The sequence below is a fragment of the Coffea eugenioides genome, chromosome 1, assembly GCF_003713205.1.
Source record: "Coffea eugenioides isolate CCC68of chromosome 1, Ceug_1.0, whole genome shotgun sequence".
Taxonomy (NCBI): domain Eukaryota; kingdom Viridiplantae; phylum Streptophyta; class Magnoliopsida; order Gentianales; family Rubiaceae; genus Coffea; species Coffea eugenioides.
In genome coordinates, this window is record NC_040035.1 from 7,471,930 (window position 1) to 7,544,018 (window position 72,089).

Below are 72,089 nucleotides of genomic sequence, written 5' to 3' on the forward strand. Positions count from 1 at the left end.
AAAAATGGAATATAGTTCTGAACGATCTTTCATTAAATAAAGCCATGTAACTCTTGAAAAATCATCAACAAAGATTACAAAATATTTAAAACCTAACTTTGAAGTGACTCGACTAGGACCCCAAACATCAGAATGAACTAACAAAAATGGTTCAGAAACCCGTTTATTGACTCTAGGAGCAAAAGAAACACGATGATGCTTTCCTAACTGACAAGACTCACACTCTAACGAAGATAATTGACTCAAAGTAGGAACCAACTTTTTCAAATTTTGTAAAGACGGATGACCTAAACGACAGTGAATTTCAAGAGGAGAAACAGTAGCAGGACATGCTATCGGACCATTGAAGTTGAGAAAATAAAGACCATTATGCTCATGCCCTCCACCAATCGTCCTCTTTGTCTTCAAATCCTGAATGACAACAGAATCAGGAGAAAAAGTAACTGTACACTGTAGAAATTTAGTGAGCTTACTAACAGACATTAGATTAAAGGGCAAATTGGGTACGTAAAGAACAGAAGACAGCGGAAGTGATGGATTAATTTCTACAGTGCCTAGTCCTTTAACTTTAGTGGTAGATCCATCAGCTAAAGTAACATGAGGATATGGAGTAGACTCTTGAAAATTAGAAAAAATTTTAGAGGTACCTGACATATGATCAGTAGCCCCGGAGTCAATAATCCATGAGTCATTACCTTTTTGTGCTAAAGAAGCAGAGGGAAGAGATGCGTGATTTGTAATTTGGTACTGTAGGAATTTAACATAATCCTCCTCAGATATAGTAACAGTCTTCTGGGACCCATGTGCTGAAAAACTCGATTCAATGTGGTCATTGGTAACCGCATTAACAAACCTTTCAACTATGGCGAATGGCACATCAAACCAAAGAAAAGGTCAAAACTCAAGTGACAGTGCCGTGAACAGTGCCGTGAACAGTATCGCGTGAACAGTCGCGATGACCAAAACTTTTGCTAGATGTTTAACCCTAACCCTAGGACTTTTGCTCTGATACCATGTTAACAGGTATCTTGGGAGGAAAACATCTAGTCACCATATTATGAGTGACCAACTAGTATTTATAGGAGTACAACCCTAACAAACTATTTACAAAAATACCCTTACTAATTTATTATCTACAAGAATACTTATATTCTCTTAACAAGATAGGATAGAATTTTGGGGGTAATACATCATCAGTCAAGAAGGAATTTCACTTAGAAATAAAACACAATACTTTAACAAGTTATATGCAATTATTGCTAAAATAGGTCGTATATATGGATCCAAAACTGCTGTTCTATACATTCCCACAACCAAGAGTGTCTGTCTGTTGTTCCTGTTTGTGTATCTCCTTGGATATTTATACATTGTTTACTGGTTATTCTAAGTAACAAGGCACATCAGAAATGGTTATACTGAACATAATAAAGCCTGAATTTTACAAGGACTTAGAGCACTTGAAAATTCTTCAGAGATGGTAAACCATTCAGTTGATTTGGTCGGAAAGAAACAACTTGGCATTAAAATTTTGTCAACCCCAGCAGATGAAACTTGTGGTTGTTCTTTTTGAATTTTCGTTTGTCTATTTTAGGACTGTGGAGACATGCATTAAAAAGTTTCCCTGGCAGTACGTTCACCAAATACAAGGACAAACTATACAAAAAGTCATTTCCGTTCCAAGATAAATGTTAACTGGTATTTTGGGAGGAAAACATCTAGTCACCGTATTATGAGTGACCAATTAGTATTTATAGGAGTACAAACCTAATAAACTATTTACAAGAATACCCTTACTAATTTATTATCTACAAGAATACTTATATTCTCTTAACACTCCCCCTCAAGTTGGAGCATATATATCATAAGCACCCAACTTGTTACAAATGTATTTCACCCTAGAACCCCATAAACTCTTGGTAAACACATCAGCCAATTGATCTACAGACGGTACATGAGATGTCTTGATGACCCCGTCAAGCAATTTCTCTCGAATGAAATGACAATCAACTTCAATATGTTTTGTCCTTTCATGGAATACTGGATTAGACGCAATATGAACAGCCGCCTGATTATCACACACTAAATTCATAGGCTGTTTATGCTCAAACCCAAGTTCCAGTAACATGCTCTTCAACCAAACCAACTCACACACAGTGTGAGCCATAGCGCGGTATTCAGATTCTGCACTTGATCTGGATACAACTGTTTGCTTCTTACTCTTCCACGACACTAAATTACCACCAACAAACACACAATATCCTGTAGTCGATCTTCGATCTGAGGCAGAACCAGCCCAATCTGCATCACTATATCCTTCAATATCAGTGTGTCTATGATTTTGATACAGCAACCCTTTTCCAGGAGCACTCTTAAGATACCTGAGAATCCGTATAACAGCATCCCAATGACTAGTATGAGGGGTATCAAGAAATTGACTCACAACACTCACTGCAAACGAAATGTCAGGTCTCGTTACAGTGAGATAATTTAATTTACCCACAAGTCTTCGATATTGCTTAGGATCATCAAGTAATGCACCTTGATCTCTTGCTAATTTCACATTGGGATCCATAGGGGTATCTACAGGTCGGCAACCTAACATCCCAACTTCACTCAACATATCGAGTACATATTTTCTTTGACATAAATAAATCCCATATTTAGACCGAGCTACCTCAATACCCAGAAAATACTGTAGATGACCTAAATCCTTTGTCTGAAAGTTTGCCTGCAAATTGGATTTAAGTTTCTGGATCCCCACAACATCATCACCTGTAATCACAATGTCATCCACATAAACAACTAATAAAATTTTACCAGCATTAGAATGCTGATAAAATACAGAGTGATCTACTCCACATCTTGTCAGACCGAACTCCATGACAACACTACTAAACCGGCCAAACCAAGCCCTCGGAGACTGTTTCAATCCATATAAGGATTTTTTCAAACGACAAACCAACCGCGGATTCTCCCCCTGAACAACAAATCCAGGAGGTTGTTCCATATATACCTCTTCTTCCAAATCTCCATGCAGAAATGCATTTTTCACATCCAACTGATGCAATGACCAATTATAAGTTGCTGCCAAAGAGATAAGAAGACGAACAGAGGTAATCTTTGCAACAGGAGAAAATGTTTCTAAGTAATCTACTCCATACACCTGAGTAAATCCTCTAGCTACCAGCCGAGCCTTCAATCGATCAATAGAACCATTAGGTTGCACTTTTATAGTGTACACCCATTTACAACCAACAACAGGCTTACCTGAAGGACGAGGAACAAGATCCCAAGTACCATTTTGTTCCAAAGCAGACATCTCTTCTTGCATAGCTAATCTCCAACCAGGATGATTAAGAGCATAGGTAATAGACTTAGGAATGGAGATAGAATCAAGGGAAGCAACAAAAGAAGAATATGACATAGAGAGACGAGAATAAGAAACAAAATTAGAAATAGGATGAGAAGTACAATGTCTCTTACCTTTGCGTAAAGCAATAGGAAAATCTAACTCACAGGAGGGCGTCATACCTGAATTTGAAGATTGAGAGTTAATTGGTGAAGTGCGTGGCATATCAGGAACTTTCTCAACTATGGAACGACGAGAGTAAACTTGAAGATGAGGACGAGATAATCGAGCTATGGAATCTGGTGGACTAGATGACTCAGGTAATAAAGGGGAAGGGACTGGTAAAACAGGAGAGGAAAAAGAGGGACACTGGTCTAACTCACAAGGCATACTTTGTTTGATAAAATATGGAGTGGATTCAAAGAAAGTAACATCAGCACAAGTAAAAAATCGATTTAAAACTGGACTGTAACATCTATACCCTTTTTGCGCTCGGGCGTATCCTAAGAAAATACACTTAATGGCACGAGAATCCAATTTATCCACCCCGGGAGTAAGCTGATGAACAAAGCACACACATCCAAAAATACGAGGAGGTAATTTAAACACAGGTTCATGAGGAAAAAGAATGGAGTGAGGTAATTGACCTCCAAGAATATTAGATGGCATGCGATTAATTAAATAACATGCAGTTAGAACTGCATCACTCCAAAATTGTTTGGGCACATTCATGTGCAACAACACTGTTCGAGCAATTTCGATTAAATGTCCAATTTTTCTTTCAGCAACTCCATTCTGTTGTGGAGTGTGAGGACAAGAGGACTGATGAATAATACCAGACTTACTCATAAAGGTATTAAAAGGAGTGGAAAAATATTCTTTCGCATTATCACTGCGAAGTATACGTACCGGCACACCAAATTGATTCTTTATTTCTGCAACAAATGCACAAAAAATGGAATATAGTTCTGAACGATCTTTCATTAAATAAAGCCATGTAACTCTTGAAAAATCATCAACAAAGATTACAAAATATTTAAAACCTAACTTTGAAGTGACTCGACTAGGACCCCAAACATCAGAATGAACTAACAAAAATGGTTCAGAAACCCGTTTATTGACTCTAGGAGCAAAAGAAACACGATGATGCTTTCCTAACTGACAAGACTCACATTCTAACGAAGATAATTGACTTAAAGTAGGAACCAACTTTTTCAAATTTTGTAAAGACGGATGACCTAAACGACAGTGAATTTCAAGAGGAGAAACAGTAGCAGGACATGCTATCGGACCATTGAAGTTGAGAAAGTAAAGACCATTATGCTCATACCCTCCACCAATTGTCCTCTTTGTCTTCAAATCCTGAATGACAACAGAATCAGGAGAAAAAGTAACTGTACACTGTAGAAATTTAGTGAGCTTACTAACAGACATTAGATTAAAGGGCAAATTGGGTACGTAAAGAACAGAAGACAGCGGAAGTGATGGATTAATTTCTACAGTGCCTAGTCCTTTAACTTTAGTGGTAGATCCATCAGCTAAAGTAACATGAGGATATGGAGTAGACTCTTGAAAATTAGAAAAAATTTTAGAGGTACCTGACATATGATCAGTAGCCCCGGAGTCAATAATCCATGAGTCATTACCTTTTTGTGCTAAAGAAGCAGAGGGAAGAGATGCGTGATTTGTAGCTTGGTACTGTAGGAATTTAACATAATCCTCCTCAGATATAGTAACAGTCTTCTGGGACCCATGTGCTGAAAAACTCGATTCAATGTGGTCATTAGTAACCGCATTAACAAACCTTTCAACCATGGCGAATGGCACATCAAACCAAAGAAAAGGTCAAAACTCGAGATGACAGTGACGTGTGAACAGTACGCCGTGAACAGTGCGGCGCCGTGAACAGTACGGCGTGAACAGTGCCGCGATGAACAGTGCGGCTGAACAGTACTTTTGACTAGATGTTTAACCCTAACCCTAGGACTTTTGCTCTGATACCATGTTAACTGGTATTTTGGGAGGAAAACATCTAGTCACCGTATTATGAGTGACCAATTAGTATTTATAGGAGTACAAACCTAATAAACTATTTACAAGAATACCCTTACTAATTTATTATCTACAAGAATACTTATATTCTCTTAACAATAAAAAATGATAGGAACAAAGTATACCAACTCTTTCAATTCATCTTTTGTCCTTGCAGTAGAGGCAAAAAAGGGGACTGTTATAATCAACTTTCTTTTTTTCCCTGCAAGGACATAATTGTATGTCTTTTAAAGGGCAAGGGAAGTTTGCTTTAGTTTCCTAGCCTGTTGACATCATAATTTTTTATGCTTCATTTGCTCTGTAATGGTTGAAAAGATCAGGTCCCCTGGGGCGTTGGCTTGATGCTTGGCTATGATCTAAATGTTTTTTTCTGGACCTTGGATCTAATGTTAAGATTTGTTCAATATATGCTTAACTTCACAATGAGGCTGGCTCCAACTAATGTGGGTAAATAATCACATCACTCATGTCAGTGTCTTCTCATTCCAGGCTTTACTATGCATGCTGAAATGATTCTTTCTTTGTTTCGTCTCATTCTTGTACATGAAACTTTCCTTTCTAAATTCATCAATCATGAATATTTGAAATTGATATGTCAAGATGGAAAGAGAACTGAAAATTATATTTAGATGATTATCTTTTTCACATGCCCTATATCTCTGACCTAGAGACTGGAAAGGCAAAGTTTAACAAAATTCTTGTTCAAGTCAAAATTATTGCCACATGAACTTATTTGCTGGTTTTGTTGCAGCACCCCATGATGTTTGTAATGATTATTTTTGAACAATAAAATTTCAGGAGGAAAGATGCAAAGTGTTTCTTAGAGGGCTTACAGAAGGAAGAGACAAAGAACACTTTGCATGTTTTGCTAGTGTATCTCCAAAGTTGTCTATTTGAAGAAAGACCTCTTGTTGCAGTGCTGCTCTTACACTTGGATCTTATGGTAAGTCCGTGTTATAAATTTGCATTAGGAGGTTCTATCAGATCCAATTTCTCATTGTACATTGAGCATGCAGTTATTAAAGCATTTAATGATCTATGAAGTAAAGTATCACAGCTACATTTTCCTGCATCTACAACTTTACTGCATGTGTTCAAGTGATATTCTATGAGTCATTACTAACATGTTTGGGAGTTAAAGTTCTGTTGATAAGATGGTAAATATAATACCAATATAATTCTGGACTTACCCTGTGTAAGATCTAAAACAGTGTTGTAACTCATCCACCCGCACAAAAGTTAAGCTGTCAGATGATAGGAAATTGCAGGAACGAATGACTGAAATTAAATGGTAGTACTCAAAGTCTGCATTGATCAAATACAGAAATATATACCACTCTTGTCCTAAATTGGCTGCCAAAGGGGACTTTAAGATAAGGATGAATAGAAAGGGCATCTTGTGATCTGCATAGGCTCTTAAATAATTCTTTCTTCATGGATTTAGCAGACAACAGAAAACTCAATTAATTCAGTCATCTGAAACTAATTTGCTGTACATTGTGACAAATATGCTACAAAAAGTCATGGATGCTTTAGTAAGTGAGGAGGTTATTCAGACAGTAACTGGTTTTTTTGGTCAGAGGCTTAAAATCCTCAGTTTTAGTTCTCTAAATCAGGATGGAAATTTTCACGTGCACCCTGAATTGCATGAAAATTATATGTATTGATAAAAATAATAAAGATTGAACATGGAAGTATAAGATGTCTTTTCTGCTTGTCTTTCTCTAGGATTGCATTCGACCATCTATTTTATTTTGAAAGGAAATGAATTTGTTGCATTCCCTTTAGCTATTTACCATGTACTTGATGTATCAAGGAAAGATAAGCTTCAATGGTCTGCAGTTTTGCACAGCATTGAGGGACTTAATACAGTTATCAAGCATTACTTACATTTTGATTTTCTAAAATATTCATAGGTCGTAATTAATAATTGCACTTACATAGCTCCTTTCACTGTATGGAACCCGAATGGGATAGAAGACTCTTCTTATGTTTTATTGTAATTGTCTGAAGGCATAAACACGTATTTGCAGTGCTTTTCAGTTGAAAGTGAAGGTTCATATTTACCTGCAGGTAGAACCTCAAGAACATAGTGCATACAGAGAGGAGGCTGTGGATGCCATTACAGTGGCCCTTGAAAGCAGCTTGACTGATGAAAAGGTTCGAATGAAGTGTTGCAGAGCACTCCTTATCTTGGGAGGACACTTTTCGTTTGCTGGGAAGATCATGACAGAGGATTGGATGCTTAAGCAGGCTGGATTTCTCGATGGACCAGTATATGATTCTCCTGAAAATGAAAACAATATATTTGTTGATGAAAGTATTATCATGGTATGTTGGTCTATCACTGTATATTTATCCCTCATTTTCTTCCTCCACCGTCTTATATCCTAACAGAAGCTTAGAAATAGCAAAGATAAGCTTCTTGTTTACATTGGTGTTCTGTATATCCATTGAGTATAGTCTCTTTGGAGTGAAGTTTCCACATTTAAGCTTGCAACATGTGATAATACACTCGTTTGCTTATTTCTTTTTGAGGAGCCTTAAAAAGTAAAGAAATTTGGCATGTTATGGAACAAATTGTGGAGAACATCAAGTATCTCTTTATAATTAATCTGCTTAGTTTTGTGTCTTCTTATATGATTTTTAAGTTCACCACAGTTTCAACAAATTTTACTTATTTCAAAGTGCTACCTTTTTGATTGATTGTGATGATGATTTTGACCTTTGATGCTTTCCTTCTCTTTATCATCCATCTTGATATCTCGCCTCCCACTGCCATCACTGTTAAGCAGAATAGAATGATGAATGGGGAAGTTGACCGCTATTGTTTGCTAGAATCATTGTTAGCAAATTTCGTTGTATAGCAAAGTAACAATAACACTCCTTGAAAGTAAATCAGCAGATGGAGGCTGTTGACGAAGAAAAAGCCCGGGAGAAATGGTTGATGAATTTGTCAGCTTCACTTCTTGGAGATGGGCACAAATCCTTTTTGGCAGCTACAGCCAGGTGTTTAGTTTCTGAAAACCCTGATCTGGTGAGAGTGTGCCTGACCACAGTGGCATGGTTGAGCTCAGCTCTTGTTTCATTAGCTGAAGCTGAGTTTCAGCTATCTGCCTTTTCAGCTCTAATCACTGGGCTTAAAGGTTGCCTCGAGAATGAGCTGGTTGAGCACAAGATTCTTGCTTCTATGTCTCTGCTTAATTTCAGCAAGTTTCCAGGTCAGTTTTCTTGTACAGAAAGTTCTTATCAGTAATATAGCTGCACAAAAATATTTTTGAGAAAGATTTTTCTGTTTTGATTAATATAGCCTTGGATCCTTCATGGATTTATTGGATTTCTTACTTGCTAATCTTTATATCTCTCTATTAAAATCCAAAAAGTTGAATAAGGTACACGGAAGCTTGCTTGATACAGACGTGACACATGAAGCACATGTAACAAGTAACTTCCCTGATAGATTCACGAGTTTAGTTTTCCACAAGAGTGTTTTATATACTTCTCCAAGTTACTTTCCTTTTCCTAGTAATCTTTGATGACATTCATAACAGAAAATGTTTGAGAGACAACACCTTCAATAGATAGCACAGAAGCCCTGCTTGCTTTTTACTACTAATTTTTTTAATATTCTGATAATCTTTGCAATAAGCATTACTATTTAATCTCATTTCTTGGAGTTAGAACTTCTTGGATTTGATCTCTAGTTGAAAATCGCATGCTACAAGTACCAAGTATGCATGTATCTGAACTTCGTAATATCTCCTATTAATATGGTTCATGTTTTTGGGTTCCAGAATGTAGGCTTTTATTGATGACAATGGCTGAGGACATTGCTGCTTCTCTTGAAAGCCTCGCAGAAGTAACATGGACAGCAAAAGAACTGTATTCTAAGATTTGCACCTAGTGATTTAAAGAATTAGACTCACTGCAGGCAAGAACTACTGCTTAAGATGAGCTGTCCTGCTTTGTACAGTTAGAAAACACGTTGCAGATGAAACTTTTTGCAGATGCATCATTTGCATTTTTGCAGATGAAACTTTAGAGAAGAATGCTATCCTTACTTCTCCTTGTCTTGTTTCTTTTTGTCCGAGTTGGGGGAGAAAAGGGTAGAGGACTAAAAATAAGATACAATCAGATCCATTCTCAGCTGCCCTTTGAGAAGTTTGGCACGGTGTCATTGAAGATTGTTTGGAGGAAATTTGTGTATATGTAGTACATTTTCGGAGGCAATGAACTCTTACAGACAACTTTGGATGTCTATTATAGCCTGTACATGATGCAATTTTCGCTGTATCAGATTCTTTTGGGCACAAATTTTCTTGCTTCTTTTCTTCCCTAATGCCTTTGTGGTTTGACTGCATATATTTCTGTGAATTAGCTGTTGTCTAGGACTTGAAGATGAAACTACTACGATTCAATTGTTTAGGGAATGGAAGCGGAAAGAGCTAAAGATTAGATAACCTGATCAGAAAATTTTTCTGCATTATACAGTGAGTCGGAGTCTTCCCATGTGTTAATTTGTAAACTCTCGGATAAAGAAAATGTATCAATGCTCCAATTTGCCCATTCATTTTTTTGTTTCATGTGCTATGTGAGGTCCTTCTAGGCCTTCCAAGACAAAAATCTTCAAATTTTTATTTCTTCTGTACATTGTTCTTTTGGGGATAAGAAAGGAAGTAATATGGACAATAGCCAATAAATTAAGAAAAATAAACCATCCTGTGCAGGCCATTGAAGAAATTTATACAAATCAGAGCCAAAAGAATAACTTTATACTTACTTACCTGGATGGGGTCGATGGGCGATCAAGAAGGCTCATGGCTTAGGTAGGTGGCCTCCATTGCGCCTTGGAGGGGCGCCTGCCAACATCATAATTTGTTGCAGTGGGAGCCTGCGTTCGCGCGGCTCCTGCCCGATCCTCATGATACAAATCTTTATGAACAATTTATTTTCTGTTGAACAGTTTCTGAGAGTCTGAGATATATTTTTTGTTAAAAGGAAATTACCAGATAATTTATTGATCCTATGTCTCTTTAACTCAAGATGTCAAGCGTTTATACTCAGACATCAATCAGAAAACTCAGTCTAATGCTAGGATAAATCCATAGAAGTTCAGTTTTGTCCGAGTTTGTGTAGGTAGACAACGATATTTCATGTTTTGAATTTTACGACCTAAAATTTTTGAATACACCGATAACATATGCAATATCACCGTCGCACATTTAGTATATACACCATCGCCGTTAGATTCATGTTACATTTAGTATATATATCATCGTCATTAGTTGAATCTCATTTCCTGTAACAAATGCATAAAGCTCAAGCTCTAAGTTTGAACTTGGCTCAAATATGTGGAGCTCAAATTAGCATATTTACTCGGTTACAAAATAAAACTTTACTTTTCAACCTATTTATTGTAGTCAAGCTTTGTTTGGATATGTTAACAGCTCTAGACTTGTGATGCGTAGCAACTAGGGTGCAAACGAGTCGAGCTCGAGCCGAGCTTTGGCCTAATCGAGCCGAGCTCGAACTTGACGAGCTCAAAATATCAAGCTCGAGCTCGAGCTCGACTCAAATTCGAGTCGAGTTCGAGTTTAAAAAATAAAAAAAAAATAATTATTATTTTATTTTTAAAAAATAAAAAATAAATATTTATTTTTAAAAATGAATAAAATAATAATTTTTTAATAAATAATAAAATATTAGGGATATATATGTAATTTTATTATTAAAATAAAAAATAAAAAATAAAAAAAATATATAATTGAGCTCGCGAGCCGCTCGCAAGCCAACGAGCTTAATGTTTTTGAGCTCGAGATCGACTTAATTAGCTCAAACTCGACTCGAGTTCGATATTGACGAGAGCGGCTCGATTCATGAACACCCCTAGTAGTAACACATTTTCATGCTTTAATTCTTAATTTGCTATACCAATTTAGACCATCAATTATGTCAGTAATTGGAAATTAGCCATTCCTTTGATCCCTATTCTGTACAGAACAATATATAGTCTTTGTAAAACGACACTTAAGTTATTGGATTTTTCCAAAGTGGTTGATTTTTTCTTTCCTTTCCATTTTATTTTTGGTGGAACAGTGTCTTTCATCTTTTTTTCCCCCGAAAGATATTGAGATTTCATTAAAACAAGAGGCACCAGATAACTACAAAAACTCCCTCAAAAAACAAGTGCCTTTCATTTTTGCATCTCTATTTGTTTAACTTTACCTGGTGTTAAAAAGCGGTTGATCCTTGGGGACTAGTAGTCCGTGCATGTGGCTGGTATTTCAGTCCATCAACTTCGAGAGAATTAACTTCAAATTTAATTGCACAAAGTTACTTGTGGATTGGAGGTTGGAGAATAACAAAAAATTGATCATGTTCCTATGAAGGCAAACACCCTATTAATCAATGAAAGTTTCGAGAGACTCTTTTTCTTCTTGATTTTTCTTTAATTTTTTCATTTTAGTAGAAAATTTTGTTGTGGACCAAAGCTTAAGAAAAACTTGCCCTAAATCCTCAAAGTACACATTGCTGAATTTGTTGCAAATTACATTTTCAAAATATCATTATAGCTCTTGATTTTTGAGAACAAGGAAACCAAGTCAAGAAGTATCTATTTAATTTGTAATAGTTTTGTTGAGATCAACTGTTTTTAGTAGTTTTCTTATTTTAGGAATTGGTATATTGATTATTATTTAATGTGTAGTTTAATTTATTTACTAAGGTGCGTTTGATAAAATTGAAATCTGAAATTTGAACTCTAATACTTGAAATCTGAATCTATTAATTTATTGAATTGTAAATACTAAAATTCTAATATTTGAACACATTTGCATTAAATGATAAATGAATAGTTTATCACTTAATTTTTGGAATAAGTTTCACTTACATAGCTCACATCCACTTAATTATTTAAGATTTGTTCTATTTTTTATTATCAAATACGTCTAAACATATTAAGATCTGAATTAATTAAGTTTAAATGATAAATTAAGTTATCAAACAGAATCTGAGTCTAGTAGGCTACATATACACCACTTCTTGGAATATTTTTCTTAGAGTCTAATAGGGTTTTCGATTTTATATTATTTTAGATGTTTACATTATTACGAATTGTTTAATCTCTCTCCAAAGATAACTTTGGTTGATTGTTTCCTCCCAATTCTACGAACCTATTACAACACCAAAAATTTATTTCTACAATGTCCAAGCAAATTCATCCAACTCAGCTAGCAATAATAATCTCATTATCAGGGCAACTACAAAAAGAACTTCTGGCGACAAAAAATAGAAATACCATATTTACTTATTAAAAAATGGCTACAAAACTAAAAAAGAGAAAAAAAAAATCCACCATATCAAATTGCAATATTATTTATTTATTCATTTGCTTATTTTATTGCAGGTTGGAGTCTTTTTACTATAGAAGAAGATCTCGCAATTTGAATGGGAAACACACCATAAAACTGAATCCCAGTAGGCAAAGACAACGGAGCTATAATCAAACATGCTTGTTCCCAAGTTCCCACATCGAAGAAACAAAGAGGCAAGGCGGCTGGAGGACACTTATAAAATGCTATGGTTTGACGACGTAAAACATACTTACCTGGACGGGGTCTATGAGCGATCAAGAAGGCTCATGGCTTAGGTTGGTGACCTCCATTGCACTTGGGAGGGGTGCCTGCCTATGGTCTCCCCAAGTGGGAGAGCCAACGTCATAATTTGTGGCAGTGGGGGCCTGCGTTCGCGCGGCCCCTGCCCATCTCTAGTTGTTAAATCTTCCCTGGGTTTTGGTCTTATTCCTCTTTGGTTCCACAGCCATGAAAGTCTGAAACCATTGTTTTTGTTGTAGAATGCCATGAAAGACCATATGTCTGCAAAAAGGTATGATATTGATGGTCAAGTTGGATCTGCATTATGTTTTATAGGCATGGAAGTCATATTCACGTGCATCACAGTAATGTGCAGCTGAAGATGGGCAAAAAAAAAAGAAAGAGGAAAATAGATTTTTTTATCATGGTGAAATAGGAAATTTGGCAACAAAATGATGGAAAATAATAACTAGGAAATAGTATTACGTAAGTAGTCTAAAAGTGATAAAGAGGACATATACCTAACTCGATTTGGGACATAGAAACTAGTGTGTATATATTATGGTTTAATGGTTAGGACAGATAAACTAGAGATCCTTGATTTAAATTTTTATATTTCTGTCCTCGTTTCTTAAATCTCTTATAAAAAATTTTAAAAAAAGATTATATGACCTGATTTTAGGCGAAAATTTTAACTACTATAAGAACCGAGGCAATTTGTGCAGTGCCATATTTGTCAATTCATTTATTGAGCTTTTTGGAAACTTATTTTATCAATTTATTATCATTATTGTTGTGATTATTATTATTGTTACTATTATTAATTATTATTATTGTCATTATTACTATTGTCATCGTGGTCATCATCGTCGTCGTCGTCATCGTTGTCATCATGATGTTATATTTAGTGAAAATTCTTTTGTCTCTTTACGTACTATTCTCTCAATAATATCCCTCAATAATGATATTGGTTTAAATTTACCATTTTTAAACATATTAGTATCTAAAGGTGAAGAGTACTTATTGCACCATGTAATGGTGGATTTAGCTTGAAGGCACAAAATCCAAAAAGGAAATTAGAATCTCCCTAAAATTAGTAGGTTTTAAGGTCCTTTGAGAGTCAATTACCAATAACTATGATATAGTGCTGTGAATAGACAGGAATGTAGGGTGGTAAAGATCAATCTGAAAAATTTCGGCTGACCTTATGTGTTAATGGGCTTGATACGATTCTTAGTACATCAAAACGAACCGAGAACGTGAATCACAAGCCCTGAATCTAGATTAAAGTATAATGTTTGGGGATAGATGTTTTAATCTATCTTGGACCACTCAAGAAAGATTAACACGTAGAACAATGCGACAAATTAAGTTGATTACTTAATTGATATATCGACGAAACAACTTAAGTCAACTCTAAGATGTTCAAGAACGACTTTTACAAGCCAAGAGAGCTTTTTCTCACAAGAAAAAAATCTGAAAATTTTCTCAATATTATTCACTTGTGAAAAACGTTAAAAACTAAGGCATATTTATAGCATTTTATACGACTCAACTCCTAATCAAACTAGAACTCAATTAACTAAATATTAACTACTAAGAATGGACTCTTAAAATTTGGCCAACATGGCCTTAATATGGCTTACTATGGTTAACATGGCCTTAAGCCATTTATTTCCATCAACTAATGACTCACTAATCCCCAAACTAATCACGGATTAATCGGAAATTTGCTAACAAAATAACGACACTAACAATTGTAAAGCTAAGCCAAGCTAACAACTAAAGGAAACGACACTTGACTTGATGATCAACAACCTGATGATCACAAACTCGGTCCAAACAACTTGAACTACTTCATTGCTGGGTAGATTCCGTATCAGGGTCAGGTAGAGATTGGGCTTATATATGAGGCTCAACTTAAATGTGAGCCAAGTTTTGACTTCATTAAATTTAGCCCCAATTAACGCTCAGTCAAAATAATTTTATGTAATAGAGTATATAATTAATAATCATATTAGTATAGTTTGTAATATATATATATATATCAAAGTAATAAGATATAATGTGATATTTATATCGGTATGTAGACACAATTACGTGATAATTGTGAGCTAATAGGTCGAAAATCCTAATGTTTTTGTGAGCTGAGTATGTGCCCCACAAGGTAAGTCCGAAGCCCGAAATTTATTACTTTAGCTTTTTTTTTTGGATAAGTTAAGTTTGAACTTGTCAAAACCTAACAAAATCTAACTCAAAAAACCTAGTTGACAACTTTACCGGCATACCACATAAGTCATACCACAACTAACAAATAGGTTTAAGGCAATTCAAAGTGCTTATAAAAAGCTATGTCTGCGCAAAATATACTTATCTGAATGGAGTCAATGGGCGATTATGAAGATGGCTTAGGTTGTGACCACAAATTAGTACTAGTCCATGGTAGGAATTGCAACGGGGCGGGTTTAGGGTGGGGAACCCCTCCCTCGTCCCCCGCTCCTCCGGCCCCGCCCCGCTTCCCCTGCGGGTGCTCCCGCGGAGTTAATGAAAATTTGGCATTTAAATTCATTGTAGTCAAATTTTAGTAAATAATTAGGTACTAAAAATATCAATATATTACCAAATCATTATGCATTGTAATTTCACAATTGAAACTCATAAAAACAATCAAATAAAAATTATTTGAATACAATCTAACATGATAAAATAGATATAACTAAAATAGTCACGATTTCACTTTTGAAATAAATACAATCACTAAGTCATTATTGTATTTTTTTGAGAAAAAATGTGTTATTGCATTAAGTGTAATTAGGAATTTATTATAAATGTATTCATAAATTTAGTATAAGTAATTAATAATTTCTATTAGTAGACATGTATAATTATTAGTATAATTGATAATATCAATTACATTACATATACTAAAATGCATTATATATATTTATAACTCATAATATCACTATTATAAGTTTGCAACTAATTAAATAAAATTATATATATATATATACATACATATATATATATTCTAACGGGTGGTGGGGCAGGGGTATACTCTCCCTCTGAGACGGAGTGATTTTTGGCCGTAAGACGCAGAGAGATGGATCTCAAGAAAGCTTTGAACTACTTCCAAGCAAGTAAAGATTAATTGAAAGTACGTACTACCAATGTCAGGGAAAGGAGACTGAGATACAGGCACCCATACCAAGGGTTTTTTTTTTCTTTTTCCCCTAAATAGCTTAGGTCCCCCGCTTCGTTTCTTAACGGGGGGAAAAATTCCCCCCCTCCCCGCCCCATTAACCCCTGCGGGCACCTACCCCAATTGTCATTCCTAGTCATGGTCTCCTCAAACGGGAGTGCCATAGTCATAATTTTGCTCGCAAGGGCCTGTGTGCACATAACCCTTGCACAATCCTCATGATTTTCAACAGTATCAAGCATGTGTTTTTATGGGAATAACTTATTATTTTGTCATTGAAGGTATAAAGTAGGGATGACAGCGAGTCAAGTACTCTCGAAAATCTTTCTTTTCAAACTCTCCTTGCATATCTAAGTATATTACCAAACCGAGTTTTAATTCCTATTACCAAACCCTCTTACTTGTTGGTTGGATTACCTATCCAATACCCTCTATCCACTAAACTCAATAGTTCTAAAAAGGAAAATTAACCTTTATAAAACTAAAATCAATGCATACATCATGTTAAATTAACAGATTATATTGAGTTTTAAATTTAGGTAAAGCCATCAAACTTGTATGAAAAAAATCCAACATTTAATGAGGGGCAAATCAATATTCTTCTGTTTTTAATCATATTTCATTTGTGTTAGGTTAGAGTTGTATCTAATTGGGTTATAAAATTACGAGATGTGTAATCAAATTGTAAAATTGCAACCTATACATATTCAAAAGATCCCACTTGCACTAATATATACATATATATATATGTATATGAGGTAATAGGGATCTAGTATCGAATTTTTAGGATCCTTTTAACAAACCCTATCGGGTTACTCATTAGTAACTTCTCATCAAGACCAAATCCTAATGGATAATCAATTAGTTGTACAATTAGATTAACCATCGGGTTGAATAATGGCTTGGATTAACCAATGGGTCGAATACCAATGGATGTTCGATTTTAACCAACCCATTGCCATCTCTACATACAGGTAGATATAAATCATATCTTTACAAGAAAAAGCAGGTAACTAATGTAAACTAAAGGACACATGTTGTGATCTTCGAGTAAATTCCTTAAAAAGTTCGTGTAATCTAAAAGACACAGCCTCTAATTTTTTGAATAAATTCCCAAAAAGTGGGACTTTTTAAAAAATATTCTCAACGGGTGGTATTTTTCAGTACTCTTCCTGAAGTGTAAACAGTGCATTCAGTGAAGCAATATTTCCATAAAATGCACACTTGCATTACGTCTTTTTTTTTTTTAATTTGTCTAGGCATTTATTTGTTAGACACACATCCACTAAGTTCGTTTTTTAAACAACTTATTCGCCAAATATGTTTTTCTGTTTTTTCAAAACTTTTCACTATCTGTGAGCGTCTAGTTGCAATGGTTATCTGGTAATTGATTTGAAGCTTTGTACGCACACAAGCAAGTTTTGTACACATTCATTGCCATTAGGGCTTTGTACATACACAAAGCAATTTTATACAGCACTTACTGAATCGCAACACATACTGATTGGAATTAGTACTTGTAATGAGCAGAGTTGAGTCGGGCTAACTGTTTCGTTTGAGCTTTGTCCAAATTCATATCAAAACCCTGAATATTCAATTCATTATTTGCTAGTCAAATTTTGATAATTATGCGAATTATTGGAAAGTAGAAATCCATTAAGTCCCTATCTATTCCGCAGAAAACAACTTAAAACAGTAAAATGATAGAAGTCGTTGGTTTAGTCTTCATTCCATTATTTGTGGTTGGTAGTTGTAACGTTGTATATTTGTAATCCATAAGTGTAGATCCCTCCAATGTTATTACTTGTGATCATATCAAAAAGAAGAAAGGAAAAAAGGACAATGCTCGAATTTGCCCTTTTTTTTAAAAAAAAAATTTTTAGTGTGCTGTGTACCCTTTTTCTTGTTTTTAATAAAAAATGCATTTAATATGGATAATACCCAATAAATAAGGAAAGATCAATCATCCTCTCCAGCACACGTAAGAAATTTTTAAATGAGAGGCAAACGACAGAAAAAGCACAAGATAATGACCTAAACAAAAGCCCCAAATAAGAAAAGAAGAAAATAAGTTGTCAAGAGTCTGAACTAAATTGACAATTCAAGAGAAGTTTTTCCCATTCCACACAATTAGTTAATATCGTTTTTCAAAGTTTCTAGTTTATTCGAGAACTTGAAAAAAAAGAAAGAAGCTAAAATTTCACTTATACAGGAGTTTGAAGTTTAGTATATTCCTTTTTCTATCTCAAACATTTTTGGTTATACTTCCTATTCGGATTCTACTTTGTATTCTAAACGTATAACAAATGGACAGAAATGGTGATGACTAATGACGGGTTACTTACTGGCTTCTTTTTTCCCGCATCAGAAGCGTTGAGAGAAAGAGGGGGACACAAAGGCATATAGATACTCAGCTTCGGGCAACTAGAAGCATACTTGCCTGCACGGGGTTGATGGGCGATGAAGAAGGCTCATGGCTTAGGTAGGTGACATCCATTGCACTTTGGAGGGGTGCCTCCCCATGGCCTCCCCAAGTGGGAGAGGCAACGTCGTAATTTGTTGCAGCGGAGGCCTGTGTTCAAGCGGCCCCTGCCCAATCCTCCATGAAACAAATCTTTAGTATATCAGCAGCACATCTAGAATATGTGTCTGGTGGAAACTATTGGTGTATAAGATCAATTGATGCTCTTTTGAATTGTTTCTGAGAGGTAGAGATATATTTTTGGTTAAAGGAAATTGCCAAATAGGGTTGATCCATGTCTCATAACAAAGGAAATTGGCAAATAATTTGTTGATCCATCCACGTCTTTGTAACTCAACACGAGTAAAAGTCAGTCTGATATTAGGATAACTTATAAAAGTTCAACTTTGTCCCAGTTTGTGTAGGTAGAGAATGGCCGAGTATTTCATGTTTTGTTCAAAGCTTGTTTGAAAATTTTACCACCTAAAATTTTGTTTTGACCTCATATCCTTTAACATACACGCCTATGTTTGAACTCAAGTTTGAGCCGGACTCAAATATGTTGAGCTTTTGCATATTTATTCTGTTACAAAATCAAACTTTTCAATCTATTTATTATAATCAATCTTTGTTTTGATTTGTTAACAGCCCTAATTGTGATGCATAACAAGGCACTTCCATGTTTTAATTCTTAATTTGCTAGTCCAATTTAAACCACCAATTACGTCAATAATTGGAAAGTGTCCATTCCTTTGGCCCCTATTTAGTACAGAACAACAAAGTGTTTGTAAAATGATAAAAAAGTGGTTGATTTTTTCTTTCTTTTCCATTTTATTTTTGGTGGAAAAGTATCTTTTATCTTTGCATCTCTATTTGTTTAAGTTTTCCTAGTGTTAAAAAGCGGTTGATTCTTGGAAGTTCTAGTAGTCCTTGCATGTTTTGATATGTTAACAACTCTAGTTGTGATGCGTAGTAGCACATTTTCATGTTTTAATTTTTAATTTTCTATTCCAATTTGGACCATCAATTACATTAGTAATTGAAAATTAGCCATTCCTTTAGTCCCTATTCTGTACAGAACAATATAGTCATTTGTAAAACGACACTTAAGTTATTGGATTTTTCCAAAGTGGTTGATTTTTTCTTTCCTTTCCATTTTATTTTTGGTGGAATAGTATGTTTCATCTTTTTTTTTTCTCCGAAAGATATTGAAATTTCATTAAAATAAAAGGCACCAGGTTACTACAAAAACTCCCTAAAAATACCAGTGCCTTTCATCTTTGCATCTCTATTTGTTTAACTTTACCTGGTGTTAAAAAAAGGTTGATTCTTGGAGACTAGTAGTCCTTGCATGTGGCTGGTATTTCAGTCCATCAACTTTGACAGAATTAACTTCAAATTTAATTGCACAGAGTTACTTGTGGATTAAAGGTTGGAGAATGACATAAAGTTGATCATGTTCCAAGGAAGGCAAATCCCTATTATTATTGTTTAACCACTGAAGTTCCGAGAGACACTTTTTCTTCTTGATTTTTCTTTAATTTTTTCATTCTAGTAGAAAATTTTGTTGTGAACCAAAACTTAAGAAAAACTTTCCCTAAATCCGCAAAGTACACATTACTGAATTTGTTGCAAATTACGTTTTCAAAATATCATTATAGCTCTTGATTTTTGAGAACAAGGAAACCAAGTCAAGAAGTATCTATTTAATTTGTAATAGTTTTGTTTTGAGATCAACTGTTTTTAGTAGTTTTCTTATTTTAGGAATTGGTATATTGGTTACTATTTAATGCGTAGTTTAATTTATTTACTAAGGTGCGTTTGATAAAATTGAAATCTGAAATTTGAACTCTAATACTTGAAATCTAAATCAATTAATTTATTGAATTGTAAATACTAAAATTCTAACATTTGAGCACATTTTGCATTAAATGATAAATGAATAGTTTATCACTTAATTTTTGGAGTAAGTTTTACTTACATAGCTCAGATCCACTTAATTAATTAAGATTTGTTCTATTTTTTACTATCAAATACGTCTAAACATGTTAAGATCTGAATTAATTAAGTTATCAAATAAAATCTGAGTCTAGTAGGCTACATATACAACACTTCTTGGTAGTGGCGGAACCAGAAAAAATTCTTAGTGGGGGCAAAAGCAACAGTCAAATTTTTTATCTATTGTTTTTCCAGTTTTTTAAGCAAAAAAAAAAAAAAATTCACCAACAAGTACAAATGATGCATATATTCCATGAAAAACATAAAAAGACAAATGCAAAATTATTAATGTAATAATAATTTTATTTCAAAAACAAACTAAACTATTTACAATTGCTCACTGCGAGTTTTTATATTTTGATAACTAACTTAGTTGTGGAAGTAAGAATGGCTCTCGGTTGTGGAGGAAAAATGGGGGACCGGTGGAGGGAAGGGAAATTGGGGAGTGAGACCCAAAGAAAGTGAATGATATGATTGGTATTTGCTAGTTGAAATAAAAAGACTTTTTTTATCTTATTTTAAATGAAATTTGTGCCCCACGTATCTTTTTAGAATTTTAGTTTATGAACTAATTTAAAAAATTACGTAATTCTTTCACATCTTTTCTAAGAAAACTCTGGAGGCACACTTAAAATTACATCAAAATTGTATAAGTATTATAGGAATTTGAGGGAGGTAGTGGGAGCCCGTGCCCCCACGTTAAATATGCCCCTGCTTCTTGGAATATTTTTCTTAGAGAGTCTAATAGGGTCTTCGATTTTATATTATTTTAGATGTTTACATTATTACGAATTGTTTAATCTCTCTCCAAAGATAACTTTGGTTGATTGTTTCCTCTCAATTCTACGAACCTATTACAACACAAAAAATTTAATTTCTACAATGTCCAAGCAAATTCATCCAACTCAGCTAGCAATAATAATCGCATTATCAGGGCAACTACAAAAAGAACTTCTGGCGACAAAAAATAGAAATACCATATTTACTTATTAAAAAATGGCTACAAAACTAAAAAAGATAAAAAAAAAAATCCACCATATCAAATTGCAATATTATTTATTTATTCATTTGCTTATTTTATTGCAGGTTGGAGTCCTTTTACTATAGAAGAAGATCTCGCAATTTGAATGGGAAACACCCCATAAAACTGAATCCCAGTAGGCAAAGACAACAGAGCTATAATCAAACATGCTCGTTCCCAAGTTCCCACATCGAAGAAACAAAGAGGCAAGGCGGCTGGAGGTCTCTTATAAAATGCTATGGTTTGACGACGTAAAACATACTTACCTGGACGGGGCGATGGGCGATCAAAAAGGCTCATGGCTTAGGTTGGCGGCCTCCATTGCACTTGGGAGGGGTGCCTGCCTATGGTCTCCCCAAGTGGGAGAGCCAACGTCATAATTTGTGGCAGTGGGGGCCTGCGTTCGCGCGGCCCCTACCCATCTCTAGTTGTTAAATCTTCTCTGCGTTCGTGCCTGCCTATGGTCTTATTTTTCTTTTGTTTTTGTTGTAGAATGCCATGAAAGACCGTATGTCTGCAAAAAGGTATGATATTGATGGTCAAGTTGGATCTGCATTCGCCTCCTCTTCCTCAGTTTTGTTTTGTGCGACTCTCCACTTTTCTGTTAGCTTTCTTCCTTATTCACTCAACACCATACCCCAGCTCTCTCCACCCACTTTTCTGTCAATTGCTACCTTCAACTAGAGCTGTTAATCGAATCGAGTCGAGTATTTGGCTGCCGAGCTCGATTCGAGTTTAATTCGAGCCGAGCTCGACTCGAGCTCATTAGGAAAACGAGCTTTAAAATGTGTTCGAACTCGACTCGTTAAATGTACATGTAGCTCGAACTCGAGCTCATGCAAATTAACCTTAATAAAAATCTATAATTTTTAATTTTTATAATTTTGATTTTTAAAATAACAAATATGCCATTCATTAACGAGCTCTAACGAGCTACTCGAGTATCAAACGAGCCGAGCACTCGGCTCGTTAGCTAAACGAGCATGTTTCGAGCTCGAACTCGACTCGTTAACCAAAATTAACGAGCCGAGCTCGAGCCTTAACGAGTCGAGTTCTAACGAGCTTTCGAGCTACTCGATTGACTTATCAGCTCTACCTTCAGCAGGACGCATCCTCTCTTCCCTTAGTTTTGTTTTGTACGGCTGATTCAAATTTTCAACTTGATTTTCAAAATTGAAACTCTTCCGTTTGGTCCATCATGTTCCCGTTTTGGCTAAACAATTTTTTTTATTGGAACGACGCCGTTTTTGGGGCCTCTTGAAGGTTTCCTGACGTGGAATATTCCTCGCCTCACAATTCAGTCTTGTGAGAAGACCGTTCAAGAGCGGTCGGTCTGATGACCGCTCCTACCCCTAATCCATGTTTTATAGGCATGGAAGTTATATTCACGTGCATCACAATAATGTACAGCTGAAGATGGGAAAAAAAAAAGAAAGAGGAAAATAGATTTCTTTATTATGGTGAAATAGGAAATTTGGCAACAAAATGATGGAAAATAATAACTAGGAAATAGTGTTACGTAAGTAGTCTAAAAGTGATTAAGGGGACAGATACCTAACTCGATTTGGGACATAGAAACTAGTGTATATATATTATGGTTTAACGGTTAGGACAGATAAACTAGAGATCCTCGATTTAAATTTCTATATTCCTGTTCTCGTTTCTTAAATCTCTTATAAAAATTTTAAAAAAAAAGATTATATGACCTGATTTTAGGCGAAAATTTTAACTACTATAAGAACCGAGGCAATATGTGCAGTGCCATATTTGTCAATTCATTTATTGAGCTTTTTGGAAACTTATTTTATCAATTTATCATCATTATTATTGTGATTATTATTATTGTTACTATTATTAATTATTATGATTGTCATTATTACTATTGTCATCGTGGTCATCGTCGTCATGGTCATTATCATCATCATGATGTTATATTTAGTGAAAATTCTTTTGTCTCTTTTTGCGTACTATTCTCTCAATAGTATCCCTCAATGATGATATTGGTTTAAATTTACCATTTTTAAACTTATTAGTATCCAGCGGTGAAGAGTACTTATTGCACCATCTAATGGTGGATTTAGCTTGAAGGCACAAAATCCAAAAAGGAAATTAGAATCTCCCTAAAATTAGTAGGTTTTAAGGTCCTTTGAAAGTCACTTACCAATAACTATGATATAGTGCTGTGAATAGACAGGCACGTGGGATTGTAAATGGGGGAGATCAATATGAAATATTTTGGCTGAGCTTATGTGTCTAATGGGCTGGGAAGAGATTGGGCTTCTATATGAGGCCCAATTTAAATGTTAGCCAAGTTTTGACTTCATTAAATTTAGCCCCAATTAATGCTCATTCCAAATAATTATATATAATAAAGTATATAATTAAGAATCATATAAGTATAGTTTGTAATATATATATGTGTCAAAGTAATAAGATATAATGTGATAATTGTATCACATTATATAATGTGATATTTTTATCGGTGTGTAGACAAAATTATGTGATAATTGTGAGCTAATAGGTCGAAAACCCTAATACTTTTGTGAGTTGAGTATGTGCCCAAAAGGTCAGTCCAAAGCTTGAAATCTATTACTTTAGCCTATTTTTTTGGATGAGTTAAGTTTGAACTTATCAAAATCTAACAAAATCTAACTCAGAAAACCCAATTGACAACTCTACCGGCATATCTCATAAGTCATACCACAACTAACAAACAGGTTTAAGGCCGTTCAAAGTGCTTATAAAAAGCTCTGTATGGGCAAAATAAACGTATCTGAATGGAGTCAATGGGCAATATGAGGATGGCTTAGGTTGGTGACCTCAAAGCAGCGCCAGTCCATGGTCTCCTCAAGCGGGAGTGGCAGTCATAATTTTGCTCACAAGGGCTTGTGTGCACATAGCCCTTATACAATCCTCACAATTTTCAACAGTATCAAACATGTGTTTTTATGGGAATAATTTATTATTTTGTCATTGAAGGTATACAGTAGGGATGACAGTGGGTCAAGTACTCTCGAAAATCTTTCTTTCCAAACCCTAACCTGCACATCTAAGTATATTATCAAACCGAGTTTTAATTCCTATTACCAAACCCTCTCACTTGTTGGTTGGATTAACCTTCTAGTACCCTCTGCCCACTAAATTCAATAGTTTGAAAAATGAAAATTAACCTTTATAAAACTAAAACCAATGCATGCAGCATGTTAAATTAACAAATTAAATTGAGTTTTAAATTTAGGTAAAGCCATCAAACTTGAATGAAAAAAATCAAACATTTAATTAAGGGTTAAATTAATATTCTTCTGTTTTTAATCATAATTGTCTTCATTTGTGTTAGGTTAGAGTTGTATCTAATTGGGTTATAAAATTACGAAACTTGTTATCGGATTATAAAATTGCAACATTTATATACAAATTTCAAGTTCGAGATATCCCACTTACACTAATATATATATATATATATATATATATATATATACATATGAGGGAATAGAGATTTGGTATAGGATTTTTTGGATCCTTTTAACAAACCCTATCGGGTTATCCGTTGGTAACTTCTCATCAAGATCAAATCCTAATGGATAATGAGTTAGTTGTACAATCAGATTAACCATTGGGTCGAATAACGACTTGGATTAACCACTAGGTCGAATACCCATGGGTGTTGGATTTTACTCGACCCATTTCCATCTCTATATACACTTAATCACAAATCATATCTTTACAAGAAAAAGCAGTAACTAATGTAAACTAAAGGACACATGTTGTGATCTTCGAGTAAATTCCTAAAATAGTTTGTGTAATCTAAAAGACACAACCTCCAATTTTTTGAATAAATTCCCAAAAAGTGGGACTTTTTTATAAATATTCTCAAAGGATGGTAATTTTCAGTACTCTTCCTGAAGTGTAAAAAGTGCATTTAGTGAAGCAATATTTCCATAAAAAACACACTTACATTACACGTTTTTTTTTTTAATTTGTCTAGGCATTTATTTCTTAAACAAACATCCACTAAATTCGCTTTTTAAACAACTCATTCGCCAAATACGTTTTTTCAAAACCTTCACTGTCTCCGAGCGTCTAGTTGCAACGGTTATCTGGTAATTGTTTTGAAGCTTTGTACGCACACAAGCAAGGTTTATACACATTCATTGAACCTCTGTACACATTCATTGCCATTAGGGCTTTGTACATACACAAGCAATTTTATACAACACTTACTGAATCGCAGCACATACTGATTGCAATTAGTGCTTGTAATGAGCGGAGGTGAGTCGGGCTAATTGTTTCATTTGAGCTTTTTCCAAATTTATATCAAAACCCTGAATATTCAATTCATTATTTGCTTGTCCAATTTGCATAATTATGCGATTTATTGGAAACTAGAAATCCATTAAGTCCCTATCTATTCCCGCTTGGCAAGCGAGTTTTTTAGGTGTTTGTCTAAAACTTTACTGTAACTTATTATAGAAGTTTTTAAAAAAAATTTTGAAGTGTGTAAATTTTTGAATATTTTGAAGTGTATAATTTAAAAACTTTAAGAAATTTTTTGAGGTTATTGTAGCTAAAGTTTTTAAAAAACTTGTAGCAGACAAACTTGGCAAAAAACTCAATTGCCAAACAGGGCCAACAACTCAAAATAGTAAAATGATAGAAGTCATTGGTTTAGTCTTCATTCGATTATTTGTGGTCAGTAGTTGTAACATTGTATGTTTGTAATCCATAAGTATAGATCCCTCCAATGTTATTACTTGTGATCATATAAAAAAGAAGAAAGGGAAAAAGGACGATGCTCGAGTTTGCCTTTTTTTATTATTTTTTTAGTGTGTTGTGTACCCTTTTTCTTGTTTTTAGTAAAAGATGCATTTATAAATAAGGAAAGATCAATCATCCTCTCCAGCACATGTAAGACATTTTGAAATGAGAGGCAAACGACAGAAAAAGCACAAGAAAATGACCTAAACAAAAGCCCCTAATAAGAAAGGAAGAAAAAAAAATTGTCAAGAGTCTGAACTAAATTCACAATTCAAGAGAAGTTTTTCCCATTCCACATAATTAGTTAATATCATTTTTCAAAGTTTCTAGTATATTCGAGAACTAAACAAACGAAGCTAAAATTCCACTTATACAGGAGTTTGAAGTTAAGTATATTCCTTTTGTCTATCTCTAACATTTTTGGTTATACTTCCTATTTGGATTCTACTTTCTATTCTAAACGTATAACAAATGGACAGAAATGGTGATGACTAATGACGGGTGACTGACTGGCTTCTTTTGTCCTGCATCAGAAGCTAGCGTTAAGAGAAAGAGGGACACACAAAGGCATATTGATACTCAGCTTCTGGCAACTAGAAACATAATTACCTGCACGGTGTTGATGGGCGATCAAGAAGGCTCATGGGTTAGGTAGGTAACATCCATTGCACTTTGGAGGGGTGCCTCCCTATGGCCTCCCCAAGTGGGAGAGCCAACGTTGTAATTTGCTGCAGCGGAGGCCTACGTTCACGCAGCCCTGCTCAATCCTCTATGGAACAAAGCTTTAGTATATCAGCAGCACATGTAGAATTGTTTCTGATGGTAAATATTTGTGTATAAGATCAATTTATGCTGTTTTGAATTGTTTCTGAGAGGTAGAGATATATTTTTGGTTAAAGGAAATTGCCAAATAGGGTTGATCCATGTCTCACCACAAAGGAAATTGGCAGATAATTTGTTGATCCATCCATGTCTTTATAACTCAACACGAGCAAAAGTCAGTCAGATATTAGGATATATTATAAAAGTTCAACTTTGTCCCAGTTTGTGTAGGTAGAAAATGGCCGAGTATTTCATGTTTTGTTCAAAGCTTGTTTGAGCTTGTTTAAAAATTTTGCGACCTAAAATTTTTATTGACCCCATATCCTTTAACGTACACGCCTATGTTTGAACTCAAGTTTGAGCCGGACTCAAATATGTTAAGCTTTCTTATATTTATTCTGTTACAAAAATCAAACTTTTCAATCTATTTATTATAAGGGATAATTTCAGAAACCTCTCCTGAGGTTTCTAACAATTTCACTCACCTCTCGTCAGATTTGAATAATTACACTAACCTCCCTTCATGTAGTAAATTGACTATAATATCTTTCACTTATAAATAATTTCTACAAAAAAAATCCCTACAACTATAACTAGTCTTTCATTCTAAAGCAACGGTTATCACATAAAATAAACTTTTATTCTCTCTCTCTGACTTTCTTTCCTACCTTCGTTCTTCTACACCTCATAATCCACTATTTTTCAGTAAATTGCCATCTACATAACCATTTAATACATCTCAAATCCTCATTATTATGGAAATAGATCCTCTCTCCCTTTTTTTGTTTCCCTTTTTTTGTAAGTATTATTGAATTGAAATTGTCAAATGACAAGTTACCAAATCAAATTTGTTGTCAAACTAAATGAAGGTGAAAAGGATGGCAGTGATACAGACAAGAAAATAAAAATAATAGCTAAAAAGAGAACATGGATTGAGGAAGGTTACGTTATTATGCCAATTGTGTAAAAAAGAATTTTGGGATATAAAAACTGCAATTAGATTTGCCTAAAGACATGGGATATGGTCTCTAGTGTTACTTTTGGTTGCTCCGTATTAGTATTCTTGGTGGGTTGGATTATTTTATAATCAACATGGTTGCACCCATTTAAATTGAATTTGGATAGTGACATTGGTCAATTCAAACACTGAATTTAGGCAAAAAAAAATGAGACTAAAGATTATGTTGAATGCAAACTTTAATTGTCATAGTTGATTTGCATGGAAAGTTTTGAAAAGGGGGGGAGGGGAGGGAAGGGAATTAGTAGGTTGTCAAAATTGTGAGAATATGGGGATTAAGTTGAAGTGGTTTATTGAGTTTATTAGACTGGTGGTTAGGTCATTTACAATAGTTGCAACATGTAAGAAATTTATTAGTGAGTTTTTTTCTCCTTCTAAGTAACAAAGGGGTATTTTAGGATTTTTTAGGACAAATTTAGCATACTGGGTCTATATTGTTACTGAAATGCTAATCATAGGGGAGGTAAGTGTAATTTTTTAAAATAGAGGGGAGCTTCCTGAAATAGTTAGAAACCTCAAGGGAGGTTTCTGAAATTATCCCTTATTATAATCAAACTTTGTTTTGATTTGTTAACAGCCCTAATTGTGATGCATAATAAGACACTTCCATGATTTAATTCTTAATTTGCTAGTCCAATTTAGACCACCAATTACGTCAATAATTTGAAAGTAACCATTCCTTTGGTCCCTATTACATACAAAACAACATAGTGTTTGTAAAACGATAAAAAAGTGGCTGATTTTTTTCTTTCTTTTCCATTTTATTTTTGGTGGAAAAGTATCTTTTATCTTTGCGTCTCTGTTTGTTTAATTTTTCCTAGTGTTAAAAAGCGGTTGATTCTTGGAAGGTCTAGTAGTCCTTGCATGTGACCGATACTTCAGTCAATCAACTTAAGAGAATAAACTTCAGATTTAATTGCACAAAGTTACTCGTGGGTTAGAGGTTGGAGAATAGTAGAAAGTTGATCATGTTCCTAGGAAGGCAAATCTCTATTAAAATTGTTTAATCAATGAAGTTGTGATAGATTTTTTTCTTAGAAAGTTGATCATGTTGCTGAATTTTTACTACTTAAGTAAATATGAATATACAGTTCTAGATTTATGATTATTATAAAAATTTAAATTATTTAAAAGAATATTTGTAAAAAAATAATAGCTACCAAGTTCTTGATTTGGGGTACATGATTTGATGTATAGCTAGTATCATATTATAGTAAAAGTCTGTAAACAAATTTTTAAAAATTAATAAATAATTGAATATTTAGAATACATTAATAATTTTTTAAAATTAATATAGGTGAACATGTAGGATTGTTGTTAATTTTGTATTTTAAATTATTTATATTTGTATAAATTCGTAATAAATAAAAAAAGACCATACTAAGGCACAAGAAAAATTCTAGTCTCTATTAAAATTGTTTAATCAATGAAGTTCCGAGAGATTTTTTCTACCTGATTTTTAAGAATTTTTTTCCCTTTTAGTAGATAATTTTGTTGCGGATTAAAGCTTAAGAAAAACGTGCCTTAAATCCACAAAGTGCACATTGATGAATTTGTTGCAAATTACTTCTTCAAATTATCATTATAGTCATCATTTTTTGTTAGAACAAGGAAACCAAGCCTAGGTTATCTATTTAATTTGAAATAGTTTTGTTGGGATCAAATGTGATAAGTGCATATTTTGAGTGATTTAAATGTGTTTTATTATCTAGTTTTGGTATGTTTTATTCACTTTTATAGCTAATGAATTTATGTTTCTAGTGAAGTTAGCATTTTATGGTTTAAGTGTCAAAAATTGCATTTCTATGGATTAAAATATTGAAACTTCATATTTTTGTAGGTTTAATGATTCAATCATCAAATGGTGTGAATTGAAAATATAATTAGATGATTTTTGATGATTTGAAGTGATTTAAAGAAAATATGAAGTGCCAAATACTCAAAAGAGGAAATGCAATCAAGAATAAAAGAGGAAAAGTTTGATAGTTTTGACACTTGTTGGTATTTTGGCTATATCTTGAGCTACAAGCATTGGATTGAGATGATTCTTGAGTCCTTTTGAAACTAACATATAGCTCTACATTTATTATGAGACATCAAAATCCATTTCATGAGTTTTCCTTGTCAAAAAGTTGAAACACAGTCGGTCATTTCTGTTATTGAAAGCTGAAATAGGGGATTGACCAGTCGAGGGTATTTTGATCATTTCTCAATCCATAGAGCTCCAAATTGGATGATTCTTGAAGTATTAGAAAGATAACTCAAAGATCTACAACTTTCATGTTTTGAAAAAGAGTCAATTCAGCCACCATCATAAAGAAAACATCAGTTAAATTGGTAATAAAGTCACAGAAGTGAAAACGTAATTCCATTTGAAAGATAATAACATTCAATTAACCGGTAATTTCATTTGAAAGAGTAGTTAGGAATTCTATACCTCAAGGAGTTTTTTATTGTTATTTTTATCACTTTTATTTCTTGTTTATAGTGTAGATTTAATTTCTTGCACTTGTGATAGTTTAAATAATAAAGGAGTTTGAAAACTATTGGTAATTGACATCCTTCCTTGTAAGTTCGACCCTTAAAACTCTATACTTAATCTTGACTTGTATACTTGTAGAAATCACGTATGGAGTATTTAGGATTTTATAAATGTAAAACTTGATTGTGGAATGAGACGCTCGTCAAAATGCTTAATATTTTTCTTATTTTAGGAAATGTATATTAATTACTACTTAGTGCATAGTTTAATTTATTCACAATTCTAGTAGGCTACATATAAAACGCTTGTTAGAATATTTTTCTTAGAGAATCTAATAGAGCCTTAGGTTTTATATTGTTTGAAATATTTACATTATTGTGACTTGTTTAATCTCTCTGCCAAAGATAACTTCTCTCAATTCTACGATCCCATCAGAACTCCAAAAATTTAGTTTGACAATGTCCAAGCAAATTCATCCAACTCAACTAGCAATAATAATCGCATTATCAGGGCAATTACAAAAAGGACCACTCGCAACAAAAAAATAGGAATATTGTATTTTATTTCATTAAAAAATGGCTAAAAAATAGCCAAAAAAAAAATAAAAATGGTCCACCATATACAATTGCAATACTATTTATTTATTCATTTGTTGCAGGTTGGAGTCTTTTCTACTATAGATGAGAATGTCGCAAGTTGAATAGGAAATACCATAAACTGAATCCGAATCGGTAAAGGCAATAGAGCTATAATGAAACATGCTTGTTTCCCACATCGAAGAAACTAAGAGGTAAGGCGGCTGAGTACTCTTATAATATGCTATGCTTTGACAACGTAAAACATACTTACCTGGACGGGGTCGATAGGCGATCAAGAAGGCTCATGGCTTAGGTTGGTGACCTCCATTGCACTTGGGAGGGGTGGCTGCCTATGGTCTCCCCAAGTGGGAGAGCCAACGTCATAATTTGTGGCAGCGGGGGCCTGCGTTCGCGCGGCCTCTGCCCATCTCTACTTCCCAAATCTTTTCTGGTTTTGGTCTTTTTCCTCTTTGGTTCCATAGCCATAAAAATCTGAAACTATTCTTTATATTGTAGAATGCCATTAAAGACCGTAAAAGATGTAATATAGTTCCTAAATCTTCTCTGGCTTTGGTCTTAGTCCTCTTTGGTTCCGCAGCCATGCATGAAAGTCTGAAACTATATTTTTTCTTGTAGAATGCCATGAAAGACCGTATATCTGCATAAAGGTTTAATATTGATGGTCAAGTTTGATCTGCATTCTGTTTATAGGCATGGAAATCATATTCACGTGCATCACAGTAATGTTCAGCTGAAGATGATCAGCTGAAGATGAAAAAAAAAAGAAAGAGGAAAATAGCTTTCTTTATTACGGTGAAATGGGAAATTTGGCAACAAAATGATGGAAAACAATAACTAGGAAGCTGTCGCACCCATTTTTTAAAATAAAAGAGAAAAAAATTTGGTGTCTACAGAAATAATACTAAGTAATTAGTCTAAAAGTGATTAAAAGGACAGACACCAAACTCGATTTGGGACAACACTGTAAATTCTTTACTACGTCATACTTTGATTCAATTGTGGACGGATTACGCAAAATTGATTTATAATCCCTTACAAAACATTAAGTTTCAGGCTGCGGATTGGAATTTACTCCTCTAAAAACAAGTGTGTTATATATATATATATTTTGGTTTAACTGTTAAGGAGTTAATTGCATTATAGGACCGATAAATTAGACGTCTTGGAATTCAATTTTCTTGTTCCCATTCCCATTTCTTAAATCTCACTATTTTTGTACTAAAAAGATAGCTAAAAAATTAGATTATATGCCCGATCTTAGGCAAAAATTTTAATACTATAAAAACTGAGGCAATTTGTGTAGTGCCATATTTCTCAACTCATTTGTTGAGCTTCTTGGAAGCTTACTTTATCAATTTATTATCATTATTGTTGTGATCATCATCATCATCATTATTATTGTTATTGTTATGTTGATTATTATTGTTACTATTATTAATTGCTATTACTATTATTATTATTATTATTATTATTATTATTATTATTACTATTGTTATCATCATCATCATCAATCATCACCTTCATCATTATGTTGTATTCGGAGAAAAATTCTTTGGTAAGATACCATCCCTCAATGATGATATTGGTTTAGATTTACCATTTTTAAACTTGTTGGTGTCTAATAGTCAAGAATACTTATTGCACCATCTAACGGAGGATTTAGCTTGAAGATACGATATCCAAAATGGATTTTAGAATCTCCCTATAATTAGTAGGTTTTGAGGTCCTTGAAGAGTCGATTACCATTAACTAATCATATAGTGCTATGAATAGATGGACATGTAGAATTGTAAACGGGGCAGGCTGGCTCGAGATCAGTTTTAAAAATTTTGGTTGACCTTATATGTTTAATGGGCTAGGTAGAGATTGGGCATATATATGAGGCCCAATTTAAATATGAGTTTGGATTTCATTAAATTTAGCCCCAATGAATGCTCAGTCTGAATAATTATATATAATAAAGTATATAATTAATAATCATGTTATTATAGTTTGTAATTTATATATATCAAAGTAATAAGATATAATGTGATAATATTATGCAATGTGATATCTATATTTATGTGTAGATAAAATTATTGGAATAATTGTGAGCTTCAACCAAGGTTGAAGTAGGTCTGAACCCTAATGCTTTTGTGAGCTGAATATGCGCCTCACAAGATAAGTCTAAAGCCAAAAATCTATTACTTTAGTCGTTGTTTTTGAATGAATTTTGTCAAAATCTAACTCAAAAAGCCCAATTGACAATTGTATTGGCATATCTCATAAGTCATATCAAATCTAACAAACAAGTTCAAGATGGTTCCAAGTAGACATGGTCACGGTTCCATTTTGAACCGAAAACTAGATCGAACCGAACTGCATTGGAACTGACAAAAATCGGAACCAAAACTGTAGTGGAACCTTAGGTAAATGTTCTGCTTCTGGTTCTCTAAAAATAGAACCAAAATCGAAACCTGCAGTTTCAATCCTGGTTAGAATCGTTACAAAAAAAAAAAAAAAAAGAGACAAAGTTCGACTTGGACCGTTGGATGGACACTTGGACTTCGAGACATGAAGTAGCAGTTGCTAGCTTGCAGCTACTTGATGCCGACTTTATCCGTTTCAGATAAAGCCGTTGCTTTAACAACGACTTTTTTAATATAGCTGTTGCAAACTATTTTTTTCAAGTTTTTTTTGTCTATAAATAGTTCTCCAAATTGCATTTTCTCTCACACCAAAATTTTGTCTTCTCTCTTCCATATCTAATACTCTCAATCTTTTGATCTACTTTCTAATTTCTCCACTTTTGCTCTTATTTGCTCGCTTTCAATTTGTCTATATTATGCTAGTTTTTTAATTCATTAATGTCTATAATTATATGTACTGGACTATTACTTGCAAGCTTTTTCATTTTTACTTATTTGCTATCAAATGGCAAGTTTTGTTAGTGGTAGCTCATCTTCAAACAAGGGCAAAAATATTTGTTGCAATGTTAGCCCAAATGAAGTATTCACATTGATGATGTTGATATTTCAACTCAAGAAAGTTAATACATGGAGACCATTTTCAAAGAGCAAACAATTGAAACTGATGGAGAAAGTGGTAGAGCTCTTAAGTCTCAGATCTTCACGATGCACTTCGTCAAAGTTGATGAAACTAAAGCAAAATACAATTATTATAAAAAAATGTTACCAATACAAAATGGGAGATGGCTATGGAAAGTATCACAAGCATATGAAAAGTGTCATCCTCAAGAATATGGCATTGACAAAAAACAATCACAAATTACCAGGTTTGCTACTTCTAACCTTTCTTTATTTCGATATAGTCAGGAAAGAAATAGGAATGAGATAGCAAAAATGGTAGCTATTAAACATTTATCCTTTAGTTTTGGTGAAAAGTTGGGTTTTAAGAAATATTGTCAAAATGCTTTAAATCCTCAATTTAAATCTGTTCTTAGAACCATTCTTAGATGAACACTTAAAAATATTAGTAATGGAGGAAAAAAATAAGTAATTTAATTATTTGCATATTTAGATAGTCGTGTGTCCATATGTTCCAATATTTGGAGTGATCATTTGGCAAACACATTCTTTTATGGCCATCACTTGTCATTGGATTGATAATGAGTGGAATATGCAAAAAAGAATGATACCTTTTTTGTATTTTTGATGACTATCACACTGCTTTACATATTTTTAAAATGATTAGTATTATATTGGAAGAACATGGTCTATGTAAAATAATTTTTTTTTTCAATTTTCTTTGATAATGCATCTGCAAATACCGCTTCTATTAGAGAGTTATGAGATCTTTGTCGACCCAGATTAGGTGGTAAATTTTTTCATATTAGATGCACATGTCATATTTTAAATTTAGCTGTGCAAGATGGTTTAAAAGCACTTGAAAATCATATTAAACTTATTTGAAAAGCAATTTCTTATTTGTGGGCATACCCTGAAGTAATAAAAGAATGGAGCACTCTTTGTAGGGCTAATGGAAAAAATCGCAAAAGATTATCAAGAGATGTTCCTACCTGTTGGAATTCAACATTTGAATTACGCAACCAATCTTACAAATATAGTGAATTATTATTTGCATTTTTTGCTACGAACATGACTGATATAATGTTGCTTGAAAATAATTGGATTGTTTGCAATAAAATTTTAGAAGTTTTAACAATTTTTAATGATGGTGCTTATACTTTGTCTGTCAATAAGATTGTTTCCTCTCAATTCTACGAACCTATTACAACTCCAAAAATTTAATTTCTACAATGTCCAAGCAAATTCATCAAACTCAGCTAGCAATAATAATCGCATTATCGGGGCAACTACAAAAAGAATTGCTGGCGACAAAAAAAAAAAAAGAAATACTGTATTTACTTATTAAAAATGGCTAACAAAAAAAAAAAAAAGATAGAAAAATCCACCATATCAAATTGCAATATTGGTTATTTATTCATTTGTTTTTTTATTGCGGGTTGGAGTCTTTTTTTACTATAGAGGAAGATCTCGCAATTTGATAGGAAACACCATAAAACCGAATCCCAATAGGCAAAGACAACGGAGCTATAATCAAACATGCTCGTTCCCAAGTTCCCACATCGAAGAAACAAATAGGCAAGGCGGCTCGAGTACTCTTATAAAATGCTATGGTTTGACAACGTAAAACATACTTACCTGGACGGGGTCTATGGGCGATCAAGAAGGCTCATGGCTTAGGTTGGTGACCTCCATTGCACTTGGGAGGGGTGCCTGCCTATGGTCTCCCCAAGTGGGAGAGCCAACGTCATAATTTGTGGCAGTGGGGGCCTGCGTTCGCGCGGCCCCTGCCCATCTCTAGTTATTAAATCTTCTGTGGTTTTGGTCGTATTCCTCTTTGGTTCCACAGCCATTAAAGTGTGAAAATTTTGTTTTTGTTGTAGAATGCCATGAAAGACAGTGTCTGCAAAAAGGCATGATATTGATGGTTTGGTTGGCTCTGCATTATGTTTATTATAGACATGGAAATCGTATTCACGTGCATCACAGTAATGTTCAGCCGAAGATGAAAAAGAAAAGGAAAGAGGAAGATAGCTTTCTTTATTGTGGTGAAATGGGAAATTTGGCAACAAATTGATGGAAAATAATAACTAGGAAATAATATTAAGTAATTAGTCTAAAAGCAGTGGCGGAGCCAGAAAAATATTTCAGTAGGGGCAAAAATAACATTACAATGTTTTATCTGCTCTTTTTCTAGTCTTTTAAGCAAAAAAAAAAAAAAAAAAATTTCACCAATAAGTACAAATGATACGTATATTCTATGAAAAACATAAAAAGACAAACTCAAAATTATTAATGTAATAATAATTTTATTTCAAAAACAAACGAAACTATTTACAAATGTTCACGACGAGTTTTCATATTTTGATAACGGTTTACGACTTTCTCATTTTGAACTTCACGAAGTATATTTTTCTCAATATAAGTAACTAAACAATCATTCATCCAAGTGTTTCCCTTTTTATTTCGTAATCGATTCTTCACTATATTCATAGCTGAAAAAGCCCTTTCTACTGTAACTGTAGCAACAAGCAAAATCAAAGCTAACCTTAAGAGCATATAAACCAATGGATACACAATATCTCTCTTAGTCTCCACCAACCTTTGAGCTAGATAAGAGATTTTTCTTAAATCGAGAAATTCCTTAGCTGATTTCAAGTCATTAATATAAGTATCCAATTCAGTGTCAAGTGCAAGAATATCTAACTTAGAATATCCAATTCAGTGTGGGATGGCAAATGGGATGTGCTTATGAGCAAAGTTCGGTGCGGATAGATTTGTGGCTCTGTTGGGGGGAAAATGGGAAACCAGAGGAGCAATAAATGATGGAGGAAAGGGAAATTGGGAAGTGGGGACAAATGAAGTAAATAATGGATTAAAAAAGAGAGACCGTCGGTTGTGGGGGGAAAATTGGGGACAGATGAGGAAAGGGAATTTGGGGAGTGGGGGCACACCCAAAATTACGTTAAAATTGTATAAATATTATAAGAATTTAAGGGGGCCCCCAGTGCCCCCACCTTAAATCCGCCCCTGTCTAAAAGTGATTAAATGGACAGACACCAAACTCGATTTGGGACAACACTGTAAATTCTTTACTATGTCATACTTTGATTAAATTGTAGACAGATTACGCAAAATTGATTTATAATCCCTTAAAAAATATTGAGGTTTGGACCGCATAATGGAATTTACCCCTCAAAATATATATTATGGTTTAACTATTAGGACAGATAAACTAGAGGTCCTGGATTTAAATTTCTATGTTCCTGTTTTCGTTTCTTAAATCTCATATCAAGAAATTTAAAAAAAAGATTACATGACCTGATTTTAGGCGAAAATTTTAACTACTATAAGAACTGAGGCAATTTGTGTAGTGCCATATTTGTCAATTCATTTATTGAGCTTTTTGGAAACTTATTTTATCAATTTATTATCATTATTTTTGTGATTATTATTGTTGTTACTATTATTAATTACTATTATTGTCATTATTACTATTGTCATCGTGGTCATTGTCATTGTCGTCGTTGTAATCATCATCATCATGTTATATTTAGTGAAAATTCTTTGGTCTCTTTACATACTATTCTCTCAATAGTATCCCTCAATGATGATATTGGTTTAAATTTACCATTTTTAAACTTGTGAGTATCTAATGGTGAAGGTTACTCATTACACCACCTAATGGTGGATTTAGCTTGAAGGTACAATATCGAAAAAGGAAATTAGAATCTCCCTATAATTAGTAGGTTTTAAGGTCCTTTGAGAGTCAATTACCAATAACTATGATATAGTGCTATGAATAGACAGGCATGTAGGATTGTAAAGATCAATCTGAAAAATTTCAGCTGACCTTATGTGTCTAATGGGCTTGATACGATTCTCAGTACATCAAGACGAATCGAGAACGTGAACCACAAGTTCTGGATCTAAATTAGGGTATAACGTTTGGGGATGGATGTCTTAATCTATCTTGGACCGCTCAAGAAAGATTAACACGGGTAGAATGACGCCACAATCAAAATGAATATTTGATTAATAAGTCGATGAAGCAACTTAGGCCAATTCTAAGATGTTCAAGAATGGCTTTCACAAACCAAGAGAGCTCTTTCTCACAGGGAAGAATCTGAAAATTTTCTCAAATATTATTCACTTGTGAAAAATGTTAAAAACTAAGGCATATTTATAACGTTTTATACGACCCAACTTCTAATCGAACTAGAACTCAATTAACTAAATATTAACTACTAAGAATGGACTCTTAAAATTTGGCCAACATGGCATTAATATGGCTTACTATGGTTAACATGACCTTAAGCCAATTATTTCCATCAACTAATGACTCACTAATTCCAAACTAATCACGGATTAATTGGAAATTTGCTAACAAAATATTGACACTAACAATTGTAAAGCTAAGCCAAACTAACAACTACAGGAAACGACACTTGACTTGATGATCAACAACCTGATGATCGCAAATTCGGTCCAAACAACTTGAACTACTTCATTGCTGGCTAGATTCCCTATCAAGGCTAGGTAGAGATTGGGCTTATATATGAGACCCAATTTAAATGTGAGCCAAGTTTTGACTTCATTAAATTTAGCCCCAATTAACGCTTAGTCAAAATAATTATATGTAATAAAGTATATACTTAATAATCATATTAATATAGTTTGTAATATATATGTATATATATATCAAAGTAATAAGATATAATGTGATATTTATATCGGTGTGTAGACAAAATTATGTGATAATTGTGTGCTAATAGGTCGAAAATCCTAATGCTTTTGTGAGCTGAGTATGCACCCCACAAGGTAAGTCCAAAGCCTGAAATTTTTTACTTTAGCCTTTTTTAGGATACGTTAAGTTTGAACTTGTCAAAACCTAACAAAATCTAACTCAAAAAATCCAGTTGACAACTCTACCGACATACCTCATATGTAATAACACAACTAACAAACAAGTTTAAGGCGGTTCGAAGTGCTTATAAAAAGCTATTTCTGGGCAAAATATACTTATCAAAATGGAGTCAATGGGTGATTATGAAGATGGCTTAGGTTGGTGACTACAGAGCAGTGCCAGTCCATGATAGGAATGGCAACATGGCGGGCTTAGGGCGGGTCCCCCGTCCCGTTGCCCAATACTTCTCGCCGCCCCCATCCCCCGGTGCCCCTGCCCCACCCCACTTCCCTCGTAGGTGCTCCCGCGGAGTTAATAAAAATTTACTATTTAAGTTTATTGTAGTCAAATTTTTGCAAATAATTAAGTACTAAAATATCAATACATTATCAAATCATTATCCATTGTAATTTTACAATTGAAACTCATAAAAACAATCAAACAAAAACTATTTGAATACAATCCAACATGATGAAACAAATATAACTAAAGTAATCAAGTTTTCACTTTTGAAATAAATACAATCACTAAGTTGCTATTGTATTTTTTTTTTGAGAAAAAATGTGCTATTATGTTAAGTATAATTAGGAATTTAGTATAAATGTATTAGTAAATTTAGTATAAGTAATTAATAATTTCTATTAGTATATATGTATAATTATTAGTATAATTGACAATATCAATTATATTACATATACTAATATACATTATATAATACTTATAACTAACAATATCATTATTATAAGTTTGTAACTAATTAAATTAAATATTTTACACACACACACACACATATTTATATTCTAATAGGTGGTGGGGCGATGGTTTCTTAATGAGGGGAAAAAATTCCCCCCGTCCCATTAGCCTCCGCGGGCACCCGTCCCAATTGCCATCCCTAGTCCATGGTCTCCTCAAGTGGGAGTGCCATAGTCATAATTTTGCTCACAAGGGCCTGTGTACACATAGCCCTTACACAATCCTCATGATTTTCAACAGCATCAAGCATGTGTTTCTATGGGAATAATTTATTATTTTGTCATTGAAGGTATACAGTAGGGACGACAGGGGTTCAAGTACTCTCGAAAATCTTTTTTTTTTCAAACCTAACTTGATGCAGTATTTAGCTACCAAAGAAGTCAAGTAAGTCTTTGAACAACAACACTAGTTAATATTCTAGTTTCTTGGGTCAAGTTTGTTAGTGTAGTTTGTGACGGCCTCATCTCCCCCGAGGGCGTATCCAAGGGTTTGGCGGACCGCCTGCCCAACTCTCGCCAGGACTCGGTCACAAATCATGAAAACTTACAAATAAAACCCTCAAATAAAAAAAAATAGTTATTACAACCTTAACATATACACTCACGGTGTTCCAACATCCACAGGACCTATAAATACAATCAAAGAATCAGACTTAAAAAATGAACCAAACAAGTTGGCTAGATATCTATGACGTGCACGCTTGAGCAATTAACAATCTTAGAAAAAAATCAAGTCTTTCCTCAATTCAACCTCTCATGTTCTCTTTCTTGTAAGGAAAACAAATGGCGTGGAATGAGCTAAAAGCCCAGTGAGGTTCCAAGTAATTAAGTAGGTAAAATACGAGACAAGATAGCATATTCAGACATCGAGAAACAAGTCAACTTCAATGAGATCATAATCCAGTATATGATTAAGCAAGTAGCCAGATAAAACATGCAAAAGGGTACAGTAAGGAACACATTCATGTCAAAGGGTATAGGTTGCTCTTAGGAGCAAGTTCCACAGTAGCTTGATCAAGGTCCGTTGACTCTCCGTCAACCACGAAAGTATAACGTCCCGTAGATCCCCACTTTACACCAGTTTCCGTCCACCGATCACCCCCTACCGAGCCCGAACGTCCAAGAAGTACCCAAGGTTCGTCGATCTCCTCGACCAAGCCCTTGCCGGCTCGATTCGACCAACTAGCCCTAGGTTGGACTTATAGTCCCAGATATACAGTAATTCAGGATATGACTTATAGCCCCCAAGTATTTAGTAATCAAGATTGGAGTCGTTGGCCATTATCCAACGCTCACACAGTAAAGTTTGGAGACGTTAGTTGTCACTTAACGCTCCGTAATCAGAAATAAACAGTGGTGGTAATATTCGAGCATACCAATTAGTCGAAAAGATAACACTCCACTCGACAAAACAGGATAGAGGCACTGAGACAAGATGAGAGGTACCTCCCATTCGGATGGAATGTGGTACATGCGACCGCTCAGCCCTAGTGTCGATGAGATAACTCTCCAATCGACTTAATCGGGATAAAAGTACTGAGACGGGATGAGAGGTACCTCCCACTCAGATGAAGTGTGGTACATACGGCCGCTCAATACTTGCAAGTCAAATACAAGCACAAACACAAGTACAGGTCCGTCAAGTTCAAGTGAGTACAAGATCATTCAAGAAAGGGAAGCCAAGTGCGATAAGGACACACTCGCCTAGCCAGAATCAAGTCACAAGAAATGTCCAGCAATTCACATTCTCAAGTATTCCAAGTATTTCAAGTAAATATACAGGTCATAGACAGATTAGGTTACTTGTTCATGCGTGAGGGAGATATCAAATACTTAGTAAAGTCGGGTCAATTGAGGGTACATAAGAGCACACTCGCCTAAATAGGTTCAAGTCACAATTAAGTTCAGCATATCATATTTCAAGCAATTCAAATATTTCAAGTCCAAAAAGTTGAAAATCGGATGGTTATGAAACTTGATCAAATAAGAAGAACTGGAGAAAATTAGAAATCTCTTTAGCAAATCTGGTCACATATCAATTATAACAAAATGACCAGTACATATTTTAACAAAATATCAAAGTTTAGTCGAGCGAGGTCAAGTGCAATAAAGTACACACTTGTCTATGAGACAAGAAATCAAGTACCTAACATTGTCTAACAATAATGAGCATGTAACACGTAAGTCGGTGGGAGAACCACCCAAGTGACCAACAAGTCAAGTGCAAGCAAAGCATTTCATCTCATATCAATATCATGAAGTGAACTACAAAGGATCGAGTATGATAAAGTACATCCTCGTCCCAAAGGTTATCAATTCAAGAGCAGTTACTTTAACCAAGTAAGCATGTTATTCAAGCAAGGAGACATTCCACGTAAATATTTTCATGTACTTGGAACACTCACCTATTAAAAAATGTAGAGCTTAATCATCAAGTTCCGCGGTTAACCTCACCTCCGTTTCCCAATCCTAGGGCAATGAGTGAAAGTAGTTAATGATCTAGGTTCAATTCCAATCCAAATGTGAGCTCATTTGGTGACCAAGTGAGTGGTTAAATCTACTCAATTCACCATGCAAGTTAGGCCCAAAATACAGTAAAAAGTCATGAGGAAACAAGTTTGACAAGTGCAAGAAAGTTGGACAAAAGAAAAGTTTCATTCAAGCTCTAAGTGTTCTTCGCGGGTAAAACAGTCGCGCCTGCGTAGTTTTGGGAAAATGGCTATATCTCACTGTAGGAAGGTTGGAATTAGGTGCCGTTAGCGGCGTTGGAAGGTAGACTCAAAGAGATTTCCAACGGTACCAAATGCACACTCTAGTTCATCTCCCATCAGTACTAGTAGTTCGGATAATATGGCTGGTTTTTCAGTTCTGATCAAGTCCAAAACCTTAGAAAAGTTACACTAGTTCTTGATGCTATCATCACTTGTTTTTGTTCAAATTCATCCAAATCAATCCCCTAGGGTTCATATACAGGGGAGCAAGGTATCTAGTATCATTGGAGCTCAAAATGCAACATACATAATTAATTAAAAGAGCCAAAACAGCCTAGCCAACCAATGGTACCAAAACAGTCCACTACTAGCTCGAACAACCACTTTTCTTGCTTAAATTCCATTTTATTTCACATCAAATCTTAAACCAATGTTTATCCAAGCTTCTTAACCCTAACTAAGGTGCAAATGAACCACAAAATCAAGGAGAAACCTCCCTTACAAAACCGGTCAGCCAAGAGAAAAGGAAAACAGTCCACAAGTTCACTTATATCACTAACCTTCATCCTTACATTGTAGTTAACTTAAACATCATACCAAGCATTATTCTTAACTCAAAAAGGGTCCAAAACCATGTTAATACATGAAGGAAAGCTATGAACAAAGCTCAAGCGATTCATCAAACACATGGTATGCAAAACAACTAACCCTACTACCACTTGTTTAGTTCAAGAATTTTAACCACAAACAACATCCATGTGACTCCTAGTTTGATCTTCAAACACATGATATAACACAAGAAAGCCAGGATTTAAGGTTCACATACCTCTCTTATGTGAAGCTTGAAGCACCAAAACAAACCACCAAAACCAAAGTTCTAGGCTTGAAACACACTCTAGGGTTGCAAGTAACTCACTCACTAACTCAAGTTCCTTCTCTTATGATTTTTGCTCAAGATCAAACTAGGGTTTTAAAAGCAAGAAGATGGAGTTTTCTTCCTTCCTTTGGAAGATTCAAGGTGGCTGAAAATATGGTGGAGGAAATGAAGCAAAGTTGGTTTAAAATTCCTTTAATCCTTTGGTCAAACAAGATGTGTGGTTAGGGTTTTGTCACTTGGCCCAATCTTGGCCCTTTCTTCCCTTAATCTTTGACTAATGAAGTTTCTACCCTCCAAATGTTCCAATACCTATTTAACACTTCTAAACTATCACATAAAGTCCCAACCATAAATAAAAGGACATTTGGTCAAAGAGTGTGTGTTGAAATAAAATAAAACCAATTCAAGGAAATGTTACAATTCAAATAAAAGTAATAAAGTGCAATGTAAGGAAATATTATAATGCATGTAGAATGCAATGCAAGGACATGTTATAAGTGATATAAATTTTAGGGCAAGGCATGTAGTTTAGGAGAATTGTGTTTTAAAGTGAGGGTTCTCACACCGTTTGCTTAAGCAAATTCCATCAGCTTTGGTTTGTTTAAGTTGAGTCGTTTAGTTAAATAAAATGGCTAAAGATCATGTTGACCATAGTAAATCATATTAGAGTTAGTTGGCTGAACTAGAGTTATTTTTTGGTAGTTAATGTTTAGTTATCTGAGTTCTAGTATGGTTAGGAGTGTTGAGTCTTGTAAAGGCTATATAAAGCCTTAATTGTTTACATTTTTTTTTTAAAAAAAGCTGAATAAGAATTAAGAAATTTTCAGATTTCATTTCTTTGTGTGAAACGTTCTCTAAGGCTTGTGAAAGCCATTATTGAGTATCATAGAGTTGACTCTAGGTGATCACTAACTTAACAATCAAGCAACCCACTTGAATGTGGCGTCGTTCTACTTTTTGAATCGTTCTTGTGCTGTCCAAATTCAGAGTCGAATCTGCCAAATCCAAACTTTGATATCTTTTCGAGGATTGTGGGCTTGTGGGGGCGAATCTAGTCTCATCAGGGGTCTGGAAATAGTATCAGTTGGTAATCAGAGCATAGGCTCAATGTATCAAGTTATATCCCCTTTGTTTCGTGTTTTGTTTCATTTCTTGTTCGTGTTCTTCATCTAGGGTTTTTGTTGTGTCGTTTCTTTGTGTCTAAAATTCTGCCAAAAAAAAATCGTACTATTCGTTGGTACTGTTCATCCCAAAATTACTGTTCACTCGTAAATTTTCTTTTTTAGTTGTCAATCCTTCTCTTGTTCATTCTTTTATTTGGTGTCAAAAAAGACAAAAACAAAAATTCTGGTCGCTAGGGTTTTGTCAAGTCCGAGGTGTTTCTTGGTTGTCCAAGATTCATCCTAGAGTTTTTTGTGTGTTTGTGTTGTTTCTTGAGTCAAGTTGTTGTGTTTCTTGAAGTTCTTGAGAATTATTGTTGGCTGTCCGAATAAATTCTTGGAGCTTTCTTGAATTTCTTGATTCAAATTGTGAAGTTCTTGAACTCTTGAAGTTCTTGGCTGCTCATCATGTTTCTTGAAGACTCTAGATTTTTTTTTTCCTTGAAGTTGTGAACAAACCAGCAACTTTCTTGAAAATCTTGAACGTATTTTGGGGTTTCTTGGGAATCTTGATTACCTTTGTGCAATTCTTGGTCTGTTGCATCCATCAAAAATCGATTCTTGAAGAAACAACAAATCTTGGAATCGGTTCTTGATGTCAAAACCCAAATCAGGTTTGGCTGTGAAAAAAAAGGGGGAAAAGAAGCAGCCTTGAATCTGGTCTTTAAGGTACCCAAGAACCAAATTTCCAAGTCAAAGTTGGAATCAAGAAACGATTGGAACAAAACAGTCCAACCACCCCAAGGTTTTGTCCAAATTGGATTAGATTTTCTTGTTTAAGTTCCCAAGTCAAATCTGGCAGTTTTTTGTTCTTTTGAACTTTAAGTCGGTTGAACCAAAGCTGCAAATAAGTTTCGGAAGCTACAAAAAACACAGCTTGAAGCTTAAGCAATAAACAGTTCAGCCGTTTTAAGTCCAATACAACTCGGTTTAGGATTTCCATTGCCTAATCTCTCTGAATTCAAATCTGTTGTTAAGGTTGGTTATTCCAGCCAAGAAATCCTATTTTGGGTCTTGATTTGTGTGGAAAAAGTCAACTTTTTGGTTGTTACAAGTGTTCCAAGCATATTCCTTGTGTAGATACCAAAAATTTTGTGTCATTTATTTTTTTTATCTATTGATTTTATTTTATTTATTTTTGTTTTGTTTTATTTTATTTTTATTTCTTACTTTTTTTTAAAGAAAATCATCTCAAATTCAATTTTTAGAAAATTAGAAAGAAAAGAAAAGGAAAGACAGAAGAAAAGAAGAGAAAAAGAGATTCATCAGATTTTTGTTAAAAAAAAAAAAAAATTCCATGCACGCGCGCTGTCCTCCGTTGTTTCGGCCACAAACCAAAAAACAGTACAAGGAGTTGCAGCTGGCATTTTGGAGCAATTTTGATGCGTTTTTGCTTCCCTTTCTTTTCCTCCAAGCCTTGCCAGTACAAGGCCACGTAACCTCAACAAGAATCATCAAGAAACATCTAGAAAAAAGGGATCAAATGGCTCCAAATGAGCCACAAAACCCAACTTAATCTCAGCCTTCTTTCTGAGGGTTTTGATCAATTTGGCTCCATATAAAAGCAAGAGAAAGGCTTGAAAACAAGGCATTAGGGTAAGATAAAGGTAGGAAGAGAGGTGGAAAAGCAAAAAGGGAGAGAAAAGAGAGAAAATGGGAAAAAGAAGAACAAGAAAATTTCTGCAAAAAATACGTGACCAGGCTGAGCCATCAGCCTACTTTCTCATCAAATACTGATTAGATTTTGAGATCTTAGAATGATTTGTTTACTTCTATACTTTCTTGGGATGTATTAGGGCAACTTTTGTTCAGAAAGAATTTAGGAAAAACAACTCCAAGTCCGTCGAATCGAGACCCAAAGTCGCGAAACTGTCAACCCTTGAAGAAATTTCGCAACAAGAACTGAGCTTCAATTTGCGACTTTCCCACCTCTAGATCTGCTTCTTTCACGATATAACGCATTGTGTCGCCTTTTTGAGCGTCAAAGATAATCTTTTTTCATCTTTTTCCGTTCGCATATATCAGATTTTGCATCAAAAAAATGTTAAAATTTTGTGGTTGTACTTCTTGTTGGTTTCCTTCTTTTTTTTTTCTTGTGATTTTCTCTTTCTTTTGCTGGTTGTTAGCCCATATTTTCATCTCATTATACTGAGTTTGGACGCTTAGACCTAGTGTTAATAAGATATTGGGTGCTTGGGAATCATCTTGCATAATTTTCGGATGAATGGAATGAGCAGCAAATATGCAGAAGAAGATGTTTCGAACTAATTTGCATGCAGTTTTCAAAAATTGCAGTTTGACCCTAGAACTTTCACATAATTTTATTGTGGCCCAAAACCTGGAAAATTGGATTATTTTTCTCCCTTCTAAGTTTTAATCCTCTTTGGCATATTTTAAGTATGTTTTTGAGCAAATTATTTCTGTATTTTAGGATGTAATTAGGGCTTAATCATTTTTAATAGATCTAAGGGCTTGTTGGGTATTAAGCTGGGATAAGAATTGGAATAGGGTTAGTTCTTTGCATTTTAGGGAGTGGGTTTTGGTTTATTTTTGGTTGGGTTTTGACTTGAGCTTAAGGGCCAAAATCCATGCATTTTGGTTGGGTTGGTTTGGTCAACAAGATGGGCTAGTCCGCCTTTCTCCCTTGGACATCCGTTGGGCCAGATGGTCTTTGGCCCAAGAAAGTGACAAAAAAACGTCCAGTGGCTTGGTTTTCTTAAGAAATCTGATAGAAAATTGAGATCTGGTCCATGTACTTTTGAGTAATTTCACTATAACTCTAAAAACTTTGGATTTCTTTCAATTAGTTCCCTAATTTAATTGTAATTTGATCCATAAACTTTATTTTTCTTTAATTTTGACCTATGATCTTTGCAATAATTATAACTTGACCCCAAAAATTTTGTTAAATTTTTGCAATTAGGTCCCTGACATCTTTAATTTCTTAAATATAAGTTGATTTTCTTCTTTAATTTTAATTATGTTTCATTTATATGCTTTTAATTGGTAGATTCCATGGTTATTTCCATCTTTTTATAATAATAAAATGAATTTGCCATATGTTTACATTTTATTCTTCTTATTTGTTAATCAAATTGGTGCCTTGACCATTTTGTTGATTTTAGAATATAAATAGGGCAAATTCCACCCCATTTAACCACAACTTCAAGGGCGGTACCTTCTACTATTATTTTAAATCTTTATATGTGCTTCTATGTGTTTGTATGTGTAATTGCATGTTTTGAGTGCTTTTTCTTTTATTTACTCATTTTAAGTTTCATTTATTTTATTTAATTTTGATAATTATTTGAAAAATATTTAAATGCCAAATTGTAATAGATAGATGCCCAATAAAATTATTTAGCTAGACTATGTAATAGATAGGTTTTATTTTTGCCAAAAAAATGTAATTAGTTAGATGAATGTAATAGTTAGATTGTTATTTTTCAAATTCCCCCTTAGATTGTAATTAGGGTCCCAAATGTAATAGTTAGGTATTATTTGCTTGTGTGCTTATATGTTTATTCGTTTTCTTTAAGGTCTTTGCATCTAAATATTATGCATATGTATTACGTGCTCTATGTGCTTTATGTGTTTATTTGTTTTAATTATGTTTATATGATTTATTTATTTATAATAAATACATGACATTACCACACTAGTCCAATGCTAGTTGTGGCTTTTTCTCTCGATTTCTTACTAGTCCAATGCTAGTGATAGCCCATAGAAACGGGTTAGTCCAATACTAGACCCTTTAGGCCATCCGCGCGCTAGAATCATATTTTTTATGTGACATTTATTACATGTCATGCATATTTTTCATTTTTAGGATATTTTTTCTCACCTTGTATGATATTCCCTTTTATACTATTTCCCTTATCCCTATATGTGCGAAACATGACATTTAGATTTGCGTTTCATTTAGGAAATTAGAAGTAGATTAATTCATTTGCTTGATTAGGTTAGGAAAATCACCCTTCAAATATGAGAAATGAACGAGTATGGCTTCTTAGCCTTAACACGCTTTTATCCTCTCTATAAAAAAGAAAATTGAGTCACGATTCTTAGCATCCCGTACTCGTTATGTTGCATTCCCTTTTTCTAGGTCATGTATATTTATCTATATATTATAATTTCTTTTTCAAGTCTTATCTTATATTTGTGATCTCCTTTAAAAATCATTTTTGGGATCACAATTAATGTGATTTGCACCAATTAAATTTTGAAGAGATATTTCAACCTTCCCGATATCCTTTAGGTTTAGATTTGCATTCATGTAGAAACATCCAAATGTGATAAGTTTTATAGATTAGATTAGGAAAAGTTTCGACTAAACTCACAACTAGCCTTGGTTAGGTTGAAATGATACTTTAGGTTTGATTCTATCAAATCTTTGCCTTCCCTTTCTTCAACTGTGACTCCCGAACTATTTTCTCTTGTTTTCAAAGATCTGGAGTCGTCTAAAAAGGGTTTTATCTTTTTTTTTATTAAAATATATTTTTAGGTAATTTGGTATACCTAAACTCAATACCAAGTAGCGACTCCTATTTTTCTTTAAAAAAATCCTTTTTACACTAAATTTTGAGACCAAATCGTCGTACTTTCTATGTCCCATTTTAGACCCTTTTTCTTTATGTATTTTCTAAAATAAAAAACTCATTCTTTTCACAAAATCTCATTCTTTCAATAATAAATTTATTTATTTTTCAAAAAAAAATGGGACACGACACCTTGTGTCAAGTGTTAGTTTCGTAAAATATGTCAACTAGTCCATTGTGTTCCCTAAGCTGTTTTTTATCTGCATTCTAATCAGAAATTTTTCGATTTTTTTGTGCCTTTGCTAGTACATTTAGTTCTAATTTTCATCCATTTTATTTTTTAAAATTCAGCTTGTTTTCATTGTCTCTTTGGTTCGTTCATCGTCGCAATTTTTAATTGTTGTTTGAATAAGTCGATTGGTAACTTGTGAGAAAGCTCTAAGTTATTCAATAAGGGGCAATTAGCAGCCTTGAGAACTCAATTTTTGGGAGCTTCTTAGAGGGATTAAACATTTGAGTGCTACACGAGTGTGAGTGAAACACGTGAGGGAATGCTGTGAGGATCTATTTTTGTGTTTTACTAAACCATTTGCAGGTCACTTATAAAATGTCTAACGGAGAAGGAAGTTCACCATTTGACAATAAACACTTCATGGAGGCTATGACATCTCAAATGCGAAAGTTGATGAGGGAAGAATTGGAACCTATTCAAAAGCTGGCAGGTGTCGAGCCTGTGCAATAATAAAAACCTAACTACCACCAAAACCAGTCAACAATTAATTCCAGATACTGGAGCAGGGATTCTGGATGTGCAATGGGTTACTTGATTCACCCTGTCTCCGAAGAGTTTGCTTAATCCGATATACCAGAATTGACTAACTGACAAAATTACTAATTAGTAGACAATGGCAAGCAGGGTCGAATCCACAGGGACTGGGGATAATTCGTTTCTTCTAGAGTTCAGAGCATGGGAGGGTTTTTGGAAAATATAAAATAACTAATTAACCAACTAATGAAACAACTAATAGAAAATAAACAGGAATTAATCAATAACCAATACGACTCTAGTCAAAGGTGCAACTTTTCAAACACAGTCCATTCAACTAATCATCGATGCAAAGATAATTCAATTACTCATTAATAGATTGGTTATAGTTGTCATACACGCGATAAACAACTAGCCTTTCCTCACTTTTTCGGTAGTCAAGGTACGACCATTAACTATTTCCCTAACCAAGAAATAACCCTAGGTACGACCACATGATTTAATTTCTCGATTGCAATAAGAATTAGAAAATCCCAACCATAACCAACAAACACGCTATGAGGATTCGTTTAAGTTAGATCATACGTTTCCCTAACATGAAACCAATCACGCTAGTCGTTACTGGTATTAATCAATTGAATAATTACGGATTCAATCAATTAATCTGGCAGTAGATTATTAGGTTAATTCGAATATCGGGCCCTTGACATTCAAATAACATGACAAGCATAAGAAATTAAATCAAGATACGTACGAATACCAATGAATAAAAGAAATAAGTAAAATAATTCGATCTCACAGATGTTTGGAACCAAATCTTCAGTTGTCCCCTTGACTAGAACTATGAAATTAGTTCTCCATTAATGGACAACAAGCCATGCAAATAGTTGCTCCAAGCGTTTCCATCGTTTTTCCTCCCAAAAGTCGGCTAAGGAGAAAAGTCAAGACAAAAAGTACTATGCTATTTTGTTTCTAGTCAAAAGAAGATGAATTGTGTCTATCGGTTTTCCACAACTTTTGACTCCTAATTGATTGGTATCCTAATACCAATCAACTTCCTAAAAGACAAAAGATTCCTATTACAACTCAATTTCCTCCAGCTTTTCTTTCTCTTGAGAATGACCCCACGGAATAAGGAAAGTCCTGGCAGCTAATAAATTAGGAAGTTGACTTGGATTGAGAGACTACCAAATATCAATCCCAACTTTCTGCCCTTGAATGTAGGTCCCGAATGTACCACCATCAAATTAACTGGAAAATTGCCACTTTTAATCACGTTTTGCTCCTTTCCTACAATTAACACCATTAACCAAATATAAGTAAAATCTGACAATTAAAACAATATTTGGCTAAAATCAAGGGAAGAATAATTATAAATTTAGCAACAAATTATGATCTATCAAGGATCGAATAGAAAAATCCCATACTCCAACAAAATCCATCCATCGTAGACTTACTCTCTCGGAGTTGGATGATTCTAATGAGAAGGAAGAGGAGTTTGACAGGAGGAAGAGGCGTTCTAAAGCTGACCGGTGAATCCCTAAGCATGAAGATGATGTTATTAAGGGTGTGAAGCTCAAAATTCCTACATTCCAAGGGAAATCTGGTCCCGAAGATTATTTGGAGTGGGAGAGGAAGATTGAGATGGTTTTTGTGTGACAGCCCCACCTCACCCTAAGGCGAACCAAAGGGTTCAGCGGACCGCCTGCCCAACTCTCGCCAGGACTACGGAGTCGAATCACACAAACCCTATATAGTACGCGCGAGAACTCAACGAAAACGTACAATTGGAGACCACCAAGGGTTAAACAGAGCTTACCAAACCATACGGAAGTACGGGACGTCAATTAAACACTTATACATATATTTACATCGGAGTCTTGAACCAATGAACCAAAATACAAATCAGAGTATTCACGCTACACAAAATACAATTAGGGTTTCAGTTACAGAGGAGCATAAACAAAAGAAGTCCTACAACTGGCTCAACTCTTTTCTTCCAAAAATCTTGGTTTCAAAACATGGAACCCTGTAAGGAAAACAAAGGTAACAGAAAGGGGTGAGCTTGCGCTCAATGAGGTACCAGACATATAGCAGTAAAATCATGGCATTTCACATTTAACAAATCATGTACACATGCCAGATGTAAAGTAAAGTAGTTAGACACAATGATTCAAATAGGAAGGATACAAGTGACTCTCAGGAGCCAAATTCCCATTTGCTTCACCGAAGTTTGATCGAAATAATAGTTGACACTTCGTCAACGCTAAAGGAGTAACCAATACCGTAGACTCCACTTTCTCCGATTCCTTCCACCTCACATACCCCTACCGGGCCCGAACTCCAATCAGTTCAGAAATGGTAATACTCGAGTATACCGGAATCAAGGGTCTCAATACCCAAAGATCCCAAAACAGACTAGCGTGGTTCGTTATCTAATCGACCAGGCCCTTACCGGCCCGACTCGAGTAACTAGTCACAGGTGTTGAGTTCAGAGGTCACAGAAAGGTCGTTGGATACAAGCTTCCAAACGACGTCAGAACAGATACAGATACAGATAATAGATTCAGATTCACACCAAAAATTGGCATATGAACAGACAAGAGAACGAGTGTGATAAAGTACACCCTCGTCTCAAACAAAATAAATAGATAGTTCAGTCGTTCATATCACAGATTGCATGTACAGAAATCAAGTTAAACAACAAGTGAGGGGAGTGGTACACTCATCGGTTCAAGTACAGATACTTCAAAAGTTTTCACTTCAGATTGGCTTTAATCGCCAAGAAACCCTAAAATAATCAAAGTAAATCAATTGAAGGTTTCACATCCAAAATCGAGTAAATGGAATGCACAAGTGAGGCTCGACTACACGTCGTACGCCTTTCCATAGTAAGTACTAGTACAAAAGAATAAAATATGACTTTCAAAAGGCAACTCAAACCTAAAGAGACTAAACGGCCTAGAAAATTAGACAGCATTTCCCCTAAATTTGCTTACTTTTCCAGCCGTCATGGCTTCATTATTTTTCTCAGCCAGTCCCAAAGTCATACGAAATATAAATTCATCACAACAGCCGTTCAATAGGCTCAAAGTCATTCAAGTACAAAATTTAGCTAGGAAAATGACCGGAAATGAAAGTCAAGCCCTAAAACCCAAAAACAGTTTTGATGTCATTAAGTGTATTGGACACAACCGGAACTACGATTATCGGATGGAGGTGCAACATACACCGTTTCGAAGCTAACAGAAAGGGCTACAATGTTGAAGAAGGCCACTCAGTCCAGATTGTAGTGAAACTAAGTCAAAATCGCAATGTACCAAACCAGAACCGTATAAACAGGTTAATGAACCGCATTCTGGTTAAACACCCATAATTCAGGTTACCAAAGTCCAATTCACTTGATTCCAAAGCCATCCGAAAGCTAAGATACTAGGATATATTTCTTAAGAAGACATCAATAATCAAATCAGTAGTATTCCCAGTCAAACTAACCAATTACAGAAGCGGATTCTCAGTCTCGGGTAACTATAGGGCAGCAGGGGTAATTCGGTCTTTTCATAGGCTACGTTGCTCCGATTGAGCTGAAATTTTGTAGGCTACTATAAAACATCATTCTATACAAATTTCATGTTTTAAGCCAAGGCTAATTCGGCCTCTAACTAAGGGAAACAGTATCGGGCAGAAAGGGGGTTACATGAAACCCTAACTTCTGAAATTTTCCGTCAAATGCAGAAATTTTCCGCAAACCACCACAATTTACGCATTCAAGCTTCATTCTAGATCATTTCCAACCATCATACATGGCCACACAATGGTAATCATATTAAAACAGAAAAATCATGAATAAATAGAAAAAATGTCATCAATCTCACTAAAATCAAGAAATCTTTCACCAAATCACATCTTTAACCACCACAAGTCATTAATTTGACATTATCAATACCAAGGAAAGAATTCCCTAGCTACTCACCTTGCAACCTCAAGAAAGGAAGTTACTTAGCACCAATTGTTTCCAAATCACTTCACCAAGAACCTTAATCCTACCTAGAGAAGAGTTTTTATGGAGTGATTTGAAATTTTATCGGTTAGATTTGAAGATTGGAGCAAGTTATGGAAGGAAGATGTTGAAGGTTTTTCTCTCTTTTCTCTCCAAGAAATTCGGCCAAGAGAAGGATGAAAGTGATGAATTTTTTGGTCAATTTTGGTTAATTGGTAAAGGTAAGTAAAATGGTCAAAGTCAAGAATAAACCACAAGGTGACACTTGTCACCCTTATTTGATGCAACTCTATCCTTTTGTCTCTCCAATGATAATCCATCTAGGTAACTTCTAATTATCTCTTCACACCTGATAAATTAAACCCGGTATACACAACTTAACCTAATTGGTCGAATTTTATCAAACTTACCGCACTAGCGGGTCCCACGCCCGGTATCCACTTCTAAAATCTCATAAGCTAACTTATACTCGGAAAAATGATTTCAAAACCATCTTTACTCATAAAATTTATTTTCACAATTTTTCGAATAAATAAAATGTGGAAAAGCGTGCAATTAATAGAAAATAAAACCTAGCAATTAAGAAAATTACGGGTTCTCACACTCTCTCCCCCTTAAAGAAATTTCGTCATCGAAATTTTCTTATCAACGGAATCTTGCAAAATCTAAGGTACCTAACGGATCGTACTTTCTACATCCTCAGACGAGTCAGGGACCTGATGGTGTTCTAAAGAGTATACCCGAGCCGGTACCTTCGATCCAGCCCCTTCCTTTTCCGACTATCCAGGGTTAGTCCTAGTGGGTTGCGGGGTCCCTGTTCCTTTTCGTAATCGAGCTGGGCAGTCAGCAATCCGATGATCGGCACTTCCGCAGCGCAGACATTTTCCCTCTTTCTTCCAACAATTTGCCTCCGTATGATTTGGCCTTCTACAATATTCATAGGGACCACGAGTAGCAGAGACCGGTCCCCCCTGAGAGACATCACGCGACACCCCTGATTGTCGTACTCCCCCGTTTCCCTTTCCAATCTTAGGAGGCATACTTGTACCTTCTTGCTCAGAGCTACTCCCAGAAAAGCCCCTTTTCTTGGCTTGGAAGTTTTTCACCTGTAGCCTAGCATTCTCTACTCGTTGCGCCTTCTCTATGGCCTCGCTAAAAGCATTAATCTGGGCCACCGCGAGGTCCTTCTAAATTTCTACGTTCAAACCCTGGATAAAACGCCTTATTCGCCGCTGCTCGGTCATGATCAACTCAGGAGCAAATTTGGACAGGCGGGTGAACTGACTCTCGTATTCCGCTACAGACTGGGCCCCTTGGCGAAGTCGGATAAACTCATCTTCCTTCCGCTCCTGGACTAGAGGAGGGAAAAATTTCGCGTTGAACTCCCGCATAAAATTCACCCAAGTACTGGGCGTTTGTTCCCGTTCCCATTTTTACCGAATAACGTTTCACCAGGAACGGGCCGCCCCTTCCAGCTGAAAGACGGCAAAGGTTACCTGCCTCTCCTCGGTATAGTGCAAGGCAGCAAAAATATCTACCATTTTCTCGAACCACCTTTCGGCGACATCCGGGTCGGGCCCCCCAATGAATTTCGGTGGGGCAAACTTCTGGAATCTCTCAAGAGCCCTATCGTCGCTCTCGATGTGGTTGCCAGGGTTTCCAGGGTTAGGGTTCGGGTTTTGGCCCTGTTGCTGCACCACTTGTGCCAGTAGGTTGGTCATTTGCTGCATGGCGGCAGCTATTTGAACGTTGGGGTCAACCCTCGGTTCAAGGTTGAGTCCAGATGAGGTTTTCCCAGCACCCCTGACGTGGGTTGCCTACGCCCGCGCCCACTTCCCTGGCCACTACGTGTGCCCTCCATTGATCTAAGTCAATCTAAGGTCGAGGGGTAAAGATAATATTAAAGATAATTAGAAGCATAAGCAAATAACAAGAGGTACATACAGATCAAAAGCATATATACACACAACTGTGCCGAACCAGTCACACAGTAACAGTCAATTAGATACACCCAAAAGAGATCCATGAAGGTAACGGGGTCATCCCAAAAGTACTATAAACGAACTAGATTAAAGGCACAAAAGCAACTAACGAAAAGTTATTTCCCCTCAAGGTCTCCCTCCCTAATCTACGAGAATGCCACAATTTATATCTTAATCCAGGTTAATCATACTTACGAACACCCGAACAAACTACATGAAGTTCCATAGAATCAAATTTCTAATTCGCCTAAGTCCTTTCTAACCTAGGCTCTCATTGATTTAGTAGCCGAGCACAAGAATTTCAAATAAAATAATTCACAACTCGAGCCGGCCGGTCCCAAGCGCAAATCATCCAAAATAAAGATTCCTACCCGACATACTTATCTATCTTCCCCCAGTTCCATGATAGAAAACTTGCAGTCGTGGAGTTCACTGACTATGCATCGGTATGGTGGGATCAACTACGCCTTAGTCATCGAAGGAATCGTGAGAGGGCTGTGGAGGCTTGGGAGGAGTTGCAAGGATTGATGAGAAAAAGATTTGTGCCTAACTATTATTATCGAGACTTGCACAATCCATTACAAACTCTTACTCAAGGCAATATGTCCGTGGAGGACTATTTCAAAAAGATGGAGATGGCCATGATGAGAACTGATGTGCAAGAGGATTTAGAAGCAACCATGGCGAGGGTTTTGTGTGGATTAAAACCAGAAATAGCTGAGGTAGTTGAGCTCCAACACTACCTAGACATTAGTGAGATGCTGGACAAGACTGTCAAGGTGGAAAGGCATCTCAAGAGGAGGGGTAGTGCATGCCAAAATACCAACTACCAAGCTGAAAATTGGAGAAATTCTCAACCTAGAAGGGAGGAAGAAGCCACAGCCTCAATCTCACAACCAAGGCCGAGAACTACTACTCCAAAGCCTATTCCAAAGGTAGACACTAAAGTTGTCCAAGAAGTTTCTAAGTCATATAATCGGGACAAGAAGTTCTTTAAGTGTCAAGGATTTGGGCATATATTTTCTCAGTGTTCTAACCAATGAGCCATGATCATTTTGCCAAGTGGAGAGGTTATGACTGATGACAAGGATGAATATAAGGATATGCCGGCGTTAGTTGAAGATGAATTGGAAGAGGAACAACTCGTGGATGGACCAGTAGGTTGTTTGGTTATGCAAAAGAAACTTGTTGCCCGAGCTAACTATGAGGACATCAGTGTGCAAAGAGAGAATATCTTCTACACTCATTTTTTAATCATGAACAAAGTGTGTAGTTTGATAATTAATAGTGGGAGTTGTACTAACGTAGCAAGTTTGCTTATGGTCGAGAAGTTAGGTCTTTCTAAGAACAAACACCCTAAACCATATCGATTACAATGGTTTAATGAAGATGATGATGTGTGCATATTCAGACAAGCTTGAGTGCCATTTCGCATTTGGTAATTATGAAGATGAAGTGGTATGTGATGTGGTGCTAATGCAAGCAAGTCATGTGATCTTAGGTCGTCCTTGGCAATTTGACAAACCTGTCAAATTCAACGGACGAGCTAATAAGTATTTCTTCATACATGGTAATAGAAAGATCATGCTTGTTCCTCTTACCCCTAGACAGGTGCATAAGGATCAAGTGAGGTTACATGAGGAATACAAGTTAGAGTGTGAGCTAAGGAAAAAGGAGGGATAGTTGGAGAGCTTGGCCAAGAATGGTGGAAAGGGAAAAGCTCTTGTGTGATTGGCTAAAAGAGTGAACAAAGCCAAGAAACATAGCTTGTTTACTAACATCTTTGCTACTAGTTTCATTTCTTTTTCGTAGGTTAAGCAAGAGGCCATGAACATGTGTGATTACTGTCCGATCTCACTCTTTCTTGTTGTTATGTCTTTTCGTGAAGATGGAGACTATCGGGCTGATCGTGTGCCGAATCAGCTTGTGTATTTTGCAAGCTTATTCAAGTTTGAAGGGTTTGGCTTCATGAGATACACCTCGTACCATTTTGAAGACCCTTATCTAATGGAAACTAATGGTGCCACTTCGGGTACTCTTACACCAGCCATCACTGATTGATTGTTTTCATGTGAAGAATTAGATTTGGTGGGTCATGATTTGTGGCTGGTTCGTGCAATTCAAGGAGCTAAATGAGGTCTTTTCAAGCACTGCCATTGGTGGTTTTCGTTTTGAATGGCATTTTCGCTTGTGATCATAACAAGGCTGACCCGTCGGCATGTAACTCTCCTTGTCATCATTCGCGTTTTGATTTGTGGGCAAATTGCTTACAAGAAGAGGGGAATGATGCGGTAGCTAGCTGCCAAAGAAGTCAAGCAAGTCATTGAACCACAACACTAGCTAATATTCTAGTTTCTTGGGTCAAGTTTGTTAGTGCCATTTGCTTAAGCAAATTCCAGCAACTTTGGTTTGTTTAAGTTGAGTCGTTTAGTCAAATAAAATGGCTAAAGGTCATGTTAACAATAGTAAACACTATTAGAGTTAGTTGGCCAAACTAGAGTTACTTCTTGGTAGTTAATGTTTAGTTCCGTGAGTTCTAGTATGGTTAGGAATCTTGACTCTTGTAAAGGCTATAAAAGCCGTGGTTGTTTACGTTTTTTTTTAGGGTAAAATACCAAAAAACTCCATGTGGTTTGATAAATGTTCAATTTAACTCCCTCTAGTTTGAAAACCTACACTATAACTCCCTGTGGTGTTGACTAAATTGAAAATTGGACAGAAATTAAAGTATCCAATCTAACGGTTGTGTGTGAAATGTCAATATTGCCCCTACTATATGTGAGATACTTTCCATTCAATTTTCAATTTAGTCGAAATCACAGGGAGTTATAGTGTAATTTTTCAAACTAGAAGGAGTTAAATTGAACCTACAACAAACCATAGGGCGTTCACTTATATAGGAGCAATATTGACATTTCACGTGCAACCGTTAGATTGGATGTTTTCCGTCCAATTTTCAAATTAGTTGAAACCACAGGGAGTTATAGTGTAGGTTTCCAAACCAGATGGAGTTAAATTAAACATTTAATAAACCACAAGGAGTTTTTTGGTATTTTACCCTTTTTTTTTTTTAAAAAAAAAAGCTAAATAAGAATTAAGAAATTTTAAGATTTCGTTTTGTTGTGTGAAACATTCTTTAAAGCTTGTGATAGCCATTATTGAGCATCATAGAGTTAACTCTAGGTGATCACCGACTTTTCAATCAAGCAATGTACTTGATTGTGATGTCATTCTATTTTCAAATCGTTCTTGTGCTACTTTGATTCTAGTCTCGTCAGGGGTCTAGAAATCATATCATAACCTGCATATCTAAGTATATTACCAAATTGAGTTTTAAATCCTATTACCAAACCCTCTCACTTGTTGGTTGGATTACCCATCCAGTACCCTCTATTCACTAAACTCAATAGTTCGAAAAATGAAAATTAACCTTTATAAAACTAAAATCAATGCATACATCATGTTAAATTAACACATTATATTGAGTTTTAAATTTGGGTAAAGCCATCAAACTTGTATGAAAAAAATCCAACATTTAATGAAGGGTTAAATCAATATTCTTTTGTTTTTAATCATAATTGTCTTCATTTGTGTTAGGTTAGAGTTGTACCTAATTGTGTTATAAAATTATGAAACGTGTTATTGAATTATAAAATTGCAACTTGTATATACAGGTTCCAGGTTCGAGACATCCCACTTACACTAATATATATATGTATATATATATATATATATATATATGAGGTAATATGGATCTGGTATCAGATTTTTAGGATCCTTTTAATAAACCCTATCGGGTTACCCGTTGATAACTTCTCATCAAGACCAAATCCTAATGGATAATCAATCGGTTGTACAATCAGATTAACCAACGGGTCGAATAATGGGTTGGATTAACCACTAGGTCGAATACCCACGGGTGTTGAATTTTACTTGACCCATTGTTATCTCTATATACACGTAGACACATAAATCATATCTTTACAAGAAAAAGCAGTAACTAATGTAAACTAAAGGACACATGTTGTGATCTTCGAGTAAATTCCTAAAAAAGTTTGTGTAATCTAAAAGACACAGCCTCTAATTTTTTGAATAAATTCCCAAAAAGTGGGACTTTTTTAAAAATATTCTCAAAGGGTGGTATTTTTCAGTACTCTTCCTAAAGTGTAAAAAGTGCATTTAGTGAACCAATATTTCTATAAAAAAACACACTTACATTACACCGTTTTTTAAAAAAATTTGTCTAGGCATTTATTTCTTAAACACACATCCACTAAATTCGTTTTTTAAACAACTCATTCGCCAATTACATTGTTTCAAAACTTCCACTGTCTGCAAGCGTCTAGTTGCAACGGTTATCTGGTGATTGTTTTGAAGCTTTGTACTCAAACAAACAAGTTTTATACACATTCATTGCTATTAAGGCTTTGTACACGCACAAAGCAATTTTATACAACACTTGCTGAATCGCAGCACATACTGATTGCAATTAGAGCTTCTAATGAGCGGAGTTGAGTCGGGCTAACTATTTCGTTTGAGCTTTGTCCAAATTTATATCAAAACCATGAATATTGAATTCATTATTTGCTAGTCAAATTTAGATAATTATGCCAATTATTGGAAAGTAGAAATCCATTAAGTCCCTATCTATTCCGCAGAAAACAACTTAAAACAGTAAAATGATAGAAGTCATTGGTTTAGTCTTCATTCCATTATTTGTGGTTAGTAGTTGTAACGTTGTATTTTTGTAATCCATACGTTTAGATCCCTCCAATGTTATTACTTGTGATCATATCAAAAAGAAGAAAGGAAAAAAAGACAATGCTCGAATTTGCCTTTTTTAATTATTTGTTTAGTGTGCTGTGTACCCTTTTCTTGTTTTTAATAAAAAATGCATTTAGTATGGATAATACCCAATAAATAAGGAAAGATCAATCATCCTCTCCAGCACATGCAAGAAATTTTGAAATGAAAGGCAAACGACAGAGTTCGAGTGGTACGGGGGAGGGAGTGTAAGCGTGAAGTCTTGAGTTTGAATCCTCTTACTTACATTTAAAAAAAAAAATGACAGAAAAAGCACAAGATGATGGCCTAAACAAAAACCCCTAATAAGAAAGGAAGAAAAAAATTGTCAAGAGTCTGAACTAAATTCACAATTCAAGAGAAGTTTTTCCCATCTACATAATTAGTTAATATCATTTTTCAAAGTTTCTAGTATATTCGAGAACTAAAAAAAGAAGAAGATAAAATTCCACTTATACAGGAGTTTGAAGTTAAGTATATTCCTTTTTCAATCTCCAACATTTTTGGTTATACTTCCTAATTCCTATTCGGATTCTACTTTCTATTCTAAACGTATAACAAATGGACGGAAATGGTGATGACTAATGACGGGTTACTTACTGGCTTCCTAATTCCTATTCGGATTCTACTTTCTATTCTAAACGTATAACAAATGGACAGAAATGGTGATGACTAATGACGGGTTACTTACTGGCTTCCTTTTTCCCGCATCAGAAGCGTCGAGAGAAAGAAGGACACACAAAGGCAGCTAAAAACATACTTACCTGCACGGGGTTGATGGGCGATCAAGAAGGCTCATGGCTTAGGCAGGTGACGTCCATTGCACTTTGGAGGGGTGCCTCCCTATGGCCTCCCCAAGTGGTAGAGGCAACGTCGTAATTTGCTGCAGCGGACGCCTGTGTTCACGCGGCCCTGCCCAATCTTCTATGGAACAAATCTTTAGTATATCAGCAGCACATTTAGAATATGTGTCTGATGGTAAATATTTGTGTATAAGATCAATTTATGCTGTTTTGAATTGTTTCTGAGAGGCAGAGATATATTTTTGGTTAAAGGAAATTGCCAAATTGTGTTTATCCATGTCTCATCGCAAAGGAAATTGGCAGATAATTTGTTGATCCATCCATGTCTTTGTAACTCAACACGAGCAAAAGTCAGTCTGATATTAGGATAAATTATAAAAGTTCAACTTTGTCCCAGTTTGTGTAACTCAACACGAGCAAAAGTCATGTTTTGTTCAAAGCTTGTTTGAGCTTGTTTGAAAATTTTACGACCTATAATTTTTATTTGACCTCATATCCTTTAACATACACGCCTATGTTTGAACTCAAGTTTGTTTTGCATATTTATTCTGTTACAAAATCAAACTTTTCAATCTATTTATTATAATCAAACTTTGTTTTGATTTGTTAACAGCCCTAATTGTGATGCATAACAAGGCACTTCCATGTTTTAATTCTTAATTTGCTAGTCCAATTTAAACCACCAATTACGTCAATAATTAGAAAGTATCCATTCCTTTGGTTCGTATTTAGTACAGAACAACATAGTGTTTGTAAAATGATAAAAAGTGGTTGATTTTGTCTTTCTTTTCCATTTTATTTTTGGTGGAAAAGTATCTTTTATTTTGACATGTTAACAGCTCTAGTCGTGATGCGTAGTAACACATTTTCATGTTTTAATTCTTAATTTTCTCTTCCAATTTAGACCATCAATTACGTCAGTAATTGGAAATTAGCCATTCCTATAGTCTTTTGTAAAACGACACTTAATTTATTGGATTTTTCCAAAGTGGTTGATTTTTTCTTTCCTTTCCATTTTATTTTTGGTGGAACAGTGTCTTTCATCTTTTTTTTTTTCTCCGAAAGATATTGAGATTTTATTAAAACAAAAGGCACCAGATTACTACAAAAACTTCCTCAAAATACAAGTGCCTTTCATCTTTGCATCTCTATTTGTTTAACTTTACCTGGTTTTAAAAAGCGGTTGATTCTTGGAGACTAGTAGTCCTTGCATGTGGCTGGTATTTCAGTCCATCAACTTTGAGAGAATTAACTTCAAATTTAATTGCAGAGAGTTACTTGTGGACTAAAGGCTGGAGAATAACATAAAGTTGATCATGTTCCTAGGAAGGCAAATCCCTATTATAATTGTTTAACCAATGAAGTTCCGAGAGACTCTTTTTCTTCTTGATTTTTCTTTAATTTTTTCATTCTAGTAGAAAATTTTGTTGCGGACCAAAGCTTAAGAAAAACTTGCCCTAAATCCGCAAAGTACACATTGCTGAATTTGTTGCAAATTACTTTTCAAAATATCATTATAGCTCTTGATTTTTGTAGAACAAGGAAACCAAGTCAAGAAGTATCTGTTTAATTTGTACTAGTTTTGTTGAGATAAACTCTTTTTAGTAGTTTTCGTATTTTAGGAATTGGTATATTGATTGCTATTTAATGAGTAGTTTAATTTATTTACTAAGGTAAGTTTGATAAAACTAATATTTGGATTTTACAGTCTAATACTTGAAATTTGAATCTATTAAGTTATTGAATTATAAATATTAAATTCTAACATCGGAGCATATTTTGCAAGTTTTACTTACATAGCTTTTTACTTACATAGCTCAGATCCACTTAATTAATTAAGATTTATTCTATTTTTTGTTATCAAACACGTCTAAACACGTTAAAATCTAAATTCATTAAGTTTGAATGATGAATTAGGTTGTCAAAAAGGATTTGAGTCTAATAGGCTACGTACACAACACTTGTTCGAATATTTTTCTTAGAGAGTCTAATAGAGTCTTCGATTTTATATTATTTTAGATATTTACATTATTTTGAATTGTTTAATCTCTCTGCCAAAGGTAACTTTGGGTGATTGTTTCCTCTCAATTCTATGAACCTATTACAACGCCAAAAATTTAATTTCTACAACGTCCAAGCAAATTCATCCAACTCATCTGGCAATAATAATTGCATTATCAGGGCAACTCCAAAAAGAATTGCTGGCGACAAAAGAAATATAAATATTGTAGTTACTTATTAAAAAAGAGTAAATCTTATATACACTGACAATGTATATACTATCATCGTTTGATTCACGAAATGTGTGTAAAAGTTAAATTTCAAATTCAAATTTTACATAATTGTTATTCATTCAACGCTGACAGTATATGCACTGTCAGTGTAGAAAAGATTAATTCAACGCTGACAGTGCATATACTGTCAGTGTAGAAAAGAATAATTCATTAAAAAATAGCCAAAAAAAAGATAAAAAAATCCACCATATCAAATTGCAATATTGGTTAGTAGAAAAGAATAATTCATTAAAAAATAGCCAAAAAAAAAGATAAAAAAATCCACCATATCAAATTGCAATATTGGTTATTTATTCATTTGTTTTTTTATTGCGGGTTGGAGTCTTTTTTTACTATAGGGGAAGATCTCGCAATTTGATAGGAAACACCATAAAACCGACTCCCAATAGGCAAAGACAACGGAGCTATAATCAAACATGCTCGTTCCCAAGTTCCCACATCGAAAAAACAAAGAGGTAAGGCGGCTCGAGTACTCTTATAAAATGCTATGCTTTGACAACGTAAAACATACTTACCTGGACGGGGTCGATGGGCGATCAAGAAGGCTCATGGCTTAGGTTGGTGACCTCCATTGCACTTGGGAGGGGTGCCTGCCTATGGTCTCCCCAAGTGGGAGAGCCAACGTCATAATTTGTGGCAGTGGGGGCCTGCGTTCGCGCGGCCCCTGCCCATCTCTAGTTGTTAAATCTTCTCTGGTTTTGGTCGTATTCCTCTTTGGTTCCACAGCAATGAAAGTGTGAAACTTTTGTTTTTGCTGTAGAAAGGTATGATATAGGGCCTGTTTGGAACCTGAGTTTTTTGGGAGTTTATCTAAACCTTTACTGTAGTGCACTGTAGAAGTTTTTGAAAAAATTTTGTAGAAGTTTTTGTAAGGTGAAAAATTTTTTTGTAGAAATTTTTGTAAGATAAAAAATTTTGTAAAAGTTTTTGTAAGGTGAATTTGTTTTTTCTTTTTTTTCTTTCTTTCTTTTTTTCTTTCTCTTTCTTTTTCTTTTTTTTCCTTTTTCTTTTCTTTCCTCTCTTTCTTCTTCTTCTTCTTCCTTCTCCCTCCCGTCACCCCTCTTCTCCCTTTCCCTTTCTCCTCTCCTCTGCATTTCCCCCGCCACCTCCTTCCCCCGCTAGCCCCTCTGCCCCTTCCCTCCCCTCTGCACACCACCCCCTCTGTCTCTCCACCCCCGCCAGCCCTTCCCCCGCTGCCGTGCCACCCCCTTTCCTCTTCCCCCCGCCAGCCTTCCCCCTCCCCTCTGCACGCCCTCCCCTCTGCCCCACCAGCCCTTCCCCCGCTGCCGCGCCACCCCCTTCCCTCGCCACTCCCTCTGCCCCTTCCCCTCCTCTCTGCACGCCACCCCCTCCCCCCGCCAGCCCCTCTCCCCGCTGCCCCGCCTCCCCCTGCCAGCTCTTTCCCCGCTGCTGCGCTACTCCCTCTGCCCCTTCCTCCTCCCCTCTGCCACGCCACCCCCCTCCCGTTTCCCCCTTCCCTGTTCCCCTTCCCGTTTCCCGTTTCCCGCCACCCCTTCTGCCCCGCCACCCCCCTTCCCTGTTCCCCCGTCAGCCGTAGCTTTGGCGTGACTGGAGGGAGAAAGGAAAATCAGAGCAGGAGAAAAGTAACTACTGCTGCTGCATAGGTCGGGGGAGTTTGGCCAAGGAGGGGAGGGGGAGAGGGGAGGGAAGGAGAGAGGGAGGGAGAAAGGAAGGAAAAAAAAAATTTGGGAACGCCGGCGCCGGAATAGGTGGCCGGAGCCAGAAACGGCGGCGGAGGTGGTGGCTGGCGATGAAGGTATGGTGGATGGGGTGGGAGAGAAAGAAAAAGAAAGATAGAAGTTTTTTGTGTATTAGATATTTTGAAGTGTGTAGATTAAAAAATTTGATAAGTTTTTTTGGGTTCTTGTAGCTAAAGTTGTTAAAAAACTTGTAGCTAAAAAACTTGGCAAAAAAACTCACTTCCAAACAGGCCCTATAGTCTCAAGTTTGATCTGCATTATGTTTATAGGCATGGAAATCATATTCACGTGCATCACAGTAATGTTCAGCTAAAGATGTGAGAAAAGAAGAGGAAAATAGCTTTCTTATTATGGTGATATGGGAAATTTGGCAACAAAATGATGGAAAGTAATAACTAGGAAATAATATTACGTAAATAGTCTAAAAGTGATTAAAAGGATAGACACCAAACTCGATTTGGGACAACACTGTAATTGTAGACGGATTACGCAAAATTGATTTATAATCCCTTATAAAACATTAAGTTTTAGGCTGCGGATTAGAATTTACCCCTCAAAATACTAGTGTGTGTGTGTGTCTATATATATATAGATGTGTGTGTGTATATATAATGGTTTAACTGTTTCGAAATTAATTGCATTATACGACCGATAAATTAGCCATCCTGGAATTAAATTTTCTTGTTCCCATTCCTATTTCTTAAATCTCATTTCTTCTATTATAAATTTTTTTTAAAAAATTAGATTATATGACCCGATTTTAGGCAAAAAATTTAACTACTATAAAAACTGAGGCAATTTGTGTAGTGCAATATTTCTCAATTCATTTAGCTTCTTGGAAGCTTACTTTATCAATTTATTATCATTATTGTTGTGATCATCGTCATCATCATGATTATTTTTATGCTTATTATTATTGTTACTATTATTAATTGCTATTATTATCATTATTACTATTGTTATCATCTTCATCATTATGTTATATTCATAGAAAATTCTTTGGTCTCTTTAGATATTATGCCCTCAATACTTGTCCTTCAATGATGATATTGGTTTAGATTTACCATTTTTAAACTTGTTAGTGTGTAATAGTCAAGAATACTCATTGCACCATCCAACGGTGGATTTAACTCGAGGATACAATATCCAAAATGGAATTTAGAATCTCCCTATAATTAATAGGTTTTGAGGTTTGATAACGGCTAGTTTGTGATTTTTTTGAATGTGTTTCACATTATTTTTTAGTCAATTTGTAAGGTTAAATGGTGTAAGTTGTCCATTTTTGTCACTAATTTGCACCTCGAGTTGATAGATGAATTTGTTGTGATTTTGTCATTTTAGTTGCAAAATCTGTTTGTTTTTGTAGGTAAAATGATTAAACTCAATTGGAAGTGAAATGGTGATTTAAAGCGAGGATTAGAAGTTTGAGAAGTCACAAGAATATATAAAAGAAAAGGTGCAATTCAAGGATGAAAAGCAAAAAAAAAAAAAAAAAAGACTGTGGTTTTTCCTAGGGATTGTTGGCAGAAACTTCGTTTCGCAGTGAAAATCAAAGAAACACATGATCTGCATAATCCCTGAGAGAATCCCTCGAGGGATTGGTTCGAGGGATTCCTGGCAGCTGGAAGTTGCCAACTTGCATAATTTTTGTTTCTTTTTCCATCTTTGACAAAACCAAAAGGCACAACTTGTACCAACTTTTGGGGGTTCTAGGAGCTTCTTTTTTTGACATTTTGGCTCCAATAACGCAAGACCAAGAATATATGCTACCAAGTTCTTCTAGTTTTGGGAGTTTTTTTAGTTTAAGTTAGCTTGAGAAAAGGGAGAGAGTTTGGAAAAAGAAGAACAACCAATGGGTTGTGTCTTGAGGCAAGACACAAACCTTAACAAATGTAACTCTATTTGTTTTCTATTGTTTAGTGTAGGTTAGTGTGGTATAATCTAGTTGTGGTTATCCATTCTTGTAGTAGTTCAACAAGAAGGACAAGGGAGATGAAGAAGGAGAGGCTCAAGAAGCTCCAGTGACAAGGGTTCTCTTCTCTCCATTTTTTCTTTGTATTGAACTTTAAATGTGTTAATGAAAGATTTGGATATTGTTTTTATGATGTTGATTTAAAATATGTGCCTTGGGTATTTGGTTGAGCTTTCTATGATTGGTTGGTTTTGATTTCTTGGCTAATTGATGCTATTATCTTGTTTGAGTTATTTAGCATTTTTGCTCTTATAATCATGATTAACTGACCATTGATTATGATCATCTCAATGTGTTAGATTTGCAATGAGAATTGGAATTTGACACTAGTTTATAGTAGTGTTAAACCTAGGGAGCATACTCATGAAAGTAGAGCTACACCTTTGTGGCTTTTGTGGCTTTGTCCCATGTAATTTCATAGAAATTAATGAACTTGTAGTTGATTTCATAACCACGAAAGTAGGTATGAATTAACTATAGGTATAGTTGGTACATCGGTGAAAGAGGATATTACGTATATTAGGAAATTACGTTATAATTTAACCGAGGTTTTGGTACTCATTTGGTTAAGGAGTTGCATTAGCATGAATAGGTAGGGATTCCATTATCCAAGGAACTTTTATTTGTATTTGTCTATCCCTTTATAGCTTAGTTCATTCATTTTAATTTGTTGACAGTCTAAATAATAGAGAAGTTTTAGTAGTGCCGTTAGTTGTCCATCTTCCTTGTAGGTCGACCTATAATACTCTATACTCGCTTACGACCAATATACTTGTGAAAAATCGCATGTGTGGTATTTAGAAATTTATAAATATAAAACTTGACTATAAATTGAGATTAACTATTATATGCATACCCCACACTCGTCAAGGTCCTTTAAGAGTCGATAACCGTTAATTATTCATATAGTGTTATGAATAGACGGACATGTAGGATTGTAAGTAGGGAAATGAAAAGTATATCTTCTACGTATTTTTAGCATGTTTTATTAATTAGTTTTGGTGTATTTTAATTAGTTTTATAGCTAATTAGCTAAGTTTCTAGTGAAAATATGCATTTTGTGGTTTAAAGTATAAAAATTGCATTTCTATGGATTTTAATTGTGAAAATTTCATGTTTTGTAGGTTTAATGATTCAATCATCAAATGGCATGAATTGAAAAGATAATTGGATGATTGATGATGGTTTGAAGTGATTTAAAGCAGACATGACGTGCACAATATTCAACGGATGAAATGCAAATTTTTCAGTTTTGACACCTTGTGGTATTTCGGTTATATCTTGAGCTATATGCATCAGATTGAGGTGATTCTTGAATCATTTTGAAGCTAAGAGATAGATATACATTTGGTATGAGACATAGAATTCCAGTTCAGTCATTTTCCTAATCAAAAAGTCAAAAAACAGAAGTACATTTTCATGGTCAAAAGCTAAAATAGAGTTTTGACCAGTTATGGGTATTTTGGTCATTTCTCGGTCCACAGAGCTCCAAATTGGATGATTCTTCATGCATTGGGAAGCTAAATCAAAGTGCTACAACTTTCATGTTTTATGCAAGAGCTAATTCAGCTTCTAGCATCAAGAAAATATCAGTTAAAATTGGACCAAAAATAGAGCAAGGATGAATTCTGCCCAGAAAGTGCAAACCTGCAAAGGAGAAAAGATGGAGTGCAATTGCAACCTAAGGCTGCATTTTCAAGGTCATGTATTCATCATTTTCAGCTGTAACTTGCTCTACAACTTGTTCTTTGTTCACACAACTTTCCAGCTCAATTCCAGCAAGCAAATTCGGCTGTATATGACCAACAAGAGTATGTAAAGTTGGAGAAACAACTCATGGGAGTTTCAAGAGTCAAAAATGACAACTAGAAACAACTCATCTGGCTCTTGAATTCCTCTATAAATAGCAGCCTTTGGAAACCATTTTGCCAACTTTGGAAGGCTAGAGAAACTCACGAAAAATGTAGTCTTCACTAGAATTTCCTTAGTTCATTAGTTAGAGTAGTATAGTATAGGTAGTGTAGTTTATCCATCTTGTATTTGTAGTTAGATTTGGATGAAGATTGAGGAGCAAAGACGGAGAGTTTGAAGCTCATGTGACAAGGGTGTCTTCTCTCTTATCACTTTCTTTTTTGTATTTGATTTCATGTTTAACTATAATACAAGTTTGGCGTTTGTTTTCACGTTTAGTTAAAGTTTATGCTTAGAGTTTTGGATGAATTTTCTATATCTTATTAGTGATATTTACTTGGTTATTTGATGATATTATTTTGAATAAGTCATTTATAACTTTTGCTTTTCTAATCATGATTAACCGGCATTAGTTGTGATTATCTAAAGGTGTTAAGTTTGCAATGAGAATTGGAGTTTAACACTAGTCCAAGAAAGTGATAAACTTAGAGAATTTACTCACGAGAGTAGAGGAGCACCTTTGAGGCTTTACTGACTTGTTTCATGTAATTTCATAGAAGAAATGAGTTTGTAGTTAATTTCATAACCACGAGAGTATGTATGGTTTAATTATAAGTATAGTTGATTCACTACGAGAGTAGGTTTCACATACATTAGTAAATTATGCCATAACTAGTCAAAATAATAGCATTCACTTAACCAGTAACTTCATTTGCAAGAGTAGTAAGGAATTCCATACCTCTAGAAGCTTTCTATTGTATTTTCGTTACTTTCATAGTGTAGATTTAATTTCTTGTACTTGTGATAGTCTAAATAATAAAGGAGTTCGAAAACCATTGGTAATTGACAATCTTCTCTATGGGTTTGACCCTTAATACCCTATACTCGCTCTTGACTCGTATATTTGCGAAAAATCGCATGTGGAGTATTTAGGATTTATAAATATAAAACTTAACTATGGTAAACTAATTGTATATGTATACCCCGCGCTTGTCAAGTTTTTGGCGCCGTTGCCGGGGAAGATTTGTCAATATCGGTGCTAAGAGCAACTTTATTAATTTAAACAATTTTTCTTATTTTTGTTGTTTTTGCTATGTCTTATGTGTTAGATGTCATTTTTAGTGTTTCGTGGGGTCATTTTTTTTGTTTTCTATTTTAGTTTGTGTCTTTTAAGCTATCCTTCTTGACTAATCTTGCTTTTGAGATTGTTTAAAATAATTTTAGGTAATGAGGAAGGTAGGTCAATGTGTAGGACAATGCATGAGAGAAGGAAGTTTGGCAATGGATGCTTATTACGTGCAAAGCTCCATGGATAGAGGTAACCAAGAAATTACCAGAAGTATGTCATTCGAAAATGGTTTACGGTGCTTAAAGGCTAAACTTGAGGTTATAACGCTACAAGTTCAATTGGACACCATTATGCATGAAATTGAGCAAAAAAGGAATTTTAATGCTTATAATTCTAATCATATGATTTGTGACTTGTGTGGAGGTTAGCATGCTACTCATACATGTAGGCAAGCACAAAATATGGATTATTTTAATGAATTTGGGCATTACAATTCTTGTTCTAATCAATGCAACTCTAATTGGGGGAATTCTTATGCTTATGGTAGGGATAATCACTGTACTTGTAGTAATTTTTCATGTTTTATGATTACCAACCTGAATGTGTCTAATATGAATCAAAACCATCTTGAGAATTGGCAATAGAAAGGTTAACTAATGATTCTAAATCATCTTGATATCTAGCTATAGAAAAGCTAGCTAATGCAATTTCCGAACGTTTTGCTAGGATTGAGGAAAGGTTAGATGAATTAACTTCTCATTTTGGTAGAATACAAGACCAATTGCATGAGTTGTGTAAAGTTATTTCTTCTAATGATAAGCACTATGACCCTAGCATGAATGGTGAGCATGTTGCAAGTCAAAGTGGATTGCATTTTGATGAAAATGATGAATCTAATGTGTATTTCAATCAGAAAATGTCCATTTCACATGATAGTACCTTTGGAACTAACCTTGAACCTCAAGCGGTGAGCCTTAATGACTCATTTTTCATCCCTCTTGAGGAATGTATTGAGAATATAGGTTTTAAAGGTATTAATCCCCAAGAAAGCCATGTAGACGTTCCTTTGGTGAGTTCTCAAGTGATGCATTTTTAAGGTAACATCTATGAAACACTTGAGTTAGGTAGGCTACTTCCACTTCTCATATCATTAGAACATGTGGATTTTGCTATTAAGCCACCTTTTAATGATCCATCACGACGTAAAATGGTGGATTATTCATTAACCAAACCTCCTTGAAAAATGTGGTTCAATATTCGAGCCAATGACTATAAACAAAAGTGCTTGTTGGGAGGCAACCTAATGTTTTGGTAATTTAGGTTAATTTGGAGTGATTTTATACTTAAATTATATGTTTAAGTCGTTTTGTTGTTTTTCATTTGTAGGTTTGGGAATTAGAAGCGAAGGTGACCATTTGAGGAGAAAAAGGCGAAATTTGATCAAGGAACT

General features: G+C 34.9%; 8 non-coding genes and 1 pseudogene across 8 annotated transcripts; all 9 read left to right on the forward strand.

The window, feature by feature from the left end:
• Window positions 1–10,177: 10,177 nt before the first annotated feature.
• LOC113752892 lies at window positions 10,178–10,313 on the forward strand (annotated as a pseudogene).
• A 2,686-nt stretch (window positions 10,314–12,999) lies between these two features.
• Window positions 13,000–13,160, forward strand: LOC113753109. The gene has a single exon (XR_003464972.1). It is a non-coding gene; the product is annotated as a U1 spliceosomal RNA (small nuclear RNA).
• Window positions 13,161–18,624: 5,464 nt separating this feature from the next.
• LOC113752955 lies at window positions 18,625–18,785 on the forward strand. The gene has a single exon (XR_003464937.1). It is a non-coding gene; the product is annotated as a U1 spliceosomal RNA (small nuclear RNA).
• A 3,145-nt stretch (window positions 18,786–21,930) lies between these two features.
• LOC113752668 lies at window positions 21,931–22,090 on the forward strand. The gene has a single exon (XR_003464891.1). It is a non-coding gene; the product is annotated as a U1 spliceosomal RNA (small nuclear RNA).
• Window positions 22,091–27,028: 4,938 nt separating this feature from the next.
• Window positions 27,029–27,189, forward strand: LOC113752743. The gene has a single exon (XR_003464902.1). It is a non-coding gene; the product is annotated as a U1 spliceosomal RNA (small nuclear RNA).
• A 4,401-nt stretch (window positions 27,190–31,590) lies between these two features.
• LOC113752589 lies at window positions 31,591–31,751 on the forward strand. Its single transcript, XR_003464880.1, has one exon. It is a non-coding gene; the product is annotated as a U1 spliceosomal RNA (small nuclear RNA).
• A 4,253-nt stretch (window positions 31,752–36,004) lies between these two features.
• LOC113753254 lies at window positions 36,005–36,165 on the forward strand. The gene has a single exon (XR_003465009.1). It is a non-coding gene; the product is annotated as a U1 spliceosomal RNA (small nuclear RNA).
• A 25,460-nt stretch (window positions 36,166–61,625) lies between these two features.
• Window positions 61,626–61,786, forward strand: LOC113752817. The gene has a single exon (XR_003464913.1). It is a non-coding gene; the product is annotated as a U1 spliceosomal RNA (small nuclear RNA).
• Window positions 61,787–64,473: 2,687 nt separating this feature from the next.
• Window positions 64,474–64,634, forward strand: LOC113753180. The gene has a single exon (XR_003464987.1). It is a non-coding gene; the product is annotated as a U1 spliceosomal RNA (small nuclear RNA).
• The last annotated feature ends 7,455 nt before the right edge of the window (window positions 64,635–72,089 follow it).